This window comes from Theropithecus gelada, chromosome 12 (assembly GCF_003255815.1).
Source record: "Theropithecus gelada isolate Dixy chromosome 12, Tgel_1.0, whole genome shotgun sequence".
NCBI lineage: Eukaryota > Metazoa > Chordata > Mammalia > Primates > Cercopithecidae > Theropithecus > Theropithecus gelada.
This window is the reverse complement of record NC_037680.1, coordinates 80,657,843-80,729,931: the sequence shown is the minus strand read 5'-3', so window position 1 is coordinate 80,729,931 and position 72,089 is coordinate 80,657,843. Positions and strand designations below refer to the sequence as shown.

The window sequence follows — 72,089 nt, the reverse complement described above, 5'->3', positions numbered from 1 at the left end:
TGTTAAGCCAAGTTCTTATTATGGGTCAAGTTCTGTGCTAATCATGTCTTCTCCATTCTTCCCTAATCTTCACAACTACCCTAAAGTTGATACTTCTACTATCCACCATGGTGGATATTTTCCTTATGGCCCTCTAGATTCACTCTCCTCCCTGCCTCACCCTGCTGTCTGCCATGGGAAGTGGGTCTCTATAGAGTGCCTCAACTGGCTCCCTTGGTCTCTGGCTTCCAGCTGGGTTTGGCCAATGGAGCAAAAACAGGAGATGTGGAGGGTGGGAGCAGGGTGAGATCTCCAGCTGTCTCCCTTTCAGGTTGTCACAGATTGACCACATCCCTGTTCTGAGGTTGCAGAGCATGTCGGGTAACTCCTACATAGAGCTACTGGCAGGATCCTTGCTCCTGCAACTCCGAAGAATTTTCTGGAATCCTACCCACATTTCTGGAAATAGTCTCTAATTAACTTCTTCTTTAAGAAGAGTAAACCTAGTTTGCATGTGCCATCTGATTTCTCCAAGACTCTGCTTGATGTTCTGCACTTCACAGCTAAGGAAGCTGAGGCTCAGAATGGCTAACTCCCACATTTCATCTAAGTGTAAAATAACCGAAGAATGATAAGAATAACAGATTTCATCTGCTTTTGCTGTGGTAAGGAGCATTGCTGATGTTCTCCCCAATCTGAAAAAGAAAAAGTTATTGTCACTAATCATGGGTTATCATTCACATGTGCATTTAATTTGCCTGCGTTTTTATCAGGGCAAGGTTATGTTCTTATTTTGTATGTGCACTGTCTGGTACTTTTAAATAATATATGCAAATTTTGTGAACATATATCATTTCCTATCTTGTTTTGATCATCTTGACACCACATTTTCCTGTTATACAAACATTTTAGAGTGTGGTTTGTCCTCAAAGACCATGCCAATTGAGAGGAAATGTTTCTGTGAACTGTCTGAGTTATATGTTGCCATTTTTATGAAGTCTGCAATTCTAACAGCTGTGTCCCAAATTAAGAAGAAGATAGGCATTTCTCCAGAGAAAAACCAATCCATCAAGACTTGATCTTGCACATATTATAAAAATTTAATAATTCAACCCTACTGGGGGCCTGGCCAGGCTGAAACATGTTGTATAAAGAAATGAAGTTTGATGGCTTTGAAATACAAACAATAACTTGTTCTAGGTAAATAGAATGTGGCCAAACATAGTTCTTAGGAAATCTGTTTGAGTGAACAGCTAAGAAAGATTTATAATTGGTGTATCAATTATGTCTATGGGAGTGGATGTTTTTATGATGCTTGAGGGCACTTAAAAAGTTTGTTCTCATAAGTAATTTAAACATTCCTCTTGAAATACTGTTTGCACTATTAATTTATTTAGCAAATTAATCATGGAATCATAACATTTTACAGCAGAAAGAGACCTCAGAGAAAATCCAGTGCCAGTCTCTTTTTGCAAACAATTTCTTGGATCACTCTTAGCTCCATGCTTACAGCACAAGGACCAGCACTCCACATACCCTCTCAATCCAGCTCAAACTCCTGAGACATTAACATAATAGGCTGTTTATTCTCAGGTTTAAGTCTCTGGCCCAAATTCTCCTGAGCACCTAACTGCCTTCTGAAGTTCCACTGACACTTCAAACTCAATAGACACAAAACAGACCTATTAGTCCCCTGAAATGTGCTTCTTACCTATGTTTTTCTTTCTATGACTAGCAACATCATTCACATAGGTGCCCATGCCAGAAATATAGTTTGTTAGGTCAGTCTATCAGTGATTTCCCATTGCTCCTGGAATAAAATTCAAACTTCTTAACATAACATATAAGGGAGGCCCATTGAGATCTGATCTCTACCTATTGTGACAGCTTCCTCTCTTTAGCTGCTCTCTGTCAGTCTTCACACCCATTCCAGGTAGACTGTCCTTCCCATAATCTTCAGAAGAACCCTGGCTCATATCCCAACAGGCAGCTCAAATGTTACTTTCCTTTTCAAACTTTTTCTCCCTGATGTCTCCCTCTCTGGAAGATTCACTCATTCCCTGTGCACCTCCATCTATGACATTTAGGTACACATATTTGTTCTCCAGGTCAGGCACCATGTCTAATGTGTCTTGATGTCCACTGGATTTAGTTGTTCAAAAGAGCTTTTGATAAAACTGACACTGAATGAATGAGTAAATGATTGCCTGAATGAATTGGGTATAATTGAAGATTTTTAACGCCCTGAGGTTTCCCCTATAGGTCTCACTGAGTAAAGTTTTTGTTCCTAGAAATACTAACTGTCAGTAGCTTGATAGTGCAAGAATTCACTAGGGGTTGTGGCTGGGCAAGCGTGGGGTAGGGAGAGGAGAGGGAAGGTATAATGACTAAATCAATTTGCTGCAGAGAAAGCTTTTTGAAGATTAAAAAAAGTAATGAAAAAAATGTCTAGAAAGATACTTGGTACCAGATTATGATGAAACTTGAATGCCAGGGCTAAGTGTTTGGACATTGAAGATTCATTCTAGACTTACAAGCAGAAAAATAACAGGACTCTATTATTAGTTCATAAATATCAAGAACAATAGCATAATGAAAATTATATTCCAGGAATTTTAACTTAACCTTGTTGTACACGAATTAAAGACCAGAGTCAAGAGTAGATAGGGGTTAATGGACCAATTTAAGCCCTAAGGTAAGATTCTGAATGAGATTACTGTCACTGGGAATAGGAAGAAAAAGAAAGATCCAAGTCAAAGAATCAATAGTGTCAGGGAAATTCAAGTTGTCTCAATTAAGATCAACTATGCTGAGTAACCAGCTTTAAAAATGGGAGATGTTCAAAACTATTCCCTCCCTGATGCCTCTTTATGCAAGACACTTTCCTGAAAGTGAAATGGCTCTTGGCCTCTGTTTACACAACCTCTCTGTGGTTTCTTTTCTTTGGCTACTGAGTTCTAGAGACTGACATCTTTGTGTGTTACTAATCACAGCCCTGTGAGTAAGGAGTAGGGGAAAGATGAAGATAGGGAAAAATAAAGATGCATGTTCCCTTATCTGATGTCTTTAATCTATTAAGGCTAGACACGTGGGAAGAAACACACCAAATAACAAAAGATGCCAAGAAATCACAAGTGCAAAAGAGGGGATTTCACAGAACTAACAACCCAGTGAAGGATGGGGCTGGTGTGATAAAGTAGGAGAAAGTATTTGTCTCTGTTCATTTTGTCTGCTTAGAGCTGGGATGGAGTTGTCCCTGATCCTTGTGCCCATAGTGTCTAATGAAACATCCAGAGATCAATAAAATCTCCAAAGGTTCTGCAAGTCAGTCATAGGAGTCTTTGCTTTCTTTCTTTCAAATTACCTTTGACACCTCAAATGACCACATCTACTGATATCAGAGTTCTGGCAGCAATAACAAATAAACATTGATATGGCAGTCAGCCCTGACACCATACATTCTAGGTATACATGTTTGTTTCATATTCTGTCCTCTGAGTATTTAAATATGTTATATGGTTTTCCCTGACTTTTCTGAACTCCCATGTAAAAATTTATGAAAGCAGGTCTCTCTCTCCTAAAGAGAGTTAATATGTGGTTTCTGGATTAGAAATACAAATGTAAGAAAATTCTAAATATGAAACTGGAAAAGCAAACGTCTTAACTGTCATGTTTCCCAGATGAAGTCTTTTGTAGATTTATTCCATGAAGTGGTAGGATAAGTGATCCACAATAAACTCAGCCAAAGCTTTTGGATTTTACTAAGGAGAAAGGAGGAGGCTCTCCAAATGATTAACTTTGTCTGGTTGAATTGAGAGTTTCTGAATGATTAAGAAACTGGAACTTGACTAAATCAGAAACCATGTGGTCTATAACAGAAAACCTTCTAAAAGAAAACAACATAAATTTGCAGATGAAGCAAACAGATGATTTCTGTAACTTCGTAACTAGGATGAGAATGCCTGTTTGTCCTCAGATCTGGATAAAGTCCCTGAACCAAGGCCACTTCAGGACAAGGGGGTCAAATGTGTTTTCAGGGATTTCTTGGAAAGGGAAAAATTATCTATTGAAATTTAGTTCTCTGAATTATTTTAATAATGTCTCCATTTCAGTCAGATGAATGAATGTGAGGGTAGTGAGTTTTGAATTGCTGCTTTGCTAGTAGAAATGGTTTTTCACTTGTCATATTTTTCTAATGAAAAGGAAAAGAACACAATTCTCACTAGAGAAAGTGGCACTAACATTTTACTGAGTCTACCATGGGCAAGACACTGTAGGAAAGGCTTTCATATACATTCTCACTATTAGAAGTAGTAACAATAATGATGAAATCTACTGGCATAGCTACCGTGGACTGAGAACTTCCTACGTGCCAGTTAAGGGTTAAGTGTTTCAAACAGATCACTCCATTTTCAAAGTTCTTGAGGCTCCTTCATGTTGTAACATGTGTCAGCACCTCAATCCCTTTTTTACTACCTTAACTTTAGATAAAAGTAATTCAAACTTGTAAAAGAAAGCCGCTGTGGCCATTGACTATCCTCTCCCATTGTAGCCTTGATACCTCTTGTAACTACAGTCATGCACTACTTAATGATGTTTCGGGCAAAGACCGCATATATGACGGTGGTCACATAAGATTATAGTGGAGCTGAAAGCTTTCTATCACCTAGTGACATCGTAACCATTGTCACATCATAGTGCAATGCATTACTTACGTATTTGTGGCGATGCTGGTGTAAACAAAATTACACAGCCAGTCATGTAAATGCCTAGCACTTCCAGTTATGTATAATACATAAATACTTGATCATGGTAATAAATATTACTGGTTTATATATTTACTATACTTTTTATCATTATTTTAGAGTGTGCTTCTACTTATTTGTTTCTAAGTGAACAATAAGAGAGCCTCATGCAGATCCTCCAGGAGATGTTACAGAATAAGGGATTGTTATCAGAGGAGATGGCAGCTACATGAGTGTTATTGCCCCTGAAGACTTTCCAGTGGGACAAGATGTGGAGGTGGAAGATATTGATATTGATTTGATGATCCTGACCCTGTGTTGGCTAGTCTAATGTGTGTTTCTGTCTTAGCTTTTCACCAAAAGAGTTTAAAAAGTAAAAATTAATAAATAAATAAAAATTTTAATCATAGAAAAAAAGTATGGAATAAGAATATAAAGAAAGGAAATATTCTTATACAGCTGTACCATGTGTTTCTGTTTTAGTAAAAAATTACGGTAAGCTAAGGTTAATTTATTATAGAAGAAAGAAAAAATTTGTAATGTACTGTAGCCTAAGTGTACAGTGTTTATAAAGTCTACAGTAATGTAGGCCCTCACCTTCACTCACCACTCACTCACTCACTCACCCAAATCAACTTTCAATCCTGCAAGCTCCATTGGTGGTAAGCACCCTTGAATAGGTGTACCATTTTTTAATCTTTTATGCTATATTTTTACTGACCTTTTCTATGTTTAGATATGCAAATACATTGCATTACAGTTACCTATAGTACTCAGTACACTAATAGGCTGTATAGGTTTATAACTTGGAGCAATAGGCTATACCACATAGCTCAGATGTGTAGTGGGCTATACCATCTAGATTTGTGTAAATACACTCTTATGATTTTCACACAACGAGATTGCCTAACAACACATTTCTCAGAATGTATCCCCATCATTAAGTGGCGCAGGACTGTAATGATTTCTGTACAATCTCTGCATCCTCCATAGGAAGACAACCAATATTGTATATTTTTTAAGAGGCACACAGCATTGTGCATCTTCCATTACCTTCCTTTTTAAGTTCTTGGTCAGTTGGCTTGGGAATAGATGACCCATTTTTAAATCAAAAGCAAAAGGACCCAAAGATCCCAGGCAGGTCCCAGCTCACATGGGAGGACAGGCCAGAGGAGAAGAAGTGAGTTTGTTGAAAGTCTGCTGGTCTTTGTGTGTTTATCACCACATTGCTTATCTGTTTTACTGCTCCAGGAATGCAGTAATTCCAGTTCGTGGGAATTTGGGCTTCCCACGAATTCCCTCTTTTGATCCTTTCATTTCCATTATCTGATTTTAATGGTACAAAAATTTAGGTTGAACGACCAGATTGAGATAGGGCACACCATTTCTACCTAACATTTGGATTTTTTCCCATTCCTCCATTTGATAATATGATCAGAGAGAGACTCAGAGTGTTGGAAGCAACCTCGGTCAAGATCTTTTTAAGAGGCCTGCCAAGGTCACATAGCCAGTTAATAACAAAGCTGCAGTTAGAGCTCAACGGGGCAGAGTGTTTTTCTTGGTGAACAGAAAGTAACATGTATGCACTTGAAAGTCAAAGTATCTAGCTGTGAATCTCCACTTTGCCACTTCCTAGCTGTGGGATCTTGCATAAGCTATTTAACCTTCCCAAGCCATTTTCCCATGGGGCTGTGAACTTAAATGAGGTAAGGTGTCTAAAGTGCCAAACACTGCTCTTGCACATAGTCTAAATGCTCATTCAGTGTTCATTGCCATCCTTCCCATGTCAGGGCTTTTGGCCTTGTACTTCCAGAGGTCCTTCTCCGGTGGTGGCCAGAACTCAGAGCTCCTCATTGCCTCCTCCACTTCCAGAGCAGGAAACTGATGGGCACTTGGCTTCTTAGGATTGTGCCCTTTGGTGAATTGTAACCTGGGTGTCCATTGTCAAATGCCAGAGCGGCCCAGGGCACTGTGTCTTTCAAGGACACAAGGCTACCTCCAGTCCAGGAGATGCTTCATGTGAGCCCTGAGGCCAGTAGTCATCTCAACCACTGTTATCCTTTTCCCACCCTGAGAAGTTCTGGGAATACATCCCACCCTGGGAATATTTTGAATAGAAAGTAAGTTTATCATTCCCACTTTATGGTTCCCAAAGGCAAGAATGAACCCAGAATGTAGCCTGAACTGCCTCTTAGACCCTAAACGCATTACGCTATCATATGCAACCCACTCCTTTTAATTGAAGCATATTATTTATTGTTACAGTTTTCCCATTACAAAATATTGTCTTAATATTAACTAGCATGCTTACTCCTTAAAATCTAGCTGGAAACCTTCCATGCTACCCAAATAACCTAGCTAAACAAACATATAAGTTCTATCTTGGATAACTCTTGTTCTAAACCTCCTCCATTTTCATAGGTTATCGACCCAGGGTATTTTACATTTTGCTACATTCCCAGATATGGGTCTAACTGATTCCAAAACAGATTTTCCTCATCTCACAATCTTTTACCTGTCACTGACAGGCCTTCTGCTCTGCTACTGACTCCCTCCAAATCTCCTCAAGACTATTCCATAGCTGACCTCAAAACTATCCACCTTCTCAATGTCTTTGCTTTAGTCACTTGGAGAGGGAAAACACCAAGACACATCTCCTGACAATTAATTATTCCATTTTGGGGGTGCCTACTAAGTGTAAAAACTAAACTAGACTTAATCTATAGGTGACCTAATGCAAATTATTTAACACTTCTAAGCTTTCGTTTCCCTATCTGAAGAATGGAGATAGTCATCGTACCCATGACATAGGGTGGTTTTAGATATTAAGAGAGATAAGGATTATCAAGGGCTTGGCAATGTCTAATACACATGAGTGATCAACCAGTGTGAGCTGTTGTTCTTGTCATGGTAGTCGTTAGACAATGAGAAATACAAAGATACCTCAGACATATTCCTACCACCCCAAGGAGCTTGCAAGACACTTGGGGTGATGAGACATAGCCTGTGATAAGATGAGATAACATGAGAAGTAGCCTAACAAATATGTGATGATATTATTTGTCAGCTGAGTGAAAGACAGATTACTGTGGGCAAAAATACAACCTGGGAAGACTTCAGGGGGAGGTTGGTGGAGAAATAACAAGCTGGACCTTGACTGATGAATTGCACTTAGGTAGTGGGGACAGCTTTCCAGACAGGGGAGATGGCAATAAGCAACACACAGAGATGGCAATGTGCAAGTGTCTAGATCACTAGTGACAGGTTAAGTGGACAGTTCATGTCAAGGCAGGTTGGAGCCAGATTGTGACTGGCATTGAGTGTAAATGTACACTGTAGACATTTGAGAGTTTAAGCCACAAAGCGGTGGAAGCTCAATATGGTAGTTGTATATGAAGTGGGCTTAAGAGAGGGAGATTACAACAGAAAGCAAACATAGTGTTGCAATTGTCTCAATTTAAGGTGAAGTGCAGAGATCTGGGTGACTCTCTAGAGGTGGAAAAGGAAGCCGTATCTAAAAGACGCTTGCAGGGAAAAAGTGTGTCCTGATTAAGGAAGCAAGACCAAGGGGGAGTGAGGGTGTTATGCAAGAAGAAGGGGGATACAGAATACTCCAAGGTTTTAATAACAGGAAGCAGATAGAATGGGCTATATAGTATCATTAATAAAATAGGAAAATCGTTCATTCAGTCATTTGCTCAATAACATTAACCCTCCACTTTTACCCCCAGATCCTATGCAGGGTATTGGGATCCAGAGATGAACACAGCAGTCCCTGCCTTCCAGGAAATAGCAATCTAGTCAGAAAGAGAAACTATCTTGGGGAAGAAAGATGAGTATTTACTCATAAGTTAATAGATCTGAAAAAAACTTAAATGTCACCTAGAGTACTACTCACCCTACCCCACCTGAAACAAACTTTAAAGATGAGAAAATGAAGTCCAAAGACAGTAAGTGGTTACCAAAATTCACACCTCCAGTTATTGTCAGCCCCGAAGGTGAGCCCAGAATTCTTGATGTTATAGCATGCCCCCATCTATGTTTGACATTTGATCATGTATTGCCTGTGACATCATTCATAGAGTATCAAATAAAGGAATGGAAGTCTATGGCAAACTGCAAACCGTAAGAGAAGGTTAACTGTGGCTAACTCACTTCTCACTCACTGGTGTCTTTTTACCACCCCCCACCCCAGATTCTAAGTTACATCCAAGGCCCATGCAACCAAAGTCTGTGGGAATGAGGTTGTCATTCACTATCCAGATGAAAGCCTGCCTCTCCTCTCTCCCCTATTGCCTGTACCCAAAGATTCTTCAAGTCTTGTCACTCTGTCTCTTTGATATTTTTCAAATTGATCACTTCATTTGTACCACTGCCACTATTATCTTAGTCCAGGCCCTCATTCCTGTTGTTGCCTAATTTTTGGCCTCCTCCACTTCAATCTATCATTTTCACTCTGCCATCAAAGAGCCAAATGTCATTCCTCTACTTCATTGACTACAATGTTTGTTCATCAACTACAGGATAGGGTCCAATCTCCTTAGCATGATCAGAAGTTCTTTTTCTTCCAGAAAAACTTTCTTGCCATTCTTTTCCAAGTACCCTATGGCCTCCACAAAAAACTACCCACCATTATTGGAACACCTCAAATTCTTTAATCTCGTAAGCCTTTGCATATACTGTGTATTTTGCCTTTATTTCTCTTCTTACTACTTGAACTTCTACTCATCCTTCAATGCCCATCTCAAAATCATCTTCCTTAAATATAGATTTCTATTTATTGTATTTATTCATAACACACACCATGACAAAAAATAAGCACAGATAATGTCACATACAGAGATATGCACTATTTAGCAAAGTTAAATATATTCAAGTTGGCAAATTATGGGAAAATAAGATGAAGACAGGAGTGATGTTAGGCTGCAAAGTGTTTATCATACAATCTTATACATTTTCTGGCTTTTCACAGTTCTTCACTTAAGCCTCTGTGACCTTTATATGTTTATGTGTCTTACTCCTCCCCTAGACTGTGAGTCCATGAGGAAAAGAAACTCATCTTCATGATCTCTGTTTCACCAGTTTCTCCAATAATATGTGGCACTTATTAAGCACTCAATACACAGTCACTGGATAAATGAATAAATGAATGGATAAATGTGTATCATACTCATCTTTATACTCCACATACTAAACAATTTATATATAATGTGTGAAGTGATGAAAGGAAATTCTGAGAAGTATTCAAGTACCTAGAGATATGGTCATCCCCTTTGGGAATAATAGATTAATCTTTGGGAATACATTAAATATCAAGAAAGAAAATTTAGAATGAAAAGAGATGGGAAAAAGAAGCCAATAAAAAAGAAAAAAGAGAGTGGTCAAATAAGAAGAAGCAGTAGGGAGACAAAAAAGACAAGAAGCATGATGGGTCCATAGCTGCGAATGCGCAGGAGAGGCAAGCCCATCTTGAGTCTAATGTGTATTCTCCATGCCAGGCATAGAGTAGGTGCTAAATAAGCATCGTCATGTCAGAAGTTGGAGAGAGAAACTTGAAGGTCCAAAGTCAGGAGCACAGAAGGTTGAGCAACTTCCTTGTCCTCAGATCTAATCTGGGTCTCCATATGAACACACTGTCACACAATTTGCTATATTTACATTTCCATCAACTTTAACTCATTTTTGGTTACCTATTCCTCTAGACTCTAGAGCTCTCAGAAACAACTCGTTTATCTACATTTACTCTCCCTGGTTGTTCACTTTTGGGGGAATAGGCATTTTTTTCAGATCCCATTTGATTTCTGCATCTGTCTAGGCATTCCTGACTTACTCTTTTTTTTTTTTTTTTTTTTTTTTTTGAGACGGAGTCTCACTCTGTTGCCCAGACTTACTCTTGCCTTAGGTGTAACCCATGGATCACCCATCCTGGGGCAGTCCTACCTTACTCTTCAAATGTATAAACACCACCCCTAGCAGTTACACAGCTCGGAAACTCTCATCTCCTTCCCTGTTCCAAACTTTGATGCGTCTTGGCCCTAACAGACTTTGAGATTGAAATGCATGTTGTTTGTCTCTTGGACTAAGTATATTGTATTTACTCAAAAAGAAGACTAGGTTGCATCGGGGTTTTCTCTCCCTCTCTCTCTTTTTTTTTTTTTTTTTTTTTTTTTTTTTTTTTTTTTTTTTTTTGAGACGAGGTCTCGCTCTGTCACCAGGCTGGAGTGCAGTGGCGCGATCTTGGCTCACTGTAGCCTCTGCCTCCCGGGTTCAAGCTAGTCTCTCGTCCCAACCTGCTAAGTAGCTGGGATTACAGGCACAAGCCACTATGCCTGGCTACTTTTTTGCATTTTTAGTGGAGATGGGGTTTCACCATAGTGGCCAGGCTAGCCTGAAACTCCTGACTTCAGGTGATCCACCCGCCTCCGCCTCCCAAAGTGCTTGGGATTACAGGCATGAGCCACTGCACCCAGCCACTCTCTGCCATGTTGTGTGAGAAATTTCATCCAAACGTTTCTGATTTTGAAATTGTCACTTAAGCCCAGGAAGCATTTTTGACTGCCATCTATGACTTTTTTTTTAACTTTTTTCCTTTGAAATAACATAAGAGAAGCTTATGTTACATATATTCTTGTTCTAGAAACCTAAGAATTGGGAGGCTACTAATTCAACATGTTCCCCGTGTAGCACTGCCACAAATGAAAACGCTTGTTTACGTTTATAAAGTCGTTCTTTCCTATCCATTCTCATAGGGGCAATACCCTTTACCCCATCTAACTTTCAAAGGAAAAAAAACCATGAAAGTCACAATATAAAAATACAAAAAAATGGAAAAAAAACAGGAACTCCCAAACTGAAGTAAAAATCTAAGCAGACTATTTCCTCCTAAGCAAGTTGTCAAAGGGTAGAAGATAAACATAGAAAATATCTTGTGATATGGGTGATTTCCACAGTGACTTTTGAAAAATTTAAGAGTTTCCCAGAAATCAGAGAAGGAAGTTGTGAAATGGTTAACTGCAGGGCTCTCAGAAGTAAAACATCATGCCCAATTTTTTTTTTAAAGATACAAATTCATCTTGCAAACATAATCTATGGTACTTTCGTAAACGGAGGATTTGTCCTCACACCCACCTGGGCAGAATAAAGAGCTGAAGGGCATGGCTTTATCAGTGAACTAAAACCACACACTCGTATAACCCTCAAAGTTATCACCCAGTAAATATTTTAAGGAAATGCTGAAATCTAAATCCCGAGGATTGGGCTAAAGATTTTTAAATGACAGAATGGTAAATCTTCAGAGATAGAAGAGACTTCAGCAGCTAATTTTTAATGAAGTGATGGTGTTCAGGCCACACTATCCAAAATTTGGCACTTTGGCATTTGAGAAAACAGCAGAAGTGGAAAGGCCACTCTCTGAATTTCTCCCACTTTTCTCCCCTTGAAGTAGGTCATAAGATCCTCATTCAACAGGTACCTTCCTACACCTGCAGAGGAAAAAAACATCCATATCTCTGAAGACACAGGACGCAGAGAATAATCTGAACAAACAGTCCTTGCTAAGTTCCCCAGTTTATTACCACTAGGTCAGGCCAATCACACTTCCCCAACGACTGTCCACTGTTCATCAAACCTAAGCATAAAAATGCACAACTTTCTTCCTTTCTTCAGGTCTTCATTTCTGGAGACTCTCATGTCATGTAAAATTTATAATAAATAAATCTGCACTCTTTTTTCTTACTAATCTTTCTTTTGTTACGGAGGCCTCAGCAATGAGCCCACGGATGGGTGAATGAAGAAATCCTTCTCTTCTGCAGAGGAAACGGAGACCTCAGTTATATTTGACTGGCAGTGAAATGACTGAGTGTGAAGATACATACACAGACAAAAAGTGACATGCTGTTAGAAGTAAGAAAAAGTATGTGCAAGGGTTCAGACGAATGGGGTTGGTCATAAGTGGGATGAGTTGTAGTGACCTGACCTGCAACACCCCCCGGCTTCAGTCCTGGATCACTTACAGTGCACGCCTCCCTCTCCCTCCCCAAATACAGAGAGGTTGTGGGATTTGAAGGGGGTAATATATAGAAACTGGAAAGCTCACACCTAGTAATAACTGTGGGAAAACGAAGAGATGCGAAGTGCAAAAGCCGAAAAGCTCATAATTATGAGAATAGAAATTGTACTAATTTTAGGCAAATTTTTAGTGAAAATTGTATAACCACATTGTAGACTTTCTTGCAAGCATGTAATTTAAAAACGTGTCCTAACCTTTTTTTCTAAAGAAGGTGTCACTTTAAAATTCAGGTTTGTCTTTTTTTAAAGATGTTTTTAAAAGGTGTATATGCTAATCTGATCCACCGAAACACTAAATGCCACTTCTTTACAAGAACAAGTTATACTATGGAAAAAAAGTGCTTAGCAAGAGCTTCTGTTTTGTTCTTTGTGGGGGTGGCAGAGTTTCTAGATTATAGCATCCGAACTCAGTCTTTTTATCTCTTCTCAGCACTGTGCACTGCCTTCACTATGCCTCTAAGTAAAAATGGTTTCTAAATGGCCCCTATAGCCAGCTGTGCCTCAAATCACTTTTTTTCTTTCTATTTTTAATTTTATTTTTCCATAAGTTATTGGGGTACAGGTGGTATTTGTTTACATAAGTAAGTTCTTTAGTGGAGATTTGTGAGACCCTGGTGCACCCATCACCCGAGAAGTATACACTGCACCATATTTGTTGTTTTTTATCTCTCGCCCACCTCCCACTTTTCCCCCATGTCCCCAAAGTCTATTGTATCATTCTTATGCTTTTGCATCCTCACAGCTTAGCTCCCACAGTTCTCAAAAGAAGATACACAAATGGCCAACAAACATGAAAAAATGCTCAACATCACTAATGATCAGGGAAATGCAAATCAACCACAATGCGATACCACCTTACTTCTGCAAGAATAGCCATAATCAAAGAATCAAAAAACAGTAGATGTTGGTGTGGATGCAGTGATCGGGGAACACTTCTACACTGCTGATGGGAATGCAAACTAGCACAGCTGCTATGGAAAACAGTGTGGAGATTCCTTAAAGAACTAAAAATAGAACTACCATTTGATCTAGCAATCCCACTACTGGGTATCTACCCAGAGGAAAAGAAGTCATTATTCAAAGCACTTTTTAAGGGCACAGCAAGGAGAGCTTGAGTTGAGTAGGGTGCTTGAAATGGTAATATTTAGTGCCTCGAGGCACCAGTGTATGCTCTTGATGATGAAGATAATTAAAAAAGGGGAAAACCCAAGTGACTTCAAGTAAGCCTATATTCAAAAGCTTAAAAAGTCAGGCTGGTAGTCTGAGTTAAGGATCTTTTGTGGGTTGAGCTTGACTTAATACCCCACCTCTTCCTTTACCAACAGTGCATTGAAAAGAGAGAAATTAAAACTGTATTTTGGTAATCACATAAAGGAAATAAATCGGGTCCATTTGGTCTACATAAGAGAAGATGGAGAAAAGTTTTGCTAACCACCTTCCAGGATGAAACATGACATCATGCCAGGGTTGGTGAATCTGTCCTAGTAGGGCTTCAGTAATAGTTGCATGAATTATTTTCATTAACAGCAAAAAGAAATGGGTTTAAATTTCAACAAATAAGAGATATATTCTAGTGAGAACTATTAAAAATCTACAGGAAACACCCATCTCTAAGAATGAAGTAGAAAGCAGGAGAATGGATGACATTTCTTCTTGAAGTCATAATGTATTTGAGCACATCAAAGTTCATCTCACTGTGGTATCTCTAGGATTATTTGGAAGGAAAATTATTGTATTGGTCTATGTGTTCCCAAGCTCCTATCAATATGTTTCACACAAGGAAGAGATAAAAGCTTTCTGTAGGTCAAGAGATTGAGAACAATCTGGCCAACATGGTGAAACGCTGTCTCTACTAAAAATACAAAAAATTAGCTGGGCATGATGGCGTGCACCTGTAGTCCCAGTTACTCAGGAGGCTGAGGCAGGAGAATCGCTTGAACCCATGAGGCAGAGGTTGCAGTGAGCCAAGATTGCGCCACTGCACTCCAGTGTGGCAACAGAGCGAGACTCTGCCTCAAATAAATAAATAAATAAATAGCTTTCTGTGGCTACAAGCCTCCATTGCTGACCCTATAGGTACCAGAGGATCATGGAAGTGGGACAAGAAGCCTCAGAGAGGGGAGGAAAGGAGAGATGAGAGTGCTCAGAATCACAAAGGGCCTTGGCACCAAGGAAACAAATGACACCTGAATCAAAGCAGAAATCAGGGACTCCACTTTCACCAGAGCCCAAGCTGCCTCATGAGAGTAAGGACTGGAGAGAACACTAGTTACAAAGTGCAAAGTGAAGACAGAAGACAGATTGTTCTATACCAGCCAACCAAGCCCAAATTTTTAGAACTCCTGCCTGCTCTCCATCCCAAGGAGATCACCCCTCCTTGTGAAATCCCAAGTCAAGACAGAAAATGTAATTTTTAGGGTTAATTTTCTTATTACATTGGCAAACAATATATATTTTCCAGACTTTTCCTCTTTCTCTGAAGCTACCAGACTGTCTGAAACTTAGAAAGAACAATGACATCTGATGAAAATGTTCCACTGTCAATTCTCTAGGAGACCACCAGAAAAACCTGTTACTCGAGAAAAGCTAAGTTTATTAAACTTGTTGAAGTAAGGGAGAACAGTCTCAAAATAAACAATTGAGGCAGGTTATCTCCAGAGTTTTATGGTCTGGGCTGGGTGACTTTAAAGTAGGTATCACAAGGCAGAAAGCTAGTTGGGATTGGGGAGAGTGTATGACAAAATAAATTGACACAGTGGACACAGGAAGGCAGGAGCATTCATGCTGGTCTTTCTGGGCAAGCTGTCAGAAGTAAGCCGCTGAGCTGGCATTATAGGTTGGGTTCTCCATGAAGCCTGCTTGGGGCAGCTTAGTATTCAGGATGGTTATTAGGAAGCGCCTTTGAGATCGCACCTGTGGAACAGACAGGGAGGAAGCTGCATTGCCCAGAGGGAGAATCCAAGCTGTGATGCAGCCAGCCTCCACAATGCAGCCTTGCTCCACAATAGCCAGAGGGAGAAGTCAAGCTATGATGCAGTCTTAATCAATGCCCACCCCCAACCCAGGGAGCTCTGGATTTAAAATGACCCATCAGAAATGCCCCACATTGGGCCATGCTATAGGACATAGGCTGAGCCTGAATGAAAATACCTAGAGCAAAGCAGCTTTCTGCAACTAAGCAACCCCTGAGCGGAATGACGGATAAAGGCTTTCTCCTAGTAGCATTCCGAGCAGAAGGGCAGAAGTCTTTCCCTGAAGAGGGATCTGGGCAGGGTGGTCTCATCAACCGTGAGCATGCATTTCCTGAAAAAGCAGCTACTAGTGTTGTTTGGGCACAGCATTGTTTAGCAGAGGAATGGGAAACTCTCTCTGGTCCTATTGTTGTTTAACACAGGGACAGAGAATGAGGAGAGTTTCAGTTTGCAAAACAAGTCTAGCTTTTCTGCTCCCCACATCTAAATTTATCTGGAGCTCAGAGAAAGAGGTACCCTTCCTTTCTATCAGTTGCATTTTGCATCCCATTCATCCTCACCCACATTTCTCCATTCACACGATCCTTTATCCTATGCGTACTGCATTATCCCTCACCACTGATAGCTTCTTCTCTACCTAGAAATTTCCTCAAGTGCAGTGAAATTTTTTTAATATGATTTATTTTGATTCATAAATCTCTACATAGTCATTTACCTTCTTTTTACCATCAAATGTCTTTACTTCAAAAAAAAAAAAAAGTCCTACTTGTTCCTCTTCTCCTACCAACTAACTCCTCTGGTTCTAACTTTGCACTTCTATTGATACTATCCTCTGGTAAGTCACCAATAATCTGCCTTGAAGCATATAGGATTTGCTTATCTTGACCATCTTCTCCTTAAAACTCACTCTTTGCTTCTTGTATTCTGCAGGCTTTCTTCTGCCTTTAAGACAATCATTTTTTAAGTCACTTTCATTGTCTCTTCTTCATTATCTCTCAGAAATGAAGATGATTCCCATTTCTGTCTTCTCCATTCTAGCTATACTTACCTAGTTACTGTTTTCTACTCATGCAAACAACACTGCCATGTGAATAACGTATCCCTGACATTCAATATCCAACGGTCAGGAAGAAATCTGTAAGTGGTCGATTCATCAGGATCTCAAACCTGTCATTTCTAAAAATAGACACAACATATCAAGACTTCAAGACTACACTTCTTGTACTTTTTATCTATATCCATAAGTAGAGCCCTATTTTATACAGAATATAGTTCTATATTGATCATGGTCCAGTCAAGAGAATGAAAACCACACCACTTATTTCAATAGGAAGAATTTAATATGGGGAATAAGTTAAACAGGCATTAGAGGATTGAAAGGGCAAAACAAAGGGAACAGTGAGGTAAACAGTGACTGCAGAAAGCAGCTACCACTCTTAGGGTTAGTAGTGCAGAGGGTAGAGGTCAGGGTTATCAGGACCTAGAAGCTTGGATCTGGGGAGAGGGCACTGCCCAGTTGGTGCTGCTGCCTCAGAAGCTCAGATGTGGAGCCTTGTGATGCCAAGACACAAACCTCTGAGGAGAGAGTACCAACCAGCTGGTGTTTCTGAGGCATCTGGATCACAGCTGCATTTCAGGAATGTGAGAACCAACTGGAAATCAGAATGCATTGTGGTGGCCTAGTGCAAAAACTATTGTTGTGGTGATTCTAACAAGAATAGCAAGCAAAACCAAAAGAACTATGCCCATTCTCCCTGCTCCAGACCTCACATGAAGCAGCTGGCAAAACGGAAACATGGTCTGCAGAATCTCAGCCACAGCATCCCAGGGCAGGGACAAGAGAGTGAATTTAGAACTCACAGGCAATAATTTAATAACCATAAACCCTGTACCATAACCCTCTAAACCAGGGGTCAGCAAATCACAGCCTATAAGCTAGATGTTCTAGTAAATAAAGTTTTATTGACACGTAGCCTTCTCATTTGTTTCTGTATTGTCTACTGGTGCTTCCAAGCTACAATGGTAGCATTGAATAATTGCCATAGAGATTGCATGGCTCACAAAACCTAAAATACATATATCTGTCCTTTACAGAAAAAGTTTTCTTATCCTCGTTTAAACTGCCAAGGCTGAGTGACTTTATTATTTTGACAACTCTACTTCCTTCATCCTCAACAGAGAATCATCTGCCAACTTCTATTGGTTACACCTCTACAATATTATCATCCTTTCTTGCCTTTATTTCCTCAGTTGTCTTCTCTCCTATTGACCATCTCCTTTCACCTGTCCTTAGTCAATTTACATCTTGCTGTCAGATTATTCTTTGGAAAACTCATGTCTGGAAATGTTCCTGCCCTGTTGAAACGCCTCCAGTGCTCCCTCCATTTGATTAAAAAAAATTAAATCTAAAGCCGTGACTATTGTCTGGCTGCAAACTGTATGTCCTGACTCATGGCCCACTACTGTCATGCATTCAAGTCCCTGGTCTCTAACAAACCCTACTCCCTATTTTTGTGATTTTGCACTCATTCCTTTGGTTTGAAAGAATCCAAAAAATAACTCTCCTACTCCCTACATGAGCTAAAAACCAGTTGAGAAATAGACTGTCAATGGGAAACATATAAATGGAGATAAAAATTTTAGATATAATACTATAAAGGCTAAGATGGAGTATGTGGCTGATGTGTGACTCTATGTCCCCACACAAATCTCATTTTGAATTGTACTCCCATAATTCCCAAGTGTTATGGGAGGGACCTGGTGGGAGATAATTGAATCACTGGGGTAGGTCTTTCCCTTGCTGTTCGTATGATAGTGAATAAGTCTCACCAGATCGGATGGCTTTATAAGGCGAAGTTTTCCTACACAAGCTGTCTTTGCCTGTTGCCATCCACATAAGATGTGACTTGCTCCTCCTTGCCTTCCACCATGATTGTGAGGCTGCCCCAGCCATGTGGAACTGTAAGTCCAATTAAACCTCTTTCTTTTCTAAATTGCCCACTCTCAAGTATGTCTTTATCAGCAGCATGAAAATGGACTAATATGGTAGCTAATTTGTGCGATAAAAAGGGTATACTGATACTCTCTACTATACTACCTCCCATTCATATTCTAGTGAGATCTTAGGAAAGCCCAATGAAGGGAAAAACTTGGATCTGAAAACTCAAACACTATGCAGGATCTCAGCCTCATATTGATAGAGAAAATAATGGAGATTTACATCCCAATACTTGGAATTTTGTAATAGACCAGCTCCATCAAACAGATAAACATGGACCGATGGGTGTCTCCTACTGGTCAGAGTGGGTGGAATAAGAAAGAAAATGGGCAAAAGACAAGGGTGTTAGCTAAGGACCCTCCTGTTAAAACACACACACACACACACACACACACACACACACACACACACACACAGATTGATTGGGAGTGGGATATTCCCCAATCATTTCCTCTGTTTTTCCTCTTATCCTTTGGAATTAACCTTGAAGCGTATCAGCCAAGACTGTGACCCTTCTCTGGAAGGGAGGAGACCAGCTATTCATCAAAACAGTCCTATTCTCACCTTCATGGGCTGCTTCTTCAATATCACCTACTGCTTATTTGGTGTCCTCCTGTGACTACTGATGGGAAACATAAAATTGCTCCCAGACAGTACATTAATTAGATTAACTCCACATCTGCACTGTATCCAAGGCTGACAATTTTCTCCCTCTTCTATTTCCCATCCCAAATTATGCCCAACTCTGCTGCCCAATATAACTCACCAGAGGTTATGCAAGATGATTAAATGGCAATACTAATATATTTCACTAATAAATTTCTAACAACATAAAGATTCCCAAAATTTTCATATAAACTCCCTCACACTATGAAATTCCCAGAAGAAATGGAGATCCAAAGATTAAATTATCTTGCAAGTTAACGTTCAAATAATCTCATGTGCAAAAGCCTTAATGTCTTTAATTCTTTCTCCCCAAGTTATTATTCCACTTAGACTCAGCTAAAGGGCTCAGGCTTAGATAGCTGGTGGAGTCTAAATTCCTTCAAACACTGCTGCCTTGGATTTTAACACTACACCCATAAAATTTAGAAATCAAACAAATCCCAGCCCTTAAAGAGATCATCTCAGGCAAAACTGCTTCCTAAACACAATACTTACTCTAGACCCACACTAATGTAGCCAAGGACCATGGCAGTGAATCAGTGGTACTATGAGAAGAAGGGTAGTCAGAGGGAAGGAAACATCTTTTTCATGTTTGTTGGCTGTACATATATATATCTTTTGTGAATTGTATACATACCAGTTGGCATCTTCAGATCTTGTGCCCATTTTAATTGGGATGTTTTTCTTCTAATTATTGAGTTATATCTTCTGGATACATGTCCCTTGTAAGATATAGGTATTAACAATATTTTCTACTAGTCTATGACTTGTCTTTTTATTTTTTTAATAGTATGTTTTGAAAAGAAAAAGTACAATTTATAAAATCTAAGTTATAGTTTTTTCCATAATTTATATTTTGGTTTCCTTCCTAAGAAATTTTTATTTAAGTCATAAAATTTTGTCTTGTGCTTCCTTCTAGGAGATTTATAGTTTTGATTATTTTATTTAAGTTTATGATCCATTTTGAGTTATTATTATTTTATTATTTTTTAAATTATTATTATTATTATTATTACTATTTTGGAGACTCTGTCATCCAGGATGGAGTGTAGTGGCATGATACCGGCTCACTGCAACCTCCTCCACTTGGGTTCAAGCAATTCTCCTGCCTCAGCCTCCCAAGTAACTGGGATTATAGGCATGTACCACCATGCCCAGCTAACTTTTGTATTTTTAGTAGTGATGGGGTTTCACCACTTTGACCAGGATGGTGTTGAACTCCTGACCTCAGGCGATCCACCCACCTTGGCCTCTCAAAGTGCTGGGATTACAAGGGTGAGCCACCACACCTGGCCTTGAGTTAATTTTTGAGTATGGCATGAGGTAAGGGGTAAAGTTTAATTTTTCCCAACAGATGTCCAATTTTTACAGAGCTATTTGCGTATAAACTCCCTCACATTGTGCAATTCCCAGAAGAAATTAAACTCTGCCCCTCAGGCCCCTGGTGAATTTTGCTGGTCCCTATCTTAAAAATCAATTGACTGTATATGTGTGATATGTCAATCTCTATGTCTATCCTTATGCCAATGTCACACTTTCTTGAATTATTGTAGCTTTCTAGGAAGTCTTAAATCAGATAGTATAAATCTACCAACTTTCCTTTTTATTTTTTCAGATTCATTTATTCTATTTCCTTTGCATTTTCATATAAATTTTAGAAGCATCTTGTGAATTTATACTAAAAATCCTGCTAGGATTTTGATTGGCATTTTATTGACTTGATTGGCATCTTCCAATTAATTAACATGGCTTATATCTCTCAATTTATTCAAGTTTTCTCTAATTTCTCTTTTTGTAGTTTTCAATGTATTTTTAGTTTTCAGCACACAGGTCTTTCACATCTTTTGCTAATTTTATTCTATGTTTATAATATATTTCACTAATTTCATTTCACTTTAAATTGAATTGCTTTTTATTTTATTTCCAAATTGTTTGCTTTGTGGTGGTATATAAACATGGTATTGACATTTGTATATTAACATTCTATTCTGTGACCTTGCTAAACTACTAGTTCTTAAAGCTTTTTATAGATTCCTTACAAATTCCTACATACACAATAATGTAATCTTGGTAGATTTTTTTTCTTCATTTCTAATCTGCATGTATTTTACTTATTTTTCTTGTGATTTTGTACTAATGAGGATTTTCAGGACAATGTTGAAAAAAGTGGTGATAGCAGACATCCCTACCTTCTTCCTATGGTAGAAAGTAAGATGCTATCTGTAGGATCTTCTTGAATGGCTCTTATCCAATTGAGGAAGTACCTTTTTATTTGTAGTTTGCTGAGAGTTTGTCAAACACTTTTTCTGTATATATGATGATCACATAGTTTTTGCCTTTATTTTATTAATATGCTGAAGCATGTTAATTGATTTTTGGATGTTAAACCAACTTTGCATTCCTGAGACAAAATCAACTTGGTCACAATGCATTCTTCTTTTTGTGTATTGCTGGATTAATTTGCTAGGTTTTGTTAAGAATTTTTGCCACTATGTTCAAGAGAGATATTGGTCTAAAGTTTTTTCTTGTCATGTCTCTGTCCTCACAAAATGAGAAGTGTTCTAACCTCCTCTAATTTTCTGAAACAGTTTGTGTGGGATTGATGTTGCATATTCCTTAAATGGTAGATTGCACCAGTCAAGACACATCTGGGTACAGAGTTTTCATTCTGAAAAGTTTTTAATTACAAATTCAATGCTTTAAATATGAGGATATTTAGGTCTTCTTGAGTCACTTTTAGTAATTTGTGTCTTTCAAGGGATTTATCTATTTCATCTGTGTTACCAAATTTATTGCCATAATGTTTTTCCTAATATATCTGTGATGGTTAATACCAAGTGTCAACTTGATTGGATTGAAGGATGCAAAGTATTGATCTTGGGTGTGTCTGTGAGGGTATTGCCAAAGGAAATTAACATTTGAGTCAGTGGGCTGGGAAAGCAGAGGCACCCTTAATCTGGGTGGGCACTATTTAATCAGCTGTCAGTGAAGCTAGAATATAAAACAGGCAGAAAAACCTGAGAAGGCTAGACTAGCTTGGCCTCCCAGCCTACATCTTTCTCCTGTGCTGAATGCATCCTGCACTTGAACCTCAGACTCCAACTTTGAGACTCAGACTAGCTTCCTTGCTCCTCAGCTTGCAGATGGCCCATTGTGGGACCTTGTGATCTTGTGAGTTAATGCTACTTAATAAACACCCCTTTATATATCTATTTCTGTCCTATTCATTCTGTCCCTCTAAGAACCCTGAATAATACAATACCTTTATTTTATTTTTATTTTACTTTATTTTATTTTACTCTATTTTATTTATTTATTTTTTTTATTTTTTTAAATTTTTTTTTTTTTGGTGTCTGAAGGATCTATGTAATGTCTCTCTTTTCATTCCCTATTTTGGTTAAGTTTTTTTGCCTTTTTTTTTTTTTTTGTCTTCTTACCTTTTTCTTGACAAATGTACATAAAGAAATAGCTTTTGATTTTCTTTCTATTTTTGACTCTTTTCTGTTTCATTCATTTTATTTTTATTTCCTTTTTGGAGTACTTTGGATTTAATTTGTTCCTCTTTCTAGCTTCTTAAGGTGGAAGCTTATAATTGATTTTTAGACTTTTATTCTTTTCTAACTGAAGAATTTAGAACTATAAAATTCCCATTATGCACCACATTGTATGTATGCCACAGATTTTGATATATTGTATCTGCATTTTCACTTAGTTCAAAATAGTTTATAATTTCCCTGTAATTTCTTCTTTGACCCATGAGTTATTTATAAACAAATAGTTTAATTTCCAAACATTTGCAGTTTTCCACAGCCTATGCTGGGAAGGATGGGGGACTGGGGAGTGCCCCAGACAAGGAAACCACCAGCTCACAGTTATTATCAGATGCAGATTCTTCTCAAGTTTGTGTCTACCTTTGCTTATTTTCTACAAAAGGAATTGCCCAACCTCTTCATGTATCAAAACCGGAAGCTATTATTTGCTTCCATTCCTTTTCATTTGTTTATTTTATTTATGTATTTATTTATTTATGAGATGGAGTCTCATTCTGTCACCCAGGCTGGAGTGCAGTGGCACGATCTCGAATTACTGTAACCTCTGCCTCCTGAGTTCAAACTATTCTCCTGCTTCAGCCTCCTGTGTAGCCTAGACTACAGGCGTGCACCACCACGCCCAGCTAATTTTTTGTGTTTTTAGTAGTGATGAGGTTTCACCATATTGGTCAGGCTGGTCTCAGACTCCTGACCTCAGGTGATCTGCCCACCTCAGCCTCCCAAAGTGCTGGGATTATAGGCATGAGCCACCACACCTGGCCATCCTTTTCATTTGTTTATTAATACAATGCATCAGCCTTTGATGGTCAAAATTTAGCTTGGGTCCCTGAAACCTAATGTCATAGTCACTGCTTATGAAGTTATTATTCTATTTGGTAAGAATTGAGGGCAAGTGATCTGGCACTGCCTCCTCAGACCTAGCACTAAAGTTTTGAAGCTAGACTCTCACACAGTAATGTTTTCTGGCACTAGAGAGCTGGATTATTCAAGGTTCTCTAGAGGGACAGGATTAATAGGATAGATATATATATAGAAAGGGGGGTTTATAAAGGAGTAATGACTCAGACGATCACAAGGTGAAGTCCCACAATAGGCTGTCTGCAAGCTGAGGAGCAATGAAGTCAGTCCAAGTCCCAAAACCTTGAAAGTAGGGAAGCGGACAGTGCAGCCTTCAGCCTGTGGCCAAAGGTCCAAGAGTTCCTGGCAAACCACTGGTATAGGCCCAAAAGCCAAAAAGCTGAAGAACTTGGAGTCCAATATTAGAGGGCAGGAAGCATTCAGCACGGGAGAAACATGGAGGCCAGAAACTTAGCCAGTCTAGTCCTCCCACGTTCCTCTGCCTGCTTTTATCCTAGTCGTGCTGGCAGCTATGGTTCCCAGATTGAGGATGGGTCTGCGTCTCCCAGTTCAGCAACTCAAATGTTCATCTCCTTTGGCATCACCCTCACAGACACACCCAGAAACAATACTTTGCAACCTTCAATCCAATCAAGTTTACACTCCATATTAACTATCATGGGACCGTCGTTGCTGTACTAGTTTCCTGTTGCTGCTGTAACAAATTACCATAAATTTGACTAAAAACAACACAGATTTATTAGCTTCTAGTTCTAGAAGGCAGAAGTCAGCAATAGGCCTCGTTGGGCTAAAATCAAGGTGTCAGCAGAGCTGCATTTCTTCTGGAGGCTCCGGGGGTCAATCCATTTCCTTGCTTTTTCTGACATTGTCTGCATTCCTTGCCTCATAGCCCCCTTCCAACAATCACATCCCTCCAACCCCTGCTTTCATCGTGACATCTCCTTCGTGACTCTCCTGCCTCCCTCTTTTCCTTGTAAGGAGCCTTGTGATTACACTGGGCACACTCAGATAATCCAGGTTAACTTCAAGATCCTTAACTTAATCACATCTGCAAAGTCCTTTTGCTATGTAAGGTAACATACTCACAGGTTCCAGAATTAGAATGTGGACCTCTGTAGGGCGGCATTATTTTACCTAAAACAGCTCTCTTTGTTATTTAAAGTTCTGATCTTCAGCTGGAAGGCCTGCCTAAGAAACATGGTGAAAGCAACAAATACTGATTCACCTACTTGTTTCTAAAATGATGTAATTCTTACTTCAGTCTTACATGAAATATGCCAAGTTGCATCTGAGAAATTAAAGGTCAGGTGAAGCTCCCCGAATTTGCTAAGATCTCCCACCAAAGCTGTAAATATGCAAAGACCCCTGCCTCACAAACTCTAAGAGTATATATACTTGCCCCTGTTAACTGTTCTGACAGAGTTGAAGAGCTCCCTTGGCCCAAGGTATTAAAGCTTTCCAATCAAGGGTCTCAACCTTCATGTATTGTTTTGCTCTAGAAATGGCCCAATGGCTGTCGCCTGCCATTTGGTTAAAGAAGAGTAAGTAATAATGGGTCAAAGGGTGGGAACCGTCCTTGAATAGAGTTCCCTACTCATAAAATATGAGGAAAATGAGATTATTATTATTATTATTTTTGAGACAGAGTTTCACTCTTTTTGCCCAGGCTGGAGTGCAATGGCATGATCTTGGCTCACTGTAACCTCCGCCTCCAGGGTTCAAGCGATTCTCCTGCCTCAGCCTCCCATGTAGCTGGGATGACAGGTACTTGCCACCACACCTAGCTGATTTTTTGTATTTTTAGTAGAGATGGAGTTTCACCACGTTGGCCAGGATGGTCTCGATCTCTTGACCTCGTGATTCACCCACCTCGGCCTCCCAAAGTGGAGTGCAGTGGTCAGTCTCAGCTCAATGTAACCCCCACCTGCTGGGTTCAAGCAATTCTCCTGCCTCAGCCTCCAGAGTAGCTGGGATTACAGGCACCTGCCGGCATGCCCGACTAATTTTTGTATTTTTAGTAGAGACGGGGTTTCACCATGTTGACCAGGCTGTTCTCAAACTCCTGACCTCAAGTGATCCACCCTCCTTAGCCTCTCACAGTGCTAGGATTACAGGCGTGAGCCACCGTGCCCAGCCAATTATCCTGTCTTACATTTGTACATCCTGGTACTACCCTATTTCCATCTATCAAAGTCTTATTCATCCTTTAAGTTTCAATTCACATATAGCTTGTTAATTAAAGATTTCTAACTCTCTTGTATCTCCCAGTCTGTCAATACCATATAACAATTTTCACTTGGCCTAGGTTCTTACTCTGTTTAATATTGTCTTTTATCTCTACGAAATTATAGTTCCTTGAAGGCATTAATCAGGATTTGCACTGATTTTGCCGGACAAAGCAAAAAAAAAAAAAAATCTTTATTTCACAGTGATGGGGACCCATTGACACCAAGGGCAAGGAAGGCTTCTGGCTAACGCGGCAACTGGGTCTTTTCTTAACATGGGTTTAAACTATACTGATGCTTTTATTCCCCATGGCATCTAGTAGAGTGCCTTGCACATAATAGACTTATTTTTTCCCTTGAATATATAAGAAAATGCTAGGTAAGAGTATGGGAGAAAAGTTTATCATATGGAGGAAAGTTTATTTTGTGTTTCTTTACAATGAGAATTAGAACCAAAGAGCAGTATCACAAGGAAACAGGCTTCAGCTCAACATAATGAAGAGCTTTCCAATATTTGGAGTTGTTCTAAAGCAGAATGAGTCACCACATGAGAGTGAGCTCTCTGACACTCACTGCACTCAAGCAAAAGCTGAAGGACACTTTTCCAGGATTTCTACAGAGACAATTCAGACATTGACTAGGAGGTTAGACTAGACTCAATGACATATACCTTTCCTTGCTCTCTGAGTATTTATTGGCAGTTGACCACCTAAACTCTTGATTGTCCTAGACTCATGTTGTCCATTTGTGTTTTCTATATTTATTGCCTCAAGCCTGGTCTGCCCCGAACTGTGCATTGACTGGTCCCTAACTTGCTTCTTCCCCTATATTTTTCAGTTACTCAGACTGACCCAGAATATTTCATCAACAGGTGAACTATAAGCAATGAGACATGAAGCAACAGCCATCAAGAAATAGTAAAGCAGAAGTAATTATGCCATGAGAAAACCTGTTACGTATTTTCACCTGGACGAGGAGCTGATACTAACCATGGGCAGGCTCAGAGCTCAAGATGGGCCATACTACAATTGGTGGTTAGGTAAGCAGATTTTACCTGCTGGAGTTGAAGTGTCCAAGTAAAATATACAGTCTGATAAGACTGAAGTAGGGCTCTGAAGCTTTGTTGACTGACAAAAAACACTTCTCTTACTCAGAATGCTTATCAGAAGAAACCCTAGGTGAAGGTTAGTGCTGGCACATTCTTTCTTGATTGATGATGATAATTGCACAACTCTCAGGTCTTAGGCAAAAGAGTGAGTAGTAGAGCTGCAAATAAACTAAAAGGATTTAGCAGGTATGAAAGGATAGGATCTGGGTCCCAGAACTCAGGGATCTAGTCCTCATTCCCATGAATGCTTTTATTGAAGCAACAGTTGTTGACCAGAGCTTCTCATGTAAGACAAGAACTTGGAGCATGAAGGGCATTACAGAAGTGTCTCTTGTGTCAGGAATGGAGTGGGGAGTTGGGAGAACATTGGTCTTGGAGATCAGACAAGCCTGGAGGTGAAGCAAGTCTTGGAGAAGAGGGAGAAGATTCTCCCACCATTGGCTCTCATCCACTTGCTGACCACCCAGAATCTTTCCCCTGCTTCCCCCTTTATCCTCTTCACAGCCTCCCACAGTGGGTAGAGAAAGATGGGAGATAAGAGAGGACAGTGAATATTTAGGGAGTGAACAAAAAGCACGTGAAGTCAGATTGAGTAGAATAAAGCATGTGGAGAAAGAGATAAGCAAGAGTTTCTGTTCTGCTTCTGACACTGACTAGGAGTGTACCCACAGGTAAATCATTGCCCTTCTAGAAACTATCTATGATGTTGGACTGGGGATCCTTGGAGAGTCTGTGGTTGAGGAGCCTCTGTTCTGCTGAGCTTTATAAATACTTTTCCTTGTGATCAGATTTAAGGTCTCAAACCTTGGCTTATTCACATACTGATTATTCCAGATAGTTGAAAATCTGGTCAGTTGAATTTCTGTAACGTTTTGCTTGAAATCCAGGATTCCACATAATTGTTTCTTTAGAGGAATAGAGTGGAGTTGGAGAAGAGTGGGAAGGTATTTTAATTATTTTAAATTACTCCTTTGATCCTCACATACTAATAGGATTAACTCTCAAAACCCTGTTTGGGAACTGTTAGGTGGACCCAAGCTTCGACTGGAAGGCAGGCAATGGTTCCCATATTTCTCATGTTCATTCACTTGGGTTTCTTTATGTGAAAAGAGGAGTACTTCCCAGAAATAGCCATTTTTGTTGACTGTTGCTAGGAAATAAATTCAGACACCATAGCATTTAACATATACCATGGGATGGAGGAAATTATAAGATAGCCACCCTGATTTCCATTAGAGGGGAAACTCTGACTCAAAATAATTTAATTTAGGCTAGCCCACTTCCCATATAAATAAAGTGAAAAAGCATTAAATGTTAATGCCAACTTATTTTAGGATTTTGAAAAGCTTGCCAGATAAAGCAAAACACACACACACACACACACACAAAACTTTATTTCACAGTGATGGGGACACAATGACACCAAGGGCAGGGCAGGCTCCTGGCTCAGTGAGGCAATTCAGTCTTTTCTCAACATGGGTTTAGACTGTACTGACGCTCAAGTATAGTTTGTTCTTCAAGGCCAGAGTGCTTACTTTGATTGACTCACTAGCCAAGAAACCAATGGGGCTGCAGCTCCTTTTGGTGAAGGTAATGAAAAGGAAACTGGAATTGAAGTAATTGAGTTCACTATTACCCCCAGGACTAATGTCCACACTCCCTGTTTTCCTCCACCCCAGCACCTACATTACTAAGAGTAATGAGCTTCAGCTGCCCAGTGGGCTGGAGTCTAAAGCTCTGCTCATGACTGTCAGACTCAGACTTAGTACATGGTCCACTAGACAAATAAAGAACCTAAAAATATCTAGAAATGGGAACTTTCTCAAGAAGGGGTATGGAGTTTCAGAACAAGAGGCTTAGAGAAGAAGGTGGGGAGTCCTAAATATAGAAACCCAGGTTGGGAGTGGAAGGAAGGGTACAGAGGGGTTTCTCCATCCCCACCCCACCCAAAGCCTCCGTTTCAAGGTGACTTTCTCATGAAACTCAAGGTGTAAGGTAGTAGATAATGTTATTTGCTAGAAATCAAATTCAGGGTGAGAAGTGTAATACTTCCCAGGATGGTCTGATAAAATGATTGTGCACATTGGAACCATGAACATGTGAGGAAAGTGGCAAGAAGACATTTAGAGGATGCCTTGCAGTTAGGAGACAGTGGTAGGCTGAATAAGGCCCCCCAAAATATATGTAGGTCCTACAAACAAACATATATGGCCAAAGGGACTTTGCAGATATGATTAGTTGAGGATCTTGAAATGGAATTATCTTGGATTAGTTGATAAATGTAATCACAAATGTGCTTAGAAGAGGGTAGCAGAGGGAGATTCAACTACAGAAGAGGAGAAAGCAATGTCACTATGGCAGCAGGGATCAGAGCAATGTGGCCAAAACCAAGGAATGTTGGCAGTCACGCCAGTGTGGAAAAGACGAGAAAATGGATTCTTCCCTGGAGCCTCCAGAAGGACTGGCCCTGCCAACACTCTGACTTCAGCCCAGTGGAACTAATTTTACACTTCTGGCCTTCAGAACTGTAACAAAATAAATTTGTACTGTTTTAAGCCACTGACTTTTGGTAATTTGTTATAACAACCCTAGATAAACAATACACGGATGATGTAAATGAGGAAGGGAGAGAGCATACTATTTTATTAGCTGCTTCAATTAGGAAAATGTGGAGAAGAGATAAAAGAGATGTTCAGACTGATAAGATAAAGGCTTTAGGAGAAGTCAAACAAAGAGATGTTGTTTCAAGGGCTACCTCCAGGTCTGTAGAGGTATTGATAATGAGAAGAAAGGATTTTATTTAATGAAATTTTGCAGCTGGGCATAGGGACTTATGCCTATAATCCCAGCACTCTGGGAGGCTGAGATGGGAGGATTGCTTGAGGCCAGGAGTTCAAGACCAGCCTGTGCAACATAGCAAGACTCCATCTCTACAAAAAGATTTCAAAAATTAACCAAGTATGGTGGCATGTGTCTGTGGTCCTAGCTACTCTGGAGGCTGAGGTGGGAGGATCACTTGAGCTCAGGAGTTCAAGACTGCAAGTGAGCTATGATCACGCCACTGCACTCCATCCTGTGCAACAGAGCAAGATCCTTCTCTATTTTAAAAAGTGAAAGAAAGAAAAAAAGTTTGTTTTTCTGTGCTTTTAAAATGAAACTCATACCCATTCTGGCATGTGCTCAAAAGACTAGGAAAAGATAGGCTTCTCAGTTACAATGTGTTTCTGATGGACCATCATTTCTTTGAATGGAACTCCAAGTAAACTCAGAGGAACCTGGATTTTATACTAGGGATTTTGTGCTAATTTATATGCCATTTTGGAATTCAGCCTCAAGAGGACATTTTCATCATGACTCCAAATAATTGGAAAAATGACGGAAAAGAATGTCACATTCATTAAGCGTCAGCTATAATTGTTTTGGATTATCACCATAAAACCATAAAGACAAAACAGAAAGAGACCATATTAAGGAGAAATCACATTTTAGAATTCAATATTTTTGTCAAAAAAATATTGTACTTATATGCTATTATAGTATTTATGAACACTGAAGATTAAAACTTCTCCCATATGAAGCTAGAACTTACTTGTTAATCTGTCTCAATGGAGACTCTTTCTTAAGGAGAAAAGAGGTCAATGGCAGACATCCATGGTTTAGTTGAAGGCTTTGGTCAACTCCACCCCCAGAGACTAGGTTCCCAGTGAACCTGCCTGACCACAACTTCTAGCTTCTTGAAAATGAAAAAATGTATAGCAAGCACCATGAAGGAGCCCAAGGGATCTTTTAGTCATGATTAGGGCATGTTCCTGAAATGAGACACAAGAATGGGTAGATTTGGAAAGACTAAAAAAGTGAGACGATTGGTATTAGGAGTTATTGACAGATTTGATGATAGCCTGTCTCACTGCCTTAGAAATATGGCAAGGCAGTAAAGAGTTAAGATTCATACATTGAATTCCTAAGCACTAATCAGCAAGGTAGAGAGGGAAATAAAACATGGCATAAAGTGAAAAACACCAAAGTATAGCTTGCCTTTTTGTGGGAAAGACTTGGAGAATTCACCATCTTCCTCATTTTACTGAGAACATAGACCCTGGAGGAAGGGATTAAATGTTGATACTAATACATTCATCCTCATAGAAAATTCCAGATTCCTCAGTTACTTATTTTCGTCAAACAAAGGTTGATTAGCAACTAGGCTGAGTACAGCCTGTCTTCTGTGGCGCCAAGAGAAATCGTATCCCCCAAGCAAAAAGGGAAACAATGGAGTGAGTTGGAAATGAGAAAGAAAAGAAAACATGGTCCCCTTTTGTGACGAATGTGGACTTCACAAAGAAAAAGACGCAACAAGGCAGAGAACATTAGTTGTCAGAAGTCAAGCGGAGACTCCTACAGAAGGAGGTGAGACCATGGGAAGACTATAGGTCCCAGGGTCCTGATGTAGAATGGGGATGGAGCAGAAGGAGCCGGCCATATTGTGGTGCAATTCAGTCAAATTCTCCACAGAAATACTTAGTAATTAAAAAAATTAAGTGAAGAGGGCTAATGAAGGGATTGTTTCAAAAGTGTGGAAGGAGTCAAGGGATAAACAAGGAAGGATGAAGCACCAGGGAACTGTGGAAAACCCTTTCTTTCCCCAAGGCTTGGAGGGGCAAGGGAGGTGTCTTAGTTTGAGCTCTTCTAGAAACAAGTACTGAGACAAGAATTCCAGGGTGAAAAGTTTACATGGTAGGCGAAGAAAACGCCAGTAGGGACACAGGAAAATGAGACAGGGAAGGAACATCTACCATTAACGTGCATCTAGCCAGTGATCACAGTGGGCAATGGAACTCACCACCACAGCACACTGTGGGATGCAGTACAAAGCATAAGCCATAGGATCATCCACTCTAGCCCAAAGATCCACTGTGACCCTGAGGAGGCCCAGGCACGGTATGGAGAGCATCCTCAAGAAGGAATGACCCAGCCTGGAGTGTTGGAGCCCAAACAGGGTGAAAAGGGAATCCATGGTGTGGGAGAGCCCAGCAAGAGGAGATACAGTGCCACCTGGGCAAAGTGGGTAACAGGAATGGGCAGCCTGGAATGAGAAGTCAGAGCAGAGGCAGAGAGAGGAGAGAACCATGTGGGGAAGGAGTGAGGAAGAAGATGGGAGGTGAATTTCATACTAGGGGATTGATTAAATAATGAATGTAGTAAGGATCTAAGAGTGAGCTTTCTCACTGTCAGAAGAAGGATAAATAAAAGAAATGGATAAGTCTGGAATGAATCACCATGTAGTATTGCATCGGAATTAATGGCTTGGGTGTGAACTCATGGATTTCTGGGTAGGATACACAAATATATAGGCAGACTAATGTGTATGTGGATACATATAAACACACATTTACATCTACTTATACATATCATATATAAATACATATTTGTATTCACACATACACATATATGCACACACATTTACATCTGCATTTATATTTTACATATATTTATCTATCTATCTGGATAGATATCTATCCCTAGTTCTGTCCACCCATGGGACCTAGGAGCAGTGAGATTCCAATAGCAATGGGCAGGACTAATGCCTAGGTCTTGGCTTCTAAAACCATCTCTCAAAGAAACTGGGGCTCTTGGAGAAGCAGCTGATTCCAGCACTGGGACAGTGAAAGCTCAAGCTGAGGCTGGACTAGCTCGCTCTGCCAGAAAGCAAAAGAGTGCTGAAAGAACATTGGGGACACGGTGCAACAACACAAGACCCAGTTGAAATGGGCTCCTGCTGGCCAAGGATGGGGCAATTTCAGTATGAAAACAGAATAATGACAGTAACAAATTTTTATCTATTGAATAAAGCAGGATGCCATGATGCCATACCGATATAAATGAATAAATAGATTAAAATTTTCAGAAGGAACAGAAGATTTACAAAGTTTCAAAATACTTTCCCATAAAATATTTATTAAAATATAAAGGGGACAAGAGTTACTTTGCAGTGGAGAAGGTTGACACACACCACCTTAGTCAAGTGATTACAGTGACCATTATCAGTAATGTAACAAATCAGAACTGTGGGCTGCCTGATAGGAGGCCAATAAGCCAGTGCAATGTCACTTCTGTGTTATTTCTGCCAAAGATGAAGAACCTGATTTTAATCATGAAGAAACATCAGACTGACCCAAACAAGGGATGTTCTACAAAACAACTGCTTCTAATCTTCAAAAGTGTCAAGGCCATGAAGTCTAAACTGAGAAACTGTCCAGACTGGACACTACAGAGACATATCAACTAAATGCACAGGGCTAATGTTGAAGGCGCTCTGAGGATTGGATGGTAGCAATGTATCAATGTTAATTTTCTGAAGGCTATATTATAGTTAGGAAGGACAGTGTTCTTGTTTGTAAAAAATACCATTCAGAAGTGACAGGACATTCGATCAGAAACTTACTCAGGAAAAGAATAGTCCTTTTGCTGTGCTTCCAACTGTTTTATAGGTTTGTGGCTATTTCAAAATTTAAAAAAAAAAGAAAATGAAGAAAGCAACTGTTCCAAGCAATATAACTATCTTCAAGTACAATATCAACTTTGTACATGCTAGCTAAGGTAATCAATTCCCTACTCCCCCCAAGAAAACACAGTGAGGTATTTCCAGTTGCTGAATATCAAATGTTTATTCTTTCCCTTCTTACTACTGCTAAAATCTCTTTGATAAGTGACTCCTCTTAAAACCGGATTTGATTTCACAGAAATTTTGTCCTTTAATAATTCATCTTGAAACGTCTCATGCTGGGGATGAGGATGTGTCAAGGCATAGCTTGGACAACCAGGCCAGGTTGGCCACCGTGAAGGCTCTCCTCCCCATACCTCAGCCCACACACAGAAACCTGCAAACAACTCAGGGAACACCTGTGCAAAGCCAGCAGGTTGTCCAAGTCAGCTGAAAACAGAACACCATACTAGATTCAAATTACAAGTTCAGTACTGTACTGTACACATCCAACATTACACATGCTTAAGATAATATAAGTATGCATAATGACACATTAGGTCTCACTTGTAAACTATAAGCACACAGTTACAAAATGATAAACTACAACATAATCCCAATTTACCTAAAGTTACAAATGTTGTTGCGTACACATTGGCTGCTTCAGAAGCCCTGGGCATGCAGACAGGAAGTAGAGAAAATATTCCAGCTAAGAATAATCACATTCCATGTATTTAAGAATCTTTCTAGCCAAATCACCTTCTAAAGAAGGCTATCTTGAAGGGCCAGGGCCAATTTCCAGGCTGTGTGGTTTTAGGAGAGGGAATTGTGCCCTGAAACATATGTGCTCTTCACAGATCCTGGAATTATGAATGCAGGTAGACCCACTGTGATTCCCAGGGTGACTTCAGCCTCTGAGAGCAAGAATACCTAGTGGCCCCCGGCTCAGGGGAGTCTCTCAACCCTGGAATCCCACCCAGGTCTGGAGGGCTGCTCCAGGCCGATGGGGACCATTTTGACCTGTCAAGCCCAGAGGCACCATGGGTATAGTCTGACAGCAACCTACAGTAACTGCAGCTTTCAGGCTAAATGAATATTCTGCTCTACCCCAGGAGAATGCTTGCCCATTAAAGATGATTTTGTTTGCAATTTTAATACGATCTACAAAAAGAGCTAAACTTATAATTAATAGCACCATGAAAACATAGATAATGGTAGAAAATAGGATAATAAAATAAATTTGTTTTCAATTCTGGGCAATGTTTCCCACCACTTACATGAAAAAGTAAACCATTTTAACTGAATTTGAGAAAAGAATATGTCTTTCTGGAGCAAAAATATTCTTGTAGGGAGAAGACAGGCAAATATATTCATTATGAATTTTATATACATATGTGTGTATATATGTATGCACAGATATATGAAACTATTGAGCAGCACAGGAAAGAATGTAAGACATAGCTCTCTATTGAGAGCGGCTGTTGGGCTGTCAAGCAGTCATGTAGAAGTATTTTTAAAAAGAAAACTGAGGGCACAAGAAAGCATCTAAAGTCTTGGTAAAATGGTCAACTGGGGTTCAGCAATTGAAGGAGAGTACTGCGTATGTACTAATGTACAGTTCACATCAACATCTCAGAAATAAAATAGCTCCAGCTTTGTAGCATCTCCGTTGACTGTGTGATTAAAAGAGGAATTCTCATCCCTACAGAAAGAAGAGGTAGTATGATAGTGAAATGCGGACAGATGCTGGTCCTTGGCTGCTCGTTTGCTTTGCAGATTCAGTACCCCTGGCATCTTTAAAACATATTTTTGTAAATGTGTTTGTTTTACTGGCTGGTGCACTGCTAGGAGCAGATGTGGAGACAGGGATTCCACTCCCAGTGAGGTCTATTTGTTGAGCACACAGGAGCTGGGCTTTCTCTAAAGCTGGTTTCAAGAGGGTGTTTGTTTTGAGAGGACTCGGCAGTACCAAGGCAGTCTGTTAAAATCCCCATTGACTGATACAGTCACTCGTCCAGATTGAACAAAACACCAGCAGAAGATGTATGTAGTTAAATCAAGTCAGACTCTCTGTGGTCCAGGAAATAAGAGAATCTTGCACTTCAAGTTGTGGAAAACTGGCCAACGTTGTTCATGCCTGGGTGCCAGAGTTCCAGATTATACGGTCACATCTGTAACAAAAATTTAGCATAAATTCTTTAAATGCTCTCCATGTGTGAGTTCCCTACAAGAAGCTTTCCCCCTTTCCATTGCCTTTCATACACACACACATACACACACACACACACACACACACACCATGCAACCTTGTCTTTCTGCTCCAAGACCCAGCACCAGTTCCCCATTTCCAAAGAAGTTTAACTCCTGACTCCTATAACAGACATTATCTGAACTCACCACTTTGAAATTGTCCACCTCTGATTTCAGCTGCTGCTGAGGCAGAAAGCTCTGCAAGGGCTAACTGTTCTAGAACAACAGCCCCACTGCATTTCACTGCTTTTCTGCCCCGGACTTTCGCTGAAGACTCATCCCAAGTAGGCTCATCCCAAATAGAGGCACAGCTCAGGGATGCGGGAAAGCTAATGCCCCCCGCAGGCAACCCCAAATCAGTGAGGATGGAGCCAGTGGTTGCCATCCTTCAGGAGAATAGTTCTGGGCAGCATCTGTACACTTCTCAGAGGTCCAATGAAGTCAGGCGTCTGTGGCCTGGAGTTGAGACCTTGATAATAACGTGCCCTTCATTTGCTTCTCTTTGTTAGCTGTCTCACTCTCCCTGTCCCCTCACCCCTTCTTCCTGGGATCACCTCCCAAATAAACTACTTGTACCCAAGTCCTTATTCAGGTTCTGCTTGTGGGGATCCACACAGACAGAACACATTAAGCAAAGAGATCGAGAGATCATATTTTTTCAACAGCAAAGTAATGAAATACAAGCTCTTTGCAAGTGTCAAAGCTATGGTATTAACTATCTAGGGAACCAAAAGAATCACTGAACACTTTGGGCAACAATTTCTGTCATCTAAAAAATGAATGTGAACTCAAGGAGCCTTTTTAGCTCCCAAACCATGCTATAATTCCATGACAATGCAAGCTATGTGTGTCCCCTTTAGACAGTCTGTAGCCACTGAGGGGTGGAAAAACGCAGTGTCTTCTGTCTCATTACACATCGCACATCATTCCAACCTCAAGGGTATAAGACATGAATTTTCCACAATGGAAGCTTCAAACTTTCTGGGTGCTCCTCAAACTTGGCAACTTTCAGTTTTTTGACTCTTAACACAAAAAGTCAAATTCCCACGTTACTGAGACTTCTAAAGCCATCCAAGTTCTCTAAACTTGCACACTCTTGACATCAAAATAACCAAATATCTTCAACAATTTCTCTTTCTTCCCTCTAGCAGCACCAGCGCAGATCTCTTTTCCTAATCTCAGTCCAAAATTAGCATACATCTGTCCAAATTCCCCAGAGTGCCTCACTCAGTAACTCACACTTCACCGATGATCAATAAACGCTCATCGAATGACTGAATAAAACCTTCAACAAAAAACACTTAGAACCATCCCAACTTTTGAAACATCAATTGGAAGATTGCCTTGATACAATGGTGGCTTATGAACTGTTTGTGTGTTTAGTTTCAGTAGTGACTTACAAACCTATTGCTTGTTTGTTTTCAATATACTGCAGAAAATATAAATCTAGTTAAAGTGAAAAATCCAGATTTTCACAGAAAATACTGAATTAGGCCTTGGAGATGTTTTCCTTTCTTAAAAAAAAAAACATTAACATTGCAGGCTTACTGTGAAGAAAGCTCTTCCCTACCCAAACCCCCAAATGGAGTCGTACCTGTGAGTCTAGATTTTTTGGCTGTGTTCACTGCTCTCATGAACATGTATTCACCGTTAGGGTCGTGCACGCTGGATGAATACTTCTGAAAGAAAAAGCCAGAAACATGCTTTGTCATCTTTTCTTCTCCATCTCTTTGTTTTTTGGCTGTTTTCTATTCTTCGTTGAAGTGGTATGTGACAAAAACATGGTAATGTGACTTAGGTTCCTGGCTTTAGGCTAAGTAGGAAAACAATATGAAACGGGCTTTACGTAAAAAGAGCTTTCTACTGAACTTTCTTCCTCATTTTTGCCATTATTCTTTCTTTCCCAATAGACTTAGATCATGGGCCCCATCTCATTCTCTTCCTTCTTTATGTCTCCCACAGATATACACTGGCCAATGACCACACCGTGGATATACTTGAGTACTAGCATACTCGCGTAATATGCAGAGTGGTGTCAGTTCTTTGATTGAGAACCTGTAATGTGAGAGATCAAAAAGAATATCCCCCAGCACAGGGAGATTTTTGTTGTAGTCATTGTTGTTTATCTTTCTAAATAGCTCCTCAGTGGTTTCCTTTAAAAGCAAGGAGTCTAATAACTTACCATGTAAAGAAGTTGTCAGTTTCCTTCTCAGCTACAATTGACACCTTAGAAGGATTTCTTGCTGACTGTTTTTAACTTACCAGCGAAGCAAAACTTATAACTAATTGTTTCATCTCTGCCCTGCCTCTCAGGAACCTTAGATTCAAATTTGCAGCCCACCCATAATAATTTTTTAAAAATCAGAGGCATCTATTTTTATGTTTTAACCTTCCTCCTGACCTTTAGTCTTCTCTTGGCCTCAATTTCCTCATCTAGTTTGAACAATAATAATAATAACATAAGTCTCTGTAAGCCATCAAGTCAAGTCTTCTTTGGAATGTGTGGGCTATAAAACAAATAAATAACTTCTGTTCCAAGTGATTAGTTTAATTAGTAGGTATGTCTTGGGGGGAAGGAATTGTCTCCCTGTTGGTCAAACTACTCTGACAAGAGCCATGCATACTTTTGATGAGGAAATAATCACTGATGTACATCAGTAAAGCAGATACAAGGAAAGATAGAAATTGCTTACCTTTTTTGTAAGCCAACAAATAAGTATGCATCCAAAAATGCAGACAACAACAAAGGTTGCACATCCTATGGGTAACCAGAACTTCAGTTGGCAACAAAGTTGTGATTCTGGATTGGAAAAAAAGGCATGTTAATGAAAAATTCTGAGAATCAAATCTCTTCTTTCAGTTCTGAACCAAGAGTTCTCTTACCAAATTTAAAAGAGCTATTTAATCAAATGAAGCTTTTTCTTTACTATAGTCGTGAAATCCAGTAAGTGGGCAAGTTATTAGACTAACATCATCTCAGTATTATGGCAAGGATCCAGGAACTAAAACTTAAAAGATTATGCATATAATGTATTTACAAATGTGGTTAATAGAAAGGGCTTTTCTGCCTATATTTTTATAAAAGAGGTAGTAGTAAAAGTAATGTTATAAAACTATGATTTTCAATCATCACACTTCATTCCACAAACACAGTACAAAACCAAACCTTAAATCTTAGGTGAATAGAGATAATACCCATTATTAAGCCATGAGTTTAAGTATTTGTCTTAATGTTTTTCCCGATTTTTAATAGCATATGTGTTTAAAAGGCAATATGATCTATTTCTGACTTAGCAGTCTATGGGATTACATTGCATATTGCTGAATAATACTAATTATGATTAATAGTAAATCATCACCCGTATGTCTTCATTATAAATGATTGCCATCAACTGCATCTAAGTGAACTTCAACACAAAAGATATTTATTTGTCTAAGTGTTTTCATTAGTGAGAAAAGTTGTCAAAACATATATATATACTCTTAAGTTTGGAAGATGAAAGCAATGTCTTACCATAAATATGCAAATATCCTCCCGTAAGAGTTACTTTAAAAGGAGGAGGATCAAAAATTGATAGGTTGCAGAAGTAATAGTTGGCATGAGAACGGTCCAAGTTATATAGAAAAAAAGAGACACTGTTGTTGGATAACTGAGAATGGCAGAATTTCAGACTCTTAATGGACACTGTGTTTCCACTTCCTTTTGTCTTAGTGAGATCGCAGAGTATTTGCCCCCCTTTCAGCAACTGCATTTTAAATTGCTGGACAATGTCAGGATATTTGCATAAAATTTGTACACCTCCGTTGTGAAATATAAACATCTCATAATTGGCAGAACCATTGATTTCTCCTGCATAAAAAGAAAGAAAAAAAAGCAAAAGTGACATTTTATAAATATGTTGCCCTAATAATTATATTTTAACATAAAAGTAATTTATTTTATGCATAAAGTCATCTCTGTTGCACCAAAATGAAACAGCTTCACATTCTCCCTCCACCCCTCAAGAAAGAACATAAGATAAAACTGTCCTAGAGAAAAAAAGAATCCTAACCAGAAACTCACTTGTCATATGTGAATATAGAATATACTAAATATTAAATAATATATTTACATAGTATGAATGAATCAAACAGGTATGGTCTCTGTCCTTTAGTAGCTTTCATATTGGAGGCAGATGGTAAAGGAATAAATATGTAGTAATGCACCATAATTTGTGATAGGAATGGAGTACTATTTAAATAAAGGTGGTAGGGTCAGGTGGGTTATAATTTGGATTATAGAATCAGAAAATGCCACCTTGAGGAAGTGAGTTTTAAAATTAGAATTACAGAATTGGTAGCACTTAGCCAAACAGAGAGATATGGGAAAAGTTGAAGTTTAGGAAAAACTTCATTTATTAGTAGGTATGTCTTGGGGAGAAGGAATTGTCTAGCTGTTGATCAAATTACTCTGACAAGAACCATGTGCACTTTTGATGAGTAAATAATCTCTGATGTACATCAGTAAAGCAGATACAAGGAAAAATAGAAATTGCTCACTTTGTAAAAGTACAAAGTAGTTTAAAAATGAATAATTGTATATATAATATATGTTATATGTATGTATATTATATATTATGTATTAAAATATATGTATTATAGGTATATGTATACTACAATATATACAGACTATGTGTGTATTTGTATACAAACAATTGTGTACATATACATACATCTATACACACATACATTATTCGTCCTGCTGGAGACTAAAAGAACAGACTAATCATTTTCAAATGATAGAAATGTATTTTCTCCAAACCTCATCCACTGAGAACCGAATCAAGACCTGATAATAAATATAAAGTCCCAGATTTTTGTTTATTTTTTCACCCTCTTTTCTTTTTTCTTTTCCTTTCTTTTCTTTTCAGAGAAAAGGTTTTACTCTGTTTCCCAGGCTACAGCACAGTGGCATGATCCTAGCTCATTGTAGCCTCCATTTCCTAGGCTCAAGGGACCCTCCTGCCTCAGCCTTCCAAGAAGCTGGGAATACAGGCACACGCCACCATATCTGGCTATTTTTGAAAAAGAAATTTTGTAGAGATAGGTCTCACTATGTTGCCCAGGCTGGTCTTGAACTCCTGGCCTCAAGCAATCCTCCTGTCTCAGCCTCTTAAAGTGCTGGGATTACAGACGTGAACTACCATGCCCAGTCCCACTTTTTCATTTTCTGAAATAAATTTATGCTTATCGGAAGCCAAGGTTGTTTTTGCAAGCTACACAGGAATCACAGAACGAAAAAACTGAGATCGCCTTGGCCTGGTGGTTGCAGATTCTGAGTTATTAGACTATAAATTCAAACTGCTCATTGCCTTCCCTTTCTTTTTGTTTTATTTTCCTTTTTAATATGACAATTTTTCATGCTGAAATTGTTTAGGAAAATGATTAGCATGCTGGTTTTTTCATAAGTTTTGAAATCTTGGTCTTTGTTTTTGAGAAAACTATAGAAGTGCAAAAAAAATTTAAGGAGAAAAATTACCTAGTTCTACAGTGAAATAGAAGTACTCTTTGTATATTTTTGCTCCTTATCTTTCAGAAACATACTTATTATTTATAGCAAACATGTTATTTTGTGTTCTGCTATTGTTATTTTATGTCATAAGCATTTCATTTTTTACATAGTCACCATAATTATCCTTGTTGAGGACTATATTATTGGCCCAAATGTTAATCTATCATAATTTGTTAAACTAAAATACTAATGTTGGATATTGGGATTATTTTCAGCATTTTGCTTTTATGTAAATATTATGACATTTGGTCAAAATGTTTAAAAGTTATAATAATATGTATTGCTATTTTGCTTTCTGAAATTTGTAACAGGATTAGCATTATGCAGGAGGGGCTATTTGTCACACCTCTATGCACACTAGTTGTCTTAATTTTATTTAAGATTCACAATTACTTATTTTCTTAATATCCCTAGGCTTCAATTTATATTTCCCCTATATATCTTCAATTTGGGTGATTTGATTGTGAAAATAAACACAAGTGTTCTAGTCTTCAGTTATAGTAGTCCCTATTATTCAAACTAATTCTCACACCAAAACAGCCAAAAATACTGAACAAATGTCCAAAAATATTATTAAAAGCATTAAAGAGTGACACAAAGGAGGAGAAATTACCTGGCTAAATTTGAAAAGAGAACCAGAACCCCGAGAGACAAGCAAAGCTTGGAAGCTGCTTTTACTCTGAAAGCATTGTTGTTCTTTCAAATTCAAACTTTTGTTTTTATGTCTTAGCTCCCAGAATCTGCAGAGTGAAAGATCTAGCAGAAAACTCTCTCCCCAGTAAATTGGAATCCCAAAGAGTTACATGCTTGGAGCACAGGTAAACCAGAAATAAACCAGACCTCATTCAGATTAGATGGTCTAGAAAAATCTTCTGGATTTCAGTGGTCTAGAAAATCTCAATCTTTGAATTTTCTTTAAGGAGATTTGCATTATTATTACCCTTCAGCTTTTGAAACTAAAAATGCAAACTATTACAAGAAGAAAAGGTTGACATCCTAGGCCTCAAAAAATTTCCTACAAATAATATTCACATTCAATGGCAAATGCATCATAAAAATAATGAGACATACAAGAAAACAAGGTAACAACAGAAACAACAAACTACAAAAACAAACTCACGATTTATATATTTGAATTATCAGGTCCCCAAGATAAAGTAATTGAGCTTATTATGCTTAAGCAAATAAAAGAAAAACTTGTAATAATATCTGTAGTACATAGGAAAATTTAAGTCAACTAATTTGAAAAAGAACCTGCAAGAATCGGCCAAAAAAAAATGCACTAACTGAGATTTAAAACTCAATAGACAGGTTTAATATATATCAGACAGAGTTAAAGAGAAAATTGGTGAGCCAGCAGATAGGTTGGAAAAATTAGTTAGAACCCAATCACACTCCACAGATTCAAGAATCCCAACAATTCACACGCATATTTTTTAAAAGTATGCACACCTACATGTATCTTAGTGAAAATCCTAAAAGCAGCCAGAGAAAAGAGACTGATTACCTTCCAAGGAGCAACTATTAGACTGTTTCAGCATCAACAATAAGAGCCCTGATATGGAGGAATTATAACATATACCTCCAATGTGCTAAAAGATACATCTGTCAATATAGAGCACATTGTCTAGAAAGATAGTGAAGGTATATGTAATTGGAAACTTTTCTAAGTGAAGTATACATGTTGTGGTTTCTTCCATAATTACTAAAAAATAGAAATAGTTAATATAATCTGAACTAGTATCACAAAATTCAGCCTAAAGGTTTTGTCTAAAGAGGGAGAAAGAGTTGGAATCAGAAGGAAACAGGGGTGCTGACAATCTTGTATTTCTTGACATGTGGTGATTATGAGGGTGAGGTAGTATGCTTTAGCACTATTCATTAAATTTTACATTTTTTTTTTCACTTTTCTATATGGATGTTTTGTTTTATAATAACAAGTATTTTTAAAAGCATACAGAAGGAAAATAATACTTGCTTCATTTTAAAAACTGGAGGGAACAATGTAAACAACAGGCAAAGAAAAAAACTGTTGGCATGAGAACAGGTGCAGTCTACATTAGATAAAAACGTAGGGTATTTTGCTTGGGGCCTTATTTGCCTGACAGTAAAATATGAAATATGTTGCCCCACTGTTGCTTTGATGTATATGTCTCTACCGTCTGCTGCAGAAGATAAAATCAGTGGACTGGTTCTCGGTTCCTTTAGAAATGTTCACAAAAAAATTTCCCAGAGTCTTTAGAATGGCAGTAAGTAAACCACAAAGATCTTGGAGCCAAAGTGTCTGTGGTCACTATGTATACCAGACATAGATGCATTGTCTTCTACTTCTGAAGATGATTTTGTCAGCAGATTTTTCCCCCATTGTGCCCACACTGTGGCAAACACAAGAGGACATGAATGGTTGGCGGTGCAGTGTGGTGGAAGTGCATTGCAGTGGCTCCCAAGGAAACCAGAGGCAAATTCTGGCACTAGTAAGGCTCTGGGCTAGGGTGCCTCTGTGGAATTCAGCCTCCTCCTCCGTGAAATAAGGAAGTGAAACAAAAACATCGTAATGTTCTTTCTAACACTTGCTTTCTCTGGATTCAGGATCAGAATACATCCAGATAAGACCACAAACAACTGAGAGAGCTAATTCTTTGCTGTTGGGTGAGTCCTCCACAGGAAAAACAATGTTCCTGTTAACCATTTTCAGTCTCAATATCATAATGGGCTATTCCAGAAAGTCAGAATAAATTAAAATAAAGAAGACTATCTTTCTTGCCCACAAAAGTGTTTAGATAGGACTAGGAATGCTGTGCCTCAATTTTTCTTGAATGGCATGTTGAGAGTGTTTGCCACTGACATCAGCTGAAGATTTCAAAGTATCTTTCTGTTGGACACTCTGCTTTTTTTTGTTTTTGTTTTTGTTTTGTTTTTGTTTTGAGACAGTCTTGTTCTGTCACCAGCAGGCTACAGTGCAGTGGTGCAATCTCAGCTCACTACAACCTCTGCCTCCTAGGTTCAAGCGATTCTCCTGCCTCAGCTTCCCAGGTAGCTGGGACTACAGGCACGTGCCACCATGCCCAGCTAATTTTTGTATCTTTAGTAGAGACGGGATTTCACCATGTTGGCCAGGATGGTCTCAATCTCTCGACCTCATGATCCGCCCACTTTGGCCTCCCAAAGTGCTGGGATTACAGGCGTGAGCCACCGCGCCTAGCCTGGACACTCTTAATTATTCATTTTATTATTTTTAATTTAAAAACTACCTGGATCACCTATTTATTATGAAATGTAGTTATCAGAAGGCTGACTTCAGTTTCCACATATCCAGTGTTTAAACTTTCCATCTGGAAAACCACTTGGCAGCTCTAAGTCTGCAGTTTGAATGTTTTTAACTATAGGATTTAATTAATTACTTCATAACTATTTTGGCAGATATAGAACAGATATGCTTGCTATAACTTGAACGTTTGTCCCCCTCAGACGGACACTCATATTGAAAATTAATCCCCAGTGTAATAGAATTGGGAGATGGGGCCTTTAAGAAATGATTGGCAGAACCCTCATGAAGAGCTTAATCCAATTCATGGTTTAATGGGTTAACAGATTAATAGGTTATCACAGGAGTGGGTTAATTATCATGAGAGTTAGTATGTTATAAACAGCCAGATTGGTAGTCTCTCAAGAACCTCCTCATCATGTAATCCTCTGTAATGCCTTGGGCCTCTGATGAGTGTCCCCACCAGCAAGAGAAGGCCCTCACCAAATTTCACCCCTAGGCCTCAGCCTAGACCTAGGCCCCTAGACCCCTGGACTTAGGCCTCAGCCTCCAGAACTGTAAGAAATACATTTCTTTTCTTTATAAATTACCCAGTCTCCAGTATTCAGTGATAGCAACAGAAAATGGACTAAAACAATGCTCAAAAGACAAATTACAAATTCTTCTTAGCCTTTGGTAACATTTGAAAATAGTATTAAAGGAGACTGCCCCTCATAACCATGACTAAAGCATTTAATGGATAGACAATTTAAGGAAGATCTGAATACGTCAGATTCTTATAACTGCAAAAACAGCTAGGATCTTTTCTCCATCCTTCTTGGATGTTCTTATCTCCAAGTCTAATACTCAGCCTGGAATGCTGGTATGATAGCACCACTTTCATAGATAGTGTCTGTTCTGATTGGTATGGTGTCAAATCTATTCGGTCAATTCTGTTGCCATGCCAGTAGTTAAAAACTGTGAGTGTTCCCCTTACCAATCTCTCTCTTCTTGTTCTTTCTTCCTTTTTCTCATGTTTTCTTTTCTTCTCATACCACCTTTAATATAAAATCTTCTCCAAAATATCCTCTCTCACAGTGTCTTTGATATGCTCTTTACACTTCCTAACATACCATTTCCATTGTCAATAAATTTCATCAACACTGTTCATGTTTCAGGCATCCTATAAATATCCTCAGCTTTACACCTTTTGTTTCCTGTAACATGATTCAACCTCTTCTCAGCATCATACACAGTCAGACCTGGTGACCTCTTTTGTGTACATACAGACAACCGAAGGCCCAGACAGATTAAATTATTTGCCCGAGGTCACACAGCTTCCTGGGTGCGTGAAAGATTTTTGGCTCAATCCACAGTCAAAGTGTCACCAGCAACAACAGAAGTATAATAAAAGCAGGCAACCACAGGAAGCTAGACAGTGGTCACTAACAACTGAGTTACAGGACCACTGCTAAAATCTGTGTGCAGGAAGAACACCTAATTTCCGGCACCTCTGTTTTATGTCCAACAGAATCTATCCACTTCTCCTCCATCTCAGGTTCAACTGGTCCAAACCATTGTCACCTCTCCCTGGGACTACAAGAGCTTCCTAACTACAAAAGCTTCTGCTTTTACTCTTGTCCATTTACAATCCATTCTCCACAGAGAAACCAGAATGGCCTTCTTACATACATAATCCAATAGAGTCATTGTTCTGCTTATAAAATCTCCAGGGGCTTCTCATTTCACTTACAGTAAAATCTAACTCCTTACCCTGGTTTCCCATGACTTACGTGACCTGTCCTACCTCTCCCCATTTTATACCAGTCACACACTACACCACAATCACACTGCCCTTCTTTCTGTTCCTCAAACACACAAAGCTGGTTCCCAGGGCTTTTAATTTGTCATTTCTCCACCTAGAGCATTCTCTCTGATTTTTACATGGCTGCTTCTTTGTCATTGTTCAAGAGTAATGACACTTCTTCAGTGACCACTGGCCACCCAATCTAAAGAATATATCCTGGTCATTGTCTAGTATGTTAACTGAGATAAAGCATTTATCACTGTCTGAAATTATCTGGTTTATCTGATTGTTTTCTTCTTCATTGTCTGGCTACTACACTCCAATGTAAGCTTTAAAATCAGGGGCCTTGTTGGTCTTATTCACAAATCCATCCCAAGTATCTACAATAATACCTGGTATGTTGTAAGCTGCAATCAGTTATTTATTGGATGGATGAAAGCATGGTTGGATGGGTGAACAAATGAATATGTAGACGGTGACATTTTAAATCTGAGGAGATGAAGCATAAGATTTATAATATAAGAGCCAAAAGGGTTTCTAGAAATGACAAGTTAAACCTTTCATTTTGCATTTTCCATTTGCATTTATCAAATTAAACGAGAGCCAGAAAAGGTGAATATCTTGCCCAGGATTACATAGCTCATAGCTGGGACATGATTCCAGAGTCAGCTACGATATGCCATGTTGCTTTTCTTCTGGAAACAAGTACATGAAGATACACAATCATGCATACAAGACACTACCCAAACTGAGATGTCATGTTCCAATGGAAATTATCTGTCTGAGCTTTAAAGAAAAACTTTCTTTACCTACAAATATCCACTGGGCTCATAAATACTTATTTAGATAACTGATGATTATCTTGGCTCTTATATGTCTATGGAGGGCAGGACAACTTCGTTCCATCCAAGTGAGAAACAAACCTGGTTGCTAACTTGGATGTCCCAAAGTGCAGCCATTACATTTGCCCAATATATGGCCAGGACAAGAACCCCTGGACCAATGGTTGTTCTAATATACCAAGGTGTTTTATAAACACAGCATGTTAGTGGTCTGTGATATAAACATCATCCTATATCTTTTAGCACTTAATATGTTACTAAAAACACAAAAAGGAATGTGTGGTCTTGGATCCTGGTGATGAGTCTTAAAATCTGAATATTAAACATGAGGGTCTGTTTTACTACCATATCTGTTTACTTTTTATTGGAAACCCTAGATTATAATCAGTCTAGAGAACAGGTACTATATTTTCTTCATCACATAGAGTACTGTGTCTAACAGGGCATATTCTTCCCAATCGAGGGTCAAGTCTGTTAAATGCTGCTAACAATAATTTTTATAGGCTGGGTGTGGTGACTCATGCCTGTAATCCCAGTACTTTGGGAGGCTGAGGCAGGAGGATCACGAGGTCAAGAGATCGAGACCATCCTGGCTAACACAGTGAAACCCCACCTCTACTAAAAATACAAAAAATTAGCTGGGCATGGTGGCATGCGCTACTCAGGAGGCTGAGGCAGGAGAATCGCTTGAACCTGGGAGTTGGAGGTTGCAGTGAGCCGAGATCACACTACTGCACTCCAGCCTGGCAACAGAGCAAGACTCCATCTCAAAATATAATAATAATAATTTTATAATATTACTGTTGATATAAATAGACTAATGTTTTCAAGAGTAAAATAAAAATCTTTATATTAAGTGATCTCTTTAGGTTTTCAAATTTTTTCCCTCTTTATAAAGCACAAGAACATTTTCATCTTCTTTTGGGGGACTATTAAGAAAATTTCTGAAGAAAAGGTCATTCACCTGAGAACTGCACTATAGTGCAGATGACTTCATTTGCCAGTTGATGCTTTTAATATCTGAACTACTTCATTTCTCCAGGATAAGACGCTCTTGCCCAGACCCATCCTGCTGGGACTCTTTGCAAGCAGTTGTATTGTTCCTGGTTGAAAATCCTCTGGAGGAAACGTTTAAAGAATCCACTCAGTGCAGAGCATGCAAGATGTCAGAAGTATAATTTTATTTTCTTTAACTTAGACTTCTAACCACAAACCTCCACAAAGGTCTCAGAGTGATGGAAAGATAAGATCCCCTGAGTTTGTAATCATTGATAGTGCTTATTAAACATACTTTCTGTAATGAAACAATGATAAGTATTAGCTTAGCACAGCACATGAATGTGACACAAGAGGCAAAAGTCTAAAAACTGAAATGTTTATATTAGGTTTGAGTTACTTTTGATCTTTTACTAAGAAATTCTGGCATTTTTTTAAAAAGTGCTTCCTACTACTTTTCTCACCTTTCATAAAAGCAATGTCATGTCTTACAAGTCTACTAGCTAAAACTTTTAGAATCCTGGTTAGTAGATTTTTATATATGCATCATTTCTAAACTTACATTGCTATTCAAAGGCACCCATAATCTAAAGAAGTGACTGAGGCAAAGAAGAGAGAGAGGATAGACAAGATAAACCCGATCTAATCTAAATGCCTAACATTTGGAGGAAAAAAAAATGGGAAGTAGAAAAGTGAGGAGAAAAAGCCAAAACAGTACTCATGTATACACACACAATATGTGCATTGTTTTACTCTCCAAGGAACTCCACAGGGGGTACAAAACAACCTTTTGGTTCTCTAAATGTATATAATAAGAAAAATGAAAGATTGATTTTCTCCTAGTGAAAACTGATTTCTTCATGAAAAATGAAAAAATCCCAGCGGTATTATAAAACTTCATAGCAATATTCACAAAGTAATTAATTTGCAAACAAATTATTTTGTTAGTTACTTCTTTGCCTTTGATTTGAAACTATTGTACTAGGGAAATCATATGAGATTAAATGAACCCAACTCTCTTCCACAGAGTGGGAGGGAGAAAGGATTTTTCTCCACACCTCTGAATACCTACATTGCTTCCCATTGCTCAGCTACTGTGCAAAACTCCTTGGGCACATGGACAGGGTGTTCGCTGCCTGAACTCATTTGCACCTATGGTTCCAGCTCTTATGTCTACCCCCAGGAGCCACATTTTCTCTCCAGCCCAAACTTCTAGTTCCTTGTTTCCAAATTCCTTTCAACATCACTATCTGGATATACCCTAACACATCAAGTGTAACCTTTCCAAACCGAGCTCAGTACAGTCATGCACTGCATAAATGACGTGTCAGTCAATGATGGACTGTATATGTGGCGGTCCCATAAGATTATATACTGTAATTTTTAATGTCCCTTTTATGTGTTTAGTTACACAAATATTTACCATTGTTCTACCACGACCTGCAATATTCAGTACAGTAACATGCTGTACAGGTTAGTAGCCTAGAAACAATAGGCTACTCCACATAGCCTAGGTAGCGCAGGTAGATGATGCCTACTCAGTGGTCTCTAGACATCATCTACCATCTAGTAGTCTAGACTAGACATCATCTACCATCTAGTAGTCTAGACTAGACATCATCTACCATCTAGTAGACATCATCATGTCAGTACACTTGATGATGTTCACACAACAAAATCACTAAGGACACATTTCTCAGAATGTATTCCCATCGTCAAGTGGCACATGACTATATTCATTCACCAAACCCAAACCCTGTCTTTTCAGGGAGTCACTAGTCTGACCTTAGGAACCTCAGAGTCTTCCTCATTTCTTCCTCTCTCTGATTTTCATAATCCAATTGGTCACCAAGTCCAGTTGACTCCAGCTCATTAATATCTCTTAAATTCAGTTCTTTATCTCCATTCCCATTGCCAATCCGCACCTTTTTCATGTCTTCCCTTTATCTGTGGAAGCATCCTCTTGACTGGCCTTCTCAACACTGATCTCTCTCCTCCCCATCCTTCCTCCATGCTGCTCCCAAAATTATGTTTCAGAAAAGCATTTCACTCCCCAGTTTAAAAGTCTCTATTAGTGTTCTATTGCTTATAAGGTATTTTAAAATGTATATATCTGGCTTGACACAAAATGCTTTCACAATCTCATAGGCCATCTATTGAAGCCACACTGAACGTTTTGGCCATTTCTTTCACACTTCTGTTCTTTATTGCTCGAATATGCTTCACACTTCAATATTTCTGTTACCATAAACTAAAATATCTGATTACCCGTTAATCTGAGAAGAAATTATCATTCATTCTTCAAGAACCATTTTAAATGTCAACTTCTCTCTTGAGATATTTCCAAGACCACCAAAGACTCTTATTTCTATGCTCCCCATAATATTTTGTTTAGGCCAGTATATTTTAGTGCATAGCATCTTGGATCATAACTATTTTTGTATGTCTTCCTCATTTAACCATGAGCTCCACAAAGATAAGGACTGCATTACAGTTGCCTAAACAATCCCAGGACCTCGAACATAGTGGAAGCTCAATCATATTAAATAAAAGAATTAATATTAATAGAATAATATAAAGGCTAAGCATGTTTGGCAAATATCTTTGTAATGGGCCAAGAAGAGGAGCAAGAAAAGTAGAGCAAGAGATCCCACAAGGCTCTTCAACATCCCCAAAAAAATCACACTAGTTCACCAGCAATAGATACAAATCAAGAAGAAATTCCTCATTTACCTGAAAAAGAATTCAGGATGTTAGTTATTAACCTCCTGAAGATTGGCAGATACTTATTTCCCAGTCAAAAAGAAAGACTCATGGGAAAGGGAGACCCTCCTCTCCCAAACACACACTCTGACTGGAGAAGTTGAAGGTCTATTTGTGGAGAAGTTTCCGACTTTGTCTGGAGGTGAGTCAAGTTAGAGAGCCAAATGGAGCAAAATACAGGGGTAGAGGAAGCTGCAGAAAGGCTCTGGGAGCTCAGTGGGTCCCCAAGCAGCCCATTCCTGCCCGACACCACAGGGATCCATCTGGAGGGTGGCCAGAGGAGCAGGGGTAAAACTCCACAGGGAGAAGGAATTCTCTGGCTGAACTCCGTAACTATTTGAACAGGGCAAGAAGTCTCCTGGCCTGAACTGGGAGGAGGCCGTGAATCCAGCATGCAGATTTCACATGCAGGGGAAGAACTCAAGTCCTTTTCTTTCACAGCTGGGAGGCAGAACGCCTTGGGCAAGTTTTCAAGCCAGTCTCACCCTCCGCCTGGAAACAGACTCGGAGCTGTTGAGGGAGGCATGGTTAGAGTGAGACCAGTCCTTCAGTTTGCCTGGGATCTTGGTGAGGCCTGTGACTGCCGGTTTTCCCCCATTTCCCTGAAAACCTGCATGACTCAGCAGAGATCGCCATAATCCTCCTAGGTACACAACTCCAGTGACCTGGGAATCTCACCCACATCCCCCACAGCAGCCACAGCAAGACCTGCTCAAGGAGAGTCTGAGCTCAGACATGCCTAGCCCTGCCCCCACCTGATGGTTCTTCCCTACCCACCCTGGTTAGCAGAAGACAAAGGGCATGTAATCTTGGGAGTTCTAGGGCCCTGCCCACCACCAGACCCTCTCTATACTATTACAGCTGATGCTTTCTGGAAAGCGCCACCTCCTGGCAGAAGGCCAACCAGCACAAAAATAGAGCATTAAACCACCAAAGTCAAAGGCCCTCATGGAGTCCATTGCACCCTTTGCCACCTCCACCAGAACAGGCACTGGTATCCGCAGCTGAGAGACCCACAGACAGTTCACATCACTGGAATCTGTGCAGACAACCCCCAGTACCAGCCCAGAGCCGGGTAGACTCACTGGGTAGCTAGATCCAGAAGAGAGACAACAATCACTGCAGTTTGGCTCACTGGAAGCCATATACATAGGAAAAGGGGGAGAATACGACATCAAGGGAACACCCCATGGGACAAAAAAATCTGAACAGCCTTCAGCCCTAGACCTTCCCTCTGACAGAGCCTACCCAAATGAGAGGGAACCAGAAAACCAACTCTACTAATATGACAAAACAAGGCTCTTCAACATCCCCAAAAAATCACACTAGTTCACCAGCAATGGATCCAAACCAAGAAGAAATTCCTCATTTACCTGAAAAAGAATTCAAGAGGTTAGTTATTAAGCTAATCAGGGAGAGACCAGAGAAATGTGAAGCCCAATGCGAGGAAATCAAAAAAATGATACAAGAAGTGAAGGGAGAAATATTCAAGGAAATAGATAGCTTAAAGAAAAATCAATAACAATTTCAGGAAACTTTATACACACTTTTAGCAATGCAAAATGCTCTGGAAAGTCTCAGCAATAGAATTGAGCCACTAGAAGAAAGAAATTCAGAGCTCGAAGACAAGATCTTTGAATTAACCCAGTCCAACAAAAACAAAGACTAAAGAATGAGATAATGTGACACCAGGGTCCACACACTTACTTAATCTCTTCCCCAATAATCTAGTCCAACCCCCTCACTGTACTGAAACTCAAGCATCAGAGCTAAAGAGATTTGCTAAGAAATAAAAAAACAAAAAGAAGCTTTTAACATTAAGCTGGATACGAAAATGAATTTTAGGTATTTATTTTCCTTCTAGGTATATTGGATATATTATCACCCCTAATACTTAAAGTAGCATCCACATTGGTGCCACATATGTGTTCTGTGATTGAAAGGGTTATTATACATCAAAAAATTATTTTAAAGTGACTTAGATATGAAATTACATTGTACATAACACACTCATTTCCCTAGACATTTTCATTCATCAGCCATCATGTATTAAGCTGGGCTGTCATTGTACCTGGGTTCTTCTCTGATGAAGTCTAAATTCTTAATGATTTTCCCATCACTTATCTGCCTGTAGAAATGTACAGAAATGGATTCACATATAGAAGAAACTTTCATCATAATTAAATAAGTGCAAATAGGCACATCTATGAGATTTTTGCATTAGTCCTAGATAGTGCAAAGTAAACAGAACTTTAACTGTGAGTGCAGTAGAGAGTTTGTTGTTGCTATTGTTGTTTTTGCATGAACAGATTCTTCGATGCAAAGTCCTAGGAGAACACAAACACAGGCTGTAAAAAAAATCTATTTATCAAATTCAAAAAGTTACCTTTAAATGATCATTAATTGCTTATTGAAAGTGCTGTGTCTGTGTCAGCATGGCTCAAATAAACAGATCCTAACAGTACTTGTGGTCAACTGGATGGAAACTCCTGAGTCTATCACCCTGTTGGGGGACAACCTGTTTCTTTTTTTTCCTCAAGCAAAGTAGATACAAGCATCATTATGTTATATGTGACCCAGAAGGAAGTTCATATCCCCAATTCCTGACTCTCTAAACTTGCAAACTTTTACCTGTTTTGGTCAACCTTTCAGGCCAAACTAGTGAAAAAAAAAAATCGTTTTTTGACTAACGCTTTCAATTTGTGTGCCATATCCCCTACATACTTAAGTTCCACTTTCCAAAATATAATTGTGAATTTTTATAAGAAGATTTCAAATTCCAAGTTTCTTATTTCACTTTGAATGGCCAAAAAGGGCCATTTGACAGACCTAGTTTGTTAGAACAGCAGTAGTACTGAGGTGCTATTTACAGAGAAACTGTGACCTTTTCTTCAGTTATTGCAAGCTACAAACGATTATAAAATATGTTTTAAAAACTTTGCAAAGCCCAATAAATCATTTTGCATATAAAACTCAATATTCTTAGAGTAGGGAAGCAGTATATGTTGTAGATTTTGCTGTTTACAACTGTGAATACTGGGATGAATTTTTTTAAGCCAAATAATGCTATGAATCTTACAGTGAGTAAAAATAAGAATTTCAGTCCCCCGTACACGCCTACATTTTGTTTCTACCAAGAAATGGGAATATGCTACTACTAACTTAAAACTGAAATATCCATTTCATCTGAAGGAGTTGTGGTTAGCAAACAACAGCAAGTTGTGAAAGCCATTTTGTTCACAAATGATGAAAAAATAAAGGACTCAAGATCTTACATGAGAATAAGAGACATTTCTAGAAAGAGTGGGGAAAAAGAGGATAAGGTATGATTAAACAAATACTAGGAAAAAATGACCGAAATGAAGAATAAAGCTCGAGTCTAGAGATTGAAAAGCTTCACCCAGTCTTAAAAAAAAAAAAAAATCAATAGAAGGGCTGGGCGCAGTGGTTCACGCCTGTAATCCCAGCACTTTGGAAGGCGGAGGCGGAGGTGAGCGGATCACGAGGTCGGGAGATTGAGACCATCCTGGCTAACACGGTGAAACCCCGTCTCTACTAAAAATACAAAAAAATTAGCCGGGTGTGGTGGCAGGCGCCTGTAGTCCCAGCTACTTGGGAGGCTGAAGCAGGAGAATGGCGTGAACCCGGGAAGTGGAGGCTGCAGTGAGTCGAGATTGTGCCACTGCACTCCAGCCTGGGCGACAGAGTGAGACTCCACCTCAAAAAAAAAAAATAATATATATATATATATTTATGTGTGTATACATATATATAGAAACACACAGAGAGGGAAACAGAGGGAGAGAGTTACACATATCCTGGGGGAATTCCTGAATTCCAATATGGAAGTAAATAGCTTTTGAGATTATGAAATTCTAGAGATTTTTTTTTAATTACTTACAAAGGAATGAGAATTAGACTACCATGAAACTCTTCACCCACAACCCTAGAAGCCAGCAGACAGTGGAGGAATATCTGCAACCACTAAGATGAAAGGCTGCCACCCAGGACTCCTATTCCCAGGAAAGATATCAGTCACCCATCAAGGTAAAAGGAAGACACCCTTACTTGTGCTGGAATTCAGAGAGTTGGGGATATTTAAGGAAAATAAGAGAAATCTTCTGATCATTAGATCAGAACAGATCACAAGACAGGAGCAGATGTCCAGAATGATGTTGTCACTGAACGTATGTGATGTAAGTGTTAAGAAAGGATTCTTGAAACAGAAGAGAAATACTGTAAGAGGAAACGTAGCAATGATCTGCCTCTGTAGGTTTAAACTGTTTCCACAAAACCCATGTATGGAGCAGGGTGCACTCTGGGGGCAGTGTGAGAGTGGGAAAGGAAGAACATTCTTAAGTTCTCATATCAGTGCAGGGGATGGGGACTAGGCACATCAGACAAAGGCATTTTCATTATTTTCATACAACGATAAACAAGTAGACATTCAATTAAGATTCTTTGAACGTGATAATTACTTAGTAAATTAAGAACTGTAGTCGACCTTCCAAATTAATTGGAGGCAAAGAGGAGAGTCAAAAGAAATTTCATCACACCAACAAAAATAAAAGAGAAAAACAGGATACAACAAAGAAAAATAAGTACTAAATAAACCTAGAAATAAAAACAGGTAGAGGCTTATGCTGACTGGCAATGGCCTGAATTCATCTATCAAAAGAAAAAATCGACAACTGGGATTTTTTAAAAATCTAGCAAGAACGCTGGAAGGGGGCGCTTCCAGATGACATTTCCTCAGTCCTGGAGAGGCTGAGAGGGGCTCCAAGGTCAGCCATCTTCACAGACTTCCCTCAGACGCTGGAGACACTGAGGGGCTCTTTTCCCGAGTGGAATTTAGGAATCACTAATGGAATGCCTCAGTGACAAAGGAAGGCTCAAAGTGGCCTTGAGAGCTATCTTCCCAGCTTCCTCACAGAACACATCATAAGACATGAACATTTGTTAGACACCCTCTGCCATCAGCCCTTCCTACTCTGGTGTATTATCCACACTGTTTTTAAAGTAGTCTTTCTAAAACCAGAATTCATCCCATCACTCACCTGGTCCCTGTTGCCCATAAAGTCTACAAAGAGGGTCTCCAAAATGTAGTTAGATATTCACATTTTTCCTAGATATTTTTACAATTAAAAGCTTCCTATTGTTCCAAATTCATTTAAAAAAAAAAAAAGGCTTTGTTAAATTCTACATTGAGATCCATCAAAGACTGGAAATCACCAAGATTTCCATCCTTCTGTAATTCACAACCAAATAACAAAGGTGATCAGAATCACTGAGATTTACGTTCCTTTAGATTTATGTTACGCCTCCACTACTTCAACACAGTTTACAAAGAATGTAGATGTTGGAGTCACAGTGGAGTTTTAATTTTGGTTCTGCCACCAATTACTATGTAACAAATCACTTAGCCTTTCCTGGTTGGAAATTCTTCAAACACTGACTAAAGGTAAGAAAGCCTACATCTTCAGGGCATGAGAAAGCCTACGTAAATTGAGAGGATTGAAATACAACAGAGGACAAGCAAGTGCTTAGTTTACTTGAGTTTGGCTCTTTTTGTTTAGAGCTATTAAATGGCAGTTTCTGGATACATGCATTGTGGAGATATTTTGAATAGGATCGTTGTTAGCAGATTTATCGTTACCATTTAGCCACTCATGCCTCAGTTTTGCCACATGTCAAACAGGATGCCACGTCGCATGGTTGTCTTTATAATGAGAGTGAACATTGGCTGTATTCATTTAGAATATACTATGAATGTTATTCCAGAATACAAATTATTCACCAGCTTAATCTGGCAACTTGAAATAATCCTACCTAAGGCTGGATGTCACCTTCTACAGAACTGACACCAATGCTACTTTAATTCTCCTGAGCATAATACCACAACCAGAACTGCCCAAATTGGTTTGGCCTAGTGGAATGATTTTCATCAATACAAACAAACCCTTCCATGAATGGTACAAATGTTCCTGGAAGAATATCCAAAATCTTGAATGTAGACCATATGGTCTGAATGGTCTGGCCTCTGCTTTCCTTTCCAGCCTCATCTTGGACCAACTTGGACCAGTTGGTCATCTTGGACCAAGTTCAGCCTCTCTGCTGAGGCACATCTGTCTGCCTTCTTCTAGTTCCCTAACCTTACCTCATTCCCTCCTGCCACAGGCTCTTTTGTACTTGTTCTTTCCACGGGATGGAATGTTCTTCCCTACCTTCATACCGTTCTCCCCATTGATTCCTACTTGTCCTTGAAATCTCTACTCAAGTGCCACTTGCACAGGAAACACTTCAATGAACCCTGCTCCTCAGCTCCACCTCCACACCCACCTAATCTAGTCAAGCTCCTTGTTACATTCCCTCATAGAATTAAGTTTTGCCTGTAATTATCATTAATCCATGGGATTATTTGATTAATATCTCTCTCCCTACCATGCAGTTACCTTCTGAAGAACAGGGGTTGACCTGGTTTTGCTCATCCTTGTACATACACCATCTGGCACAGTGCCCCCTGCGACATGAGTAAATGGATGAATGAAGAATGAATACGAATTCCAGAGCTGCTCATGTCATTCATGCTGCTAAAGGACTTCATGAGATTCTAGAAAAGGCATAAACCAGCAAGTAGCCCAAAACTGTCCTTGGGCTCATTCTACATTCCTTAGTCCTCTTTACTTAACAGCACTTAACTCACTTTGAGACAGCACGAGATGAAACATTTGATTTTTTTAAAATTTTTTGTAAAAACAGTAAAGTCTATTTTTTATCACTGAAAAATTTATCCCTAGATAGGATCATACCTACTAAAAGTTCTGCCTTCACTTTTAGTTTATTTGATTATTTAAGTTATTTAATATAACTTCACTTTCCTTTTTTCAACCTCAAGCAGAGGGCTCAGTGTGAAAGAGAAAATAAAAGTAGTGCAAATTATACACAGTAAAAAGCAGCAGAAACACATATATTAACTTACATTGTATGTAGTATTATTTAAATTGTCCATATAGAGTCTGCTATATACCATTCAAGAGAAAGAATCAGGGACTCCAGAATGATCTTTTTTTTTTTTAAGGTCTACAGGGGCTAGGAAGTATTTTTACATTATCCTTTCCTCCTTGGCTTTTTAGGGTGAACTCTGATACTTAGTGTCAATAAAAACTCTATGGTACCCTGGACGTTTCAGATAACAGATCATCCAGGTAAGATTAAAATCAAAATCCTTCTTTTCAAAGCCTTCCCATTTTATCTTCTGGCACAGAAAGAATTCCCAGTCCAAATGCCAGAGCTATTTAATTTTCATTCTGTTGACACAAGTCATTTTGCCTTTCATCTCTCTGTAAGAACAGTAAGCCACTCTGCTACTTTATCCACTGACAGGTAACTCCAAGCAGGTGATTTAAAAATTTAATGGTCTGATGAAACACTTTTTTCATCTCAAGACACAGTATCAAAGGCAGCAATGTAAACTCAATGCCATCCACAGTGACATGAGTGACATGGTGCCCTTGGCCATATCCTCGGGCTGTTCTGAAACTATTCCTACTTTCAAAAACCAAAACCACTTTCTTTTGGGTGCATAATTTTTTACCTTTGCTTTTTCTTAATGTTTCCTTGAATTATAACTTAATAAGAAATGTTCAATAGGCCACTTACCTGTTAAAACTTTCATGTGCAAGCAGAAGAGAAAGAAATACCAGAGGCCTGACTTCATGTTTGCCAGAAACAGTTAACAGTCCTCGTGTTCAGTGTTAAAGCTGACGGTGAATTCAGGCTCTCAGTTGTTTTCTATTTGCTGGAAAGGAAGTGGGTTTTCTGGGAGTTTATGTAGTGTCACGCTTACCATCAAACCAAGGGGGTGTCTCTTCTTTGATGCCAATGGCTATATGAAAGGCATTATTGCTTATGACAGTTAAACAATGCATGGGTTATTGATGATTTTGAAGACAGAGGAAAACATTACCCTTATTCTGGTTCCTACAAAACAGGTTAAAGAGATAATGCCTGTATTTTTCAGAATCACCATACTTCTCTGAATCAATAGTTATTGGGGATAACAGGACCCACGGATACCCACATGATGAATAAAACATACATTTTGATACATTTCTATCTTATGCTAGGTGCTCCAGAGATAAGAAAGCCTTTGAAATAGGACAAGAAACAAACAAAATTATTACAGAAATTGAAATGAAAAGATCTGAATCATAGGAATCTGAGAGATGATATTTATGTGGCATTCATTGTAGATTGCAATGTTTCAAGTGATGGGGTCAGTTTTAAACTAACTTAAACCCTGCTCCTCATATTACAGCAGTCTGTAGGAACCAGGGATTCCTCACCTAGGGCTCAGTGAGACCAAGAACGTTTAAAAGCCTGCTATGGTCTCTCTATCCCTGCAGGGAGGTAAAGTAGACAATAACAACAATAAAAGTAATAATTACATAAATAATGATATGTATACATACTTAAATGTTTTATATGAAATATCTTAATGCAAAATGTAAAAAATTAAATGTAAAATAATATATTTATATATAAAATATTCATATATACATATTTTTATATATGAATACAGCTAATATTACATTTATATTATGTTTTACATGCATGCAAATGGTTACTGTTTATATACATATTTACATTATGACTATAGTTTATACATATATTAACTTATTTAATCTTCCTAATCATCCCAATGGTGACCACTAACCTCCCATTTTACAGATGAGGAAAACTGAGGCAGAGAGGAAAAGAACCTGGCCCAAGTCATATAGTAAGTGTCAGTGCTAGGATTTGGAGAGTCTGGCCCTTAGCCAAAGCAGGTAGAACCACCCATACCACGGCCTGCTGATCCCTCCATCCAGAGGTCTGAATGGGCTTCCAGGATGCTAGATCCAGGCTGGACTTCCGTTAGCCTGGAGAGATGACATTTAGATGAGAAGCTCAAATCAGCTGGCCAGGGAAACCAAGGTGTGAGTCCAAAAGGTCCAGGCTGTGAAACAGATTCCAGGTTTGGGGCTTTAGGCCAGCCACTAGGAATGCCAGACCACAGCCAAGGAGTCTGCAAGGTAAGGAGGAAGCTGATCCTGCAGGGGTCCCCCTTGCTGCTGACGCTTCCCCTAGCTACCTTCTGTAGGGCTCCTGGGTCTCAGCAGTTGGTGTGAAGGAAGCTGTTTGAGGGACTGAGCTAGCCTGAGCAGTAGAGCCTGGACGGCCAGGACCCCTGGGACCTTGCTACCCCAATCTCCTCCCTTTTCACTGAACTCCCCGTAGCATCATGAGGAGAGGCTTCCAGCCCCACGGGCACTGTACCGGAGCCTGTTTCCAGCACACAGGCAGGCAGTGGAGAGCAATTGACTTCTTCCAACCTACTTGAGGCCTAGCTCTGGAACTGAGTATGGGGAGCTTTAACTTCACTTGAGCAAGGCTGTCATAAGTTCTAGAGCTCAGGGTTGTTGCACAGAGAAAAATACAAGGCAGGAACCTAATAATAAACGTGCAGTGAGGACATAGTGTGTGTCAGACACCGGGCTCCACGTGCATTGTCTGATTCCGTTCTCAAACAACTCAATGAGGGAGAGTCTGCTATTACTTTCATTTCATAGATGAGGAAACTGAGAGAAAGATTAAGTCATTTGCCCGGGGTCACAGAGCTGATGAGCAACGGAGCCTGTTCAAATCCAGACGGTGAAACTCTGGGTTCCAAACTCTTAACTACCCCACCACACTCACACGCTTATCCTCATTTATTTGGCTAGAAATTACTGGAAGCATTACTTTTTTTGCTTTCATATTTTCATGGTGGAAGGATGCTTAGGTCCTAAAGGAAATTCCAAGATAATTTAAATGCAAAAAAAAAGATGTCCTGGTCAATTGGAGGTGTAACATTTCTACCTCAAGGGGAGAAAAGTCTCACAAGTTAGGTTAAATTCAGCTTTAGTTCAACTGGATATGTGCGGTTTTGTTTGAGATGAATCTGTTTGCTTTTTCCCAACCCTCTCGCTTCTCAGTTTGTCGGACACTGGGTGGTAAACTGATCCCATGGTGGAGCAGAGCTCGCTTCTATGTAAACGATGTTTTATGTCAAAGTCCTGTTTCAATGATCCTTCCCGTGCCTCGCCTTCTCAAAAATCTTGGTCAAGAATACAAGTACTTGTGGTTTTAAATATTCAGAACTGCTTTCACGTGCCTGGAAAATTAACTGGGCAAAAATTTCCATTCACCTCACAGGAAGTGCTTTTTGTTTGCTTTTACATTTTTTTTCATTCCATGACTTAAGAGGGTTTTGATTTGTGTATGCAGATGCTTGGGGTGAGGGTGGGGCATGGAAAGTTGGTTACATTAAAAGTGTTTTTTATTTCTTGCCTCCTGGGCACCAGAGTTCATCATGCAGCATGCTTGCTTTTCTGAACGGCTGTAGCTGAATGTCTTTCTTTTGCTTTGCTTGAAACTTACCGAAAGCAACATTTGTCTGAGTAAAGAAGCTCAGACACCAGCATGATTGAGTCCAAGCAATAGGGTTAGAAAGCACCCCCCACATGTCTGTGCTTCATCTGAGCTTGGTTTGCCATTCTGAAAGGGACAAGCATCAAAAGTGAGAGGTCCTTCCTAATCACAATTGCTTCTCCTCCTACCTTGCTATACTGTTGGGTGGTACCACCAACCAGCCTTCTCCTTTCTCCTGCTGATTCACCAATAAACCCCAATTACTCTACTTCTTAACTGTCTCTCAAGTATTTTTTCCTCCTCGCTTGCCAAGGTCACTGACTTCGAGTCTGTCATTTCTGTTCCCACTCTTGTCCCATTTCAGTCCATCTTCATGCTACAACCAGAGTAATCTTTGTAAAATTTAAATAGAATTCTTCTGTGTCCCCACCCCTCCCAGGATCCTCCACTGGCTTCCTCTCTTAGATAAGGCCCACACCCCTTCAAGACTCCTTATGAAGGGCAGCTCCTTCTCCAGTTCAGCCTCATCTCTTGCCACATTTATTCTTTCTTCCTTCTGTACCAAATGTTTCCGTCACATTGAATGACGTGAAGTTCTCTAAATTCCCCAAACTAACTCTTCCTTCTACTGCCAGGAGCCATCATTTTGTCTGTACTTCCCCTCCTCACCACCCTAGCCTACCTTCTTTGGCAGATATCCCACCATCCTTCAGGCCTTTGCTTCCATACCCATCAATTCATCAAAGAAATCTTCCCTGACCAATGTCATTCACTCCCAACCACCCCCATAACTAGTGTCCATTTAGTGGCTTTTCTGCATCCTCCCAACGCTCCTCTGTGTCCCCCATCCTAGAAATCATTAGGTTACCGGTGGAAGGTATCTGAGTTACCAGCAGAAAATCCGTACAGGAACCTCATTTCTTGCCTCTTCAGAAAAAAGAATTCGACTGAGAAACATAAGGCGGAAAAAGAGACCGAGACAAGTTTCAGAGCAGAAATAGAAGTTTATTTGAAAAAGCTTTAGAACAGAGAAAAAAGGAGAGTATGCTTGGAAGAGGCCCAAGGTCAAGTGCGGGGTTTAACCTTGATTTTAGGACTTTATAGGCTGGCCCCTTTTACAGGATTCTTCCCTTAGGGTGGGCTGTGCGCATGTGCAGTGCTCTCCTTACGCTTAGGAGGTGAGCACGTGCAGTGTGTTTAGGAAACTGTAGGCCTGCTCATCTGAGGCTTTCTTCCCTTTTCTGGTGGTGTGCCTCCACAAAGGTCATACATACTCTGCCATTTTGTCTCTTAATGCACAGGCCCAGGAAGTTGCTTCTACCTGGTACCTGCATTCAAGTAACACTTTAGTGCAACAGGTGTGGACCATCAGGAAATGACCTCTCCCTGGCACCAGCTGCCAATTTATCACTTTTAGAGAGGCAATGTGATAATTGCCAAACCACAACCCAGCATTCCTATGAGTGGGGGAATTGCCCTCTCCCGCCCAGCTCATGCTTGTCTAACTACCTGTAACAATTGTTAACAATTATACCACTGTAATGGCCTGTTTGCTTTCTGACAGCTTCTACTAAACTGAGAAACATCAGAACAAGAACTGAAGATGCCTTCGGTTTTGTTGTTGTTGTTGTTTTTGTTTGTTTGTTTGTTTGTTTGAGACGGAGTCTCACTCTGTCATCAGGCTGGAGTACAGTGGCACCGTCTCGGCTCACTGCAACCTCCGCCCCCCGGGTTCAAGCGATTCTCCTGCCTCAGCCTCCTGTGTAACTGGGGCTACAGGCGTACACCATCATGCCTGGCTAACTTTTGTATTTTTAGTAGAGACGGGGCTTCACCATGTGGGCCAGGATAGTCTCGATCTTTTGACCTCGTGATCTGCCTGCCTCAGCCTAAAGATGCCTTCTTTGCAAGTTTGTTTGCAATGCTCCACAACTATTTATTGAATGAATAAGTGTTTGAAGAATCCTTGACTTTTGGAGGAACGATATGACCTTGGGAATTCTCATCAATGACAATTTTTCACTCTGAATCATAATGTGAAAGCAGAAAATTATCAAAATGTGTTTGTATTTCACATTGAAATTAATTGAATAAATATATAATTCATCATCCTGATTCATCTCTCATCTGATCACTTGCCCATCTCTAATCATAAAACAAAAGTATATTCCATTTTGACAGCCAAATATTTTCTCATTTAAAGTTATTAATTAATCCATAAAGCCCAGAAAACTAATTATATATTTCCATGAGGGGTGAAAAAAAAATCAGCATGAGATGTGACTGCTAAATGATATGATTGATATTTTTAACAAATATACTGCAAATTATTCATGTTGGCCTTCATTCCAATGATAGTATCATTCCTCAAAACATCAGTAAGGCACCTCTCTGGATCCCGTTCCTTCCGGCCTCTGCAGAGTTCAGGCTCCCTTAGTTCCGTCTTTGGCTCCTGAATCACCATTCTACAGCTCTGTATTCGTCTGCTCTCACATTGCTATGAAGAAATACCTGAGACTAGGTAATTTACAAAGATAAGACATTTACTTGACTCACAGTTCCGCATGGCTGGGGAGGTCTAAGGAAACTTACCTCATGGCAGAAGGCACCTCTTCATAGGGCAGCAGGAGAGAGAATGAGTGCCAGCAAGGGAAATGCCAGATGCTTTTAAAACCATCAGATCTCATGAGAACTCACTCACTATCATAAGAACAACACGGGGGAAACCGCCCTCATGATTCAATTACCTCCCATCAGGTCCTTCCCATGACACACAGAGATTCTGGGGATTACAATTCAAAATGAGATTTGGGTGGGGATACAGCCAAACCATATAGCCAAAGCTGCCCCTGGCCCTTCCCAAATCTCATGTCCTCACATTTCAAAATATCGTTATGTCTTCCCAACAGTGCCCCAAAGACTTAGCTCATTCCGGCATTAACCCAAAGTCCAAGTCCAAAGTCTCATCTGAAACAAGGCAAGTCCCTTCCACCTACGAGCTGTAAAGTCAAATGCAAGTTACTTACTTCCTGTATACAATGGGAGTGGTATGGTTTGGCTGTGTCCCCACCCAAATCTCATCTTGAATTGTAATAATTCCCATGTGTCAAGGGCAGGGCCAGTGGAGATAACCAAATCGTGGAGGTGGTTTCCCCCATACTGTTCTCATGGTAGTGAATAAGTCTCATGAGATCTGAGGGTTTCACAAATAGGAGTTCCCCTGCACAAGCCCTCCTGCCACCAGGTAAGACATGCCTTCACTTCTCCTTTGCCTTCTGCCATGATTGTGAGGCCTTCCCAGCCATGTGGAACTGTGAGTCCATCAAAACTGTTTCCTTTATAAATTACCCAGTCTCAGGTATGTCTTTAGCAGCAGTGTGAGAACAGACAAATACAGGGGGTACAGGCGTTGGGTAAATACACCCATTCCAAATGGGAGAAATTGGCCAAAATGAAGGGGATACAGGCCCCATGCAAGTCTGAAATCCAATAAGGCAGTCATTAAACCTTAAAGTTCTGAAATGATCTTCTTTGGCTCCATGTCTCATATCCAGGGTCTGCTGATGCAAGAGGTGGGCTTATAAAACCATTAGATCTCATGAGAATTCACTCAATGTCATGAGAACAGCATGAGGGAAAGTGCCCCCCACGATTCAATTATCTCCCACTGGGTCCTTCCCATGACACATGGGATTATGGAGATTACAATTCAAGATGAGATTTGTGTGGGGCACAGCCACACCATGTCAAGTTCCTTCCTTACAGTTTATAACCAGCTAGAATCTCTCCAATCATTCACACACACTCTCTCTCTCTCTTTCTCTCTCTCTTCCTCAGACTCTGCAAACCTCACCATCTACTTCTCTCTCTTCTTTCTTAGTAAAGAGAAGTCCATAATCGGCCTCTATTCTTTGTTTTTTCTAGTTCTTCCTCAACCCACTGTAGATTGGTTTCTGTCTCTGCAGCTGTTTTTCCTAAGCTCACCATTAGCTCCACACTGCAAAATTCCAATGAACACACTCCATCCTTACCATCCTTGACCTGTCTGAATTGTTTGATGCTACACTTCATGTTTGATGTTACACTTATACTTGACCTTGAAATGGTACCACCCATTCCTGGTTGGTTATCAGAACTAAGAGTTATCCTGTTAATCGTAGGTTAACCTTCATGCTTCTACTCTAATTTATTCTGTATTAAATTTAAAGTCTAACCCTCTGATGGAAACCTTATCCACCTAATTTCAAACAACACCTCATTGAAGCCCCTGTATGATCCCCAGAAAAGGTCAGAATCATTGTTTTCCTTTTCTTTTTTTCCATCTCTCAGACCCCTCTCTCCTCTTGGGCTCCTTTGTCAGTTCTCTAATTCCTTTCTCCTCTGACATGTTGATGTTACTGTTCCCCAGATCTCGAGCTTCAGTTCTCTGCTCTGCTCATTCTACGTACTTCTCCCAAGTACTCAAGTAGATGATGCCACTTGTTAACTAAACAATTAAATAGGCTAAAATATTGACACGACTTTTCTGGTGTGACAACGCTATTCAAAAGTGTTTTGAGCCATAATAGCACAATTGAAATGAGTATATAATCATTCCCCCAAAAAACTGCAACCCCAAAGACTCACAAACTTACATGCACACAGGGTCATGTACATAGAACAAATGGATGACATGGACCAAGTGTAAGGCAGTAAGGAGCAGTGGACAGTGGGGCCAAATGGATAGCATACAGGAGACGCCACCAAGCAGCTCCAGCTATCCATCGCCGCTAGGGAATATGAATCCAGTGTAACCATCTCTTCTGATTTTTTCCAAAGACACAAGAAATTCTAGTCTTTGTGGGAAATATCCCCATTTTTAAATTTTGGAGCTTATTCAAAAAATTTAAAATACATTGTGAGCCAACATTATGGGAAACAAACAAAACATATCTAAAGACCCACTTTGGCCCATGGACTATTCATTTTTAACTTCTGCTTTAAAGGATGACGCTCAATTGGCAGTACATACATATATATATATATGCACATAAAATTCAAATACCTTTGTTTTAGACCTGACTCTGTCACTTACCAACTGTGAGGTCTTCAGAAAGATGCCTAACCTCTGTGAGCGAAAGTTCACTCATTTGTAATCACAGAGAATCCTTGTGAGGACCGAAAGGTAATGTTTATGAAAGTTCTTAAAAACTATTACATAATGTCAAAAATATGGTTATTATGATTTTAAATTTTCATGACTTTTTAATCATCATTTGATATTTTTTAAATATTTTATTATGTTTGGACTCATCCCAACTTTTTGTACACAGGATTAAGACTGGTGACCCTCTTTCAGAAAATCATGAAAACAGTAACATTGGTCTTCTTTGAGTGGCTATTCAGAGTAAGATTTTAAGATTTTAAAAACCTCTTTCCAGTAATTGATGTATTTTTACAAGATAAAATGATAACTTCAAACTATGCAATGCATTCCATTTCAAAACTGCTCTCTTTTTTTCTTTCTTTGCAAGCACCTTAAATGGTAAAAATAACCTCTTCTTCAAATTCAATTGAAAGTCTAAATGGCCTTCACCCAAGGAGCTTAGATAGGCTGGAACACTATGCTAGAATTTGGTAGAAATTATAGAGATTAAGTCAAATTATATTAGGTTTCTTGGGTTATGCTTTGTGTGAATGGATGACACCTACTGGTATAACCTGAAAATTGGCTTTCTCTTTTCAAAAAGAAAAATAACTGCTCATCTCTCAGATCAAGAAGGGAAAAAAAATCACCTCCAGCAGAGTCCAACACTGTTAAAAGTGTAATCACCAGATGTACAAGCCAAGGATTTTGTGAAATCATGAGAAAACGTTCATGGTACAGTATATTAAAAAAGCAAGCTACATGTACAACATATATATAAGTTTAATGTTTAAAATTTTATATAAAAATCTATAAAGAAAAATATATAAAAACAATACATAGAAAAAGGGAAAGGATAGGCACCAGAATGTTAATTTGCTAATTAATATGCTAAGTATAACTAATGATTATTTTTCCTTTATGTTTTCTGCATTTCAAAACCTTCCCCTATGCCCATGTAGCAATTCAGCAAACAAAAGTCACGTGTAATTTTGTTTCCATCAATCAGATGTGCCAATACCTCACTTGCTTTTGGAACTACATTAATGGCAAAGAAGTGGTAGACATCTATTTTGCTAGCACAAATGGTCACAGCAGGACAGTCTTATAGCCAGTTGATTCGAGACATGGCAGCCTCTAACAGTGGTCATGACAGCTTTTATGATTATGACAAAAACCATGTAAGTCTGGGGGCTGGGAATTATTTCTAAAAGCTAAGACCAAGAATCTGCTTCTCCAGCCCTGCCAAATATTTTGTAATATCTGGTAACAAATCCTTTTCTGGTTAAACTAGAGAGAATGGTTTTAGGTTTCTTGGGTTTTTTATTAATTTATTATAACAGCAATAAACATATATGCTATGTGTGAGTGTGTGTGTGATTGTTTTCTCTTCCATAAAGTTTTACAAAATTACCTTATGTATGAGGAAGCGGAATATCTAAAGCACAGAGAATGAAAGTGATAAAATAACTCAATAAATTATAGCCAGGCAATGCCCTTGTTGGTGGTGTTTTTTAAAAATATCTATTGTCACCTAATTTTTTTTCCAAATGAACATGAAAATCATGTTTAAATTTTCACAAGTTCTCCCTGCCCAATCTTTCTGCTCTCCACATTCCACTGGAATTTTGATTCCATACAGTGCTGAGTGCCTAGACTTCTACATTACTACTTGGAGATCCCAACAGCATCACACAGCCTAGTAATTTATAGCATTTACAAGCCATTTTATTTTAAAAGTTAGATGAAGGTTTAACAGATGCCATTATGAGTGCTATGAGAATGTGCATATGTGAAACTAACCTCATACTTTTTATCAATTTCCACCTTTATTTCTTAACCACTAGTTCATATCTTGAATAGACTTTGGTGTCTTTAAGAAATTAACATATAACAAGAATTGTCCCAGCCGGGCGCGGTGGCTCGTGCCTGTAATTACAGCACTTTGGGAGGCCAAGGCAGGAAGATCACTTGAGGTCAGGAGTTTGAGATCAGCCTGGACAACATGGTGAAACCCTGTCTCTACTGAAAATACAGAAATTATCCAGGTATGGTGGCAAGCGCCTGTAAGCCTAGTTACTTGGGAGGCTGAGGCAGGAGAATCGCTTGAATCTGGGAGGCAGAGGTTGCAGTGAGCCAAGATTGCATCACTGCACTCCAGCCTGAGCAACAGAGCGAGAGATTCCATCCCCGCCCCCACAAAAAAAGAATTGTCCCCATTTTTAAGATTGAACCACTTGAGAAGAGGGGCAAGGATCTCACAGACACTAGCAGGGTTTGATAGGGAATTATAAGAAATGATGACTGAGGTAAGTAACTGTCCAAAAAAAATAGAAATGGTTGAAAAGTTTAATGGAGAAGATGGAGTGACAGATCACAGTGGCTTGGTGATTAAGGCAGGTAAAAGAGATAATAAAGACAGAAAATATATTAATTCACATTTGTATGGGATGGTACAGTGTGCATAACACCTATACACATTATATGTTAAAAACCAATGACTTGCACAGAATGGATATTATCACCTGCATCTTGTTAGAATGGAAACCTAAGTCTCAAAGAAGTTAAATCGTTTGCCCAAATTAGCTAAGCCAGGACCAGAACTCATATACACTCATTTCTAGATCAGTGCTGTTACAAGTGTCCAGAAAGAAAAAGAGAAACAAAGGTGTTAGATTTGCTGAAGTTTATCCTGGAGGCTTGGTTCTATGTCAGACTCTCTGAGTTTACATTTTCCTGTGCCTAATAAATACAACTGTAAAAACTACTAGACACAGCCTCCCGTCTGTTGGTTATTGATCATTTCCCAAATTAGAGAAGCACTGAAGTGTCCAGACCTCTCTTATTTTACCCTTTAATAAGTCTTTTGATATAAAAAATAAAAACAGTTTTGATAGATGTGGTGATAAAGCCATGAAAATTAACATCACACTCTATTATCCAAACCCCCACCTTCAATCTCTAGAATTATTTTATGACAGGTACACTAGATTTACTATCAAGACACTGTACACCCAATCTGGACCTCCAGCCCAGAGGATGAGCAGTTTCCTCATACAGCATACTGAATCAAAATCTCCAAGGGACACAGGTCGAGTGAGAATTGTCAGAGTGAAATTAAAGTTCATCCAAAAGAGAATATTTTTTTAGGAAAAAAGAGTAAAGACGATTACTAGGTCTGCTACACATTAAACCATATTATAAAGTTATAATAATTCAGTCATTTTAGGCTGGAATAAAGACAGACAATTCAACAGAATAGACTACATATCCAGAACTAGGTATTTGTGTATATAAGAATTTAATGTTTGATACTATCATTGCACTGGATGGGGTTCAGTTGCAGATAACAGAAACCATTCTCTCCAGTTTAACCAGAAAAGGATTTGTTACCAGATATTACAAAATATTTGGAAGGCCTAGAGAAGCAGATTCTTGGGCTGAGCTTCTAGAAATAACTCCCAGCCCCCACATGGTTTTTGTCATAATCATAAAAGCTGTCATGACCACTGTTAGAGACTGCCATGTCTCGAATCAACTGGCTATAAGACTGTCCTGCTGTGACCATTTGTGCTAGCAAAATAGATGTCTACCACTCCTCTGCCATTAATGCAGTTCCAAAAGCAAGTGAGGTATTGGCACATCTGATTGGTGGAAAAAAAATTACATCTGAAACATAGCTGCAAGGAACCCCAGGAAAGGTCATTTTCAAATTTTCAGCCTCTGTAATATAGAAAGGCTCACTTGGACATTAGAGTGGAATTTGAGCAAGTGAATTCCAGTATCTATCAAAAATAGCATTTCACATCAGCTAGAAAAGAAGAGTTATTTAATAAATGATGACAAAGCATTTGGGTAGCTAGTTGAAAAAAGATGTATTTAGATCTATACCTTACACTCTACATCAAAATTAATTGCATATAAATTAAAAAGTTAAATTATAAAAATTCACATTAATAAATGAAAGAACATAAAGAAATATGTTCTATGTACAAAAGAAACCTTGCAGAGAAATGTTAATAGACTGGATCCAAAAGGAATTTTGTACACAACATACAATGATTATAATCAAGACATTCAAGACAATACTTACAGGAAAGAGGCAAAGAATTAATATTTGTCATATTTTAAATCCTCATGCAAATTGACTTTCAAACATTAAGACCCCATAGATAAATATGCAAAGCACTTGAATGTTAAATTGACAAAAAAGGGAAAAATGTAAAAAGATGTGCATGAATATGATAAATAGTTAAAAATAGAAAGAAAAATGGGTCAAAAGATAATATCAAGGAAAAATTCAAGAAAAAATGATTTTATATTAATAAAAAGCATAATTCAAAATGAAGCTTTACTAGCTGCATTTATATTTGTATAATACATCATTGAAATCTCTGAAGTAAAACTACCAGAAATATTTGTAAAACTGATGGAAACACAATCATTATGAGAGATTGCATTAAGTCTGATAATTCGCATAAGCAAAATGTACAGAGAATTTGAATAAAAATGTAAAAATTTGATTTATTAGATACATATTAAAATTCTAGTTTATTAGAAAATATATCTACTTTTCCAATACATGGAACATTTATGAAAAGCAATTATGTATTAGAACTCAAAGAAACCCTCAATATAAATTCAAAAGCAGGAAATTTATATCTTTATTGATCACTATGCAATAAACCTAAATGTTGGTAAGAAACATTTAAGTGTTAAAACATAGCTACTTGAAAATTTCAAATATCCCTCTCTAACTCTGTGATCAAGAGTAAATCGGCTGGGAGTGGTGGTGCACACCTGTAATCCCAGCACTTTGGGAGGCTGAGGCGGGCATATCACTTGAGGTCAGGAGTTCGAGACCAGACTGGCCAACATGGTGAAACCCCGTTTCTACTAAAAATACAAAAATTAGCTGGGCTTGGTGGGGCATGCTTGTAATTCAAGCTACTCAGGAGGCTGAGGCAGGAGAATCACCTGAACCTGGGAGGTGGTGCTTGCAGTGAGCCAAGATAGGGCCACCACACTCCAGCCTGGAAAACAGAGTGACATTCCACCTCAAAAAAAAAAAAAAAAATAGTAAATTGCAATTACAGACTACTTGGAGAAAGCAGGATAGTGAAATATAACTTACCAAAACAAATTAGATGTGGCCAGTCCAAGTTATAATTGGGAAAAAATGTATTCATACACCTTTGGTTCTTTATATTATTTAACAAGAATGAAATGACACTAATGAGCCAATCATTTAAATCAAGAGATACAAAAAGAAAATCTAAGTAAGCCTTTAAAAAGTAGAAACGTAGAATTAATATATATTTAGAAATGGAAAAAATACTGAGTTAGGAAATAGAAAAAATGTAACTAATAAACCAAAATTCCTGTTTTCACTTTTAAAAATATTAATTTGAA

The 72,089-nt window shown here is 39.1% G+C and overlaps 1 protein-coding gene across 3 annotated transcripts; it reads right to left on the bottom strand.

Annotated features, from left to right (window-relative positions):
* Positions 1–33,809: 33,809 nt before the first annotated feature.
* Positions 33,810–58,900, bottom strand: ICOS (inducible T cell costimulator). 3 transcript variants are annotated; one of them, XM_025405201.1, is made up of 5 exons: positions 58,760–58,900; positions 39,412–39,747; positions 38,591–38,697; positions 37,492–37,576; positions 33,810–35,818 (listed from the first exon to the last, which is right to left on the bottom strand). In XM_025405201.1, the coding sequence occupies exons 1-5, from the start codon at positions 58,815–58,817 to the stop codon at positions 35,805–35,807; spliced, it is 600 nt and encodes a 199-aa protein (XP_025260986.1). In that variant the 5' UTR covers positions 58,818–58,900; the 3' UTR covers positions 33,810–35,804. The 3 variants fall into 3 exon arrangements, with proteins under 3 accessions (XP_025260986.1, XP_025260987.1, XP_025260988.1); XM_025405203.1 differs by lacking the exon at positions 58,760–58,900 and adding an exon at positions 57,258–57,341 and having other exon boundaries at positions 35,640–35,818; XM_025405202.1 differs by lacking the exon at positions 37,492–37,576.
* Positions 58,901–72,089: the final 13,189 nt, after the last annotated feature.

Coding starts and splice junctions, on each gene's coding strand:
- ICOS (XM_025405201.1), bottom strand. CDS start 58,817: ATGAAGTCAGGCCTCTGGTATTTCTTTCTCTTCTGCTTGCACATGAAA. Junction 39,748..58,759: donor GCACATGAAAGTTTTAACAG/GTAAGTGGCCTA, acceptor CTTTTTATGCAG/GAGAAATCAATGGTTCTGCC. Junction 38,698..39,411: donor AGGATATTTGCATATTTATG/GTAAGACATTGC, acceptor TTTCCAATCCAG/AATCACAACTTTGTTGCCAA.